Here is a 72,089-nt window from a genome sequence, read left to right as displayed (position 1 = left end):
GTCAAACATGTCCTGCTTGACTGTATTGATTTTTGTGGTCAATGTATTGTGAGGTCAGGAGTGTTGTGCATAAATACATATTCATAAAATATCTACAAACAATAATCTTACGTACACATTTTGATGGGGAATTAGCATTTCAAACGGTAGAGCTAGTATGCATAACAATTATAATATTTCTTATAATATAACATCATATAATAATCATTCGGGAACCATTCATAAACATTATTTTAACACATATCTTAATTGTATCTCAGCTATCGTCATATAAATCATATATAAATGATATTTGCGCGTACAGAACGACCTTCTTACTGAAGTTGATACTAAGGGTGCTGCTTTTGATGCCATTGACCATGGAATTCTCCTTGCCCTTCTTGATAACGTCATTGGAATCAAAGGTAACGCTCGGGCATGGTTCAAGGCGTACTTAACTGACCGGTGCCAAACAGTTGTCATCAATGGCTCAACATCAAGTAAGCATCACCTTAAATATGGAGTTCCTCAGGGATCAGTCCTAGGGCCCGTGTTGTTCACAATCTATGCTCTTCCTCTTGGAGAAATAGCCAGAAGACATGACCTATCCTTTCACTTATATGCGGATGATACACAGTTGTATCTCGGCTTTAGGCCACTGGTGTCAACATCAGTGACGAATGCCTTTGATTTCATGTCATCATGCATACAGGATATCGAGCTATGGATGTCGACCCATTTGCTGAAACTCAATGATGACAAAACGGAACTCATGATCATCAGTTCCAGACAAATGCTCTCCAAGATGTCAACAGCACCCCTTCACATTGGAGAATTTGTTATCAGGCCATCTGTTCAAGCCAGAAACTTAGGTTTCATCTTCCAGGCAACACTAGGGACTGAAGATCATACGAATGCAGTATGCAAGGTTGCTTACTACCACCTGCGAAATATCAGTCAAATCAAGCGGTATGTAGGCATTGCGGCAACCAAGACACTTATCCATGCTTTTGTGACATTTCGGCTGGATTACTGTAATTCACTGCTGTATGGGTCGAGCCAGCTATGCCTGAGCAAATTTCAGAAGGTACATAACTCAGCGGCAAGATTGATAATTGGAACACGCAAACACGAGCATATTACGCCAATCTTATACGACCTACACTGGTTCCAATTCACAATCGGATTGTTTACAAATTACTGATGTTCGTGATTAAAGCCCTTCACAGTCTAGCCCCTCTGTATCTGGAACAGCTTTTAACCAGATACCAACCTGCGGCCAGCTTCACTTCAACAACTAAATGTCCCAAAAACAAGTGAGTGCGTATGGTTTTACGCCGCTTTAAGCAATATTCCATCAACATCACGGCGGGGGACACCAGAAATGGGCTTCACACATTGTGCCCATGTGGGTCTTCGGCGTGTCGAGCCAACGCTTTAACCATTAGGCAACCCCACAGCCCCGACTACAAATATGAACTTTATTATTATTAATATATTTGCCATAGAACCAGTCATATATATTAGTTCACTATCAGCATATTAATGATGTAAAGGGCATCTAATGTATCCATACATGTGTGCAATATAGGTACAACTAATCCATGACAGCACATCCAATTCACATACATAATCAATAACGACTGAGATATTACGCATAACAATGTTCATGTAAATACACTACATACATGATATTGTCACTTTCTATTCACAAGTAATACATTTCAGTCATGACATTATCTGACATAGTTAGTAGAGTTGTACAAAAGAACTTACCTTACAATAAAATGTAGAGTTCCTTAAGTCAATGATCGGTCAAAGAGATGTTTCAACATTTATTGTGAGGTCAAGTGTGTTGATAGGAAATCACAGACCTCTTTTTATAGTTGAAACATCACTGATCAATATTTGAATTCTTTTGCGATTGGCCAAAACATTACGCTTGTTATTGGTTGACATAGATCATGTATTTTCACTAATGGTAACTGATTGGACAAGCTGAAATGAGTTTTGGGAGGGGTAGTCACTTGGATCAGCTTAGCTACGGTTTGTTTTACAGCTTTAGTCTGGATGTTAAAGTAATTGTTTAGAATCAAAGTGAAATGTATGACAAATCCATTCAGAATATATACATACAAAAAATATACAAATGTAAAGTATTTAATAATAAAATATGCACTGAAACAACTGTATTGATTTTTCCGTCACAAGGGATCAATATTTCAAACCACTAACAATGAACAATCTTTTTAATAAAAGAAGTCATTTCAAACATGGATTTTCAAAAGAAGTTGGTGTAAACGACAACGTTTGATTAATTACTGTAAGTAAGAATATAATTTTAAATTTGGTCAAGTAAATACATAACTAAAACATAATCGTTAGTGACTGTACTGAATTGTCCTCTTGAGAGGGTACGTAACGACACATAATTCAAAGTATGTTTATCATCGCCAGAGTTTCAATCGCAGAATTCGTGTTGTTTTACATTTGTCTTAATTTGCTGATAATCGCTAGTTGCTGGTGGGATGATGTAAATCTTGCTAGGGTCCATGCAGGTAGTATGAGTACTGGAAGTCCCCACTGTCAATCGCATGGTGATCTCCCTTTAGCTGATAGTGATCTATAGCCTGGTTGTATATTGTACTGTTACATATGATGATACAGTTTATTGTTGTTTTAAATAATATGATAATCTAGTTATTTTACAGTCATTTGGTGGCTGGATTTCATAATAATAACATGTATGATGTATATATATCACCCATTCTCTGTTATGGGTCTGAAATCTGGGGCACATCCTACTGTATGCATATTCTCATATCAGAAATAAGTACATATCAAAATATTTTAGTAAATGTCCATCAATTATTAATTTTATATCAATATTACAGAGTAAAAATGTTAATATTATCAAGGATGTATGTCTATTTTTATACTTTGTTGACAAGAAACACAAATCTAAATGAAATATATATGTGCTCTACTTATCATCAATTTATGTACATGTATTTTGGGCCGGAGGCCTGTTACTGAAATAAAATTCTGTTCTGTTCTGTTCTGTTCTGTATTTACTGTACATACGAACTTTTGTTGTCATGGTATGGCTGAAATACTGCCGATGTAACTCTAAATTTTAACTCACTCACTCACTCACTAAACCATGGTGACACTCTCATTTCTGTGACATATATTCTATTTGGTTGGAACTCTCTTCCCGAAAACGCTCTGCTGTTGACTACCGTTTTGCATCATATTATAACGCATTATGGTTCTTCAATAACTTATCCAGTACCTAAATATATCTGGATGTTTAATATTCTCTGTTATCATTTTCATATCTCATTTACAACGTGATAAAAGGATTCTGGAAGCTTATTTAACTTACAGTTATATGGTCCATATAAAGAAGATAAACAGATGTTATTTTGCAAGCAGTTGGGTTATATCAGACCATTGGTTGGACACCTAACCACATATACATTAGACATACGCACGCATGCTCTCTCACTGCCCGTGTATGAAAGTATACCGTCAAAAACAAATGTGTAAAATTCTCAAAATAACAAATCTGTCAGAAATGTAGGCTACAGCTTTCGGGCAATCGGATGACAATGAATTTCCTGCATTTTGTGGGAACTGTTTTAGACATTCTGAATCGTGACCTTGATCGTATTTGAATGTAGCCTCCGGTCAGGCAGGAACTGATCACATCTGGTGTCTCTCAGTTCATTAAACACGTTTACTGTTGTCCCGGGTTCAGGTCCTCCAGTTTGCTCGCTGAACGTTGTTCCTTCACTTGAGAGAGATGCGAATTCAATCAACCCTGAGGCAGTAACGATTTTATCAAGCCGTTTCTGAGAAATATTAAGATGGCAGAACAAGGTTTAATTTGCTGTACAACAGGATGAGTCATTTAAATTATTATCGAGCACCAGTTCTAAATATTTTCAATTGCATCTATATTTATTTAACAGAACACTGTTTGAGTTCCTGGTGCTTCAAGTTAATGGCACAGACCACAATCGTTCTTGCTTTGTTTCTTTGTTTTATCTCGACTTGTCATTGAGCAATCCAGTCTTATCCAACAAACCGAAAGTATAAGGGTGTTTAACCTGAATACAAAGCGATCTTAGCTCCAGATGGAATGCATCTACCTCACCTTAATATCGACATTAGCGGTGAGGTTGTTTTAAACAATGGCCCCGAAATTTAAGCCTCGTAGTGGAATGGTTGGATGGTTACCTTTTAGCGGATGAGGAACAGACATGATTCATGGTGTATATGTACTTCGTAAATCTATGTCAAGGTGAGTGAGTTATAGTTCCACATGTCATACAGTAGGAAACTACACGAAACAGGAAATTATACACTTGAGGTTTAACACGTAATATTGCACTTTCTCAATAAAGTACAGATTTTCGTACTTCTATTGGATTGAGTCCCATCAGTGACAAGTATTAGTCCCATCCGTGATTCGAACCCACACTATCAGAGTCAGGCACCTAACCCATTCAACCACCGCGACTTCCAAATGTAATCCCCAATATAACATGTTACATTTGACCAATTTCTAAATGTCTTTTTCTGAGGTAGATTTCCAGTCAGAGTATTATGTTCACCTAGGAAATACCATTCCAGATGGCCCTGATCATTGTGTTATTTTGTCCCAAGTGACTAATGATTGATTTCTTCCACTGCAGTGTTGTACACATGAGCATTTGCATGGCGTGTGACTTCAGATACGAAGGAAGAAAATTATGTGTCTGTGTTTGGGCCTGTTTGTATCAGTGCTGTTTAAAGTTCTAGCATATTAAGAGTTTCATTTTATACCCGCTGAGACACAGCATACAGACACCGTCTCGAACAGTAATTCTTCAATAGCCGTAAGGTCTTTCAAGATCTTTGAATGTTTAGGCATGACGCGTCCGGGAATAATAATAATTAATAATAATAATAATGTATTTATTAAGCGCCTAATATCCACCATAGAGATGCTCAGTGGCGCTGTGACAATATTGGGGACATATGCAATATCTTCGGGAACATCATTATTATCGCCCATCTTTCTTCCTTTCCGTAGAAATTTACTTACGCAATTCCATTTAATCACGAAAATACCATAACAGTTCAATTATAAGATGGTTGCAGAGTGTCAAGAATGGTCTGACCGTCAAGGAAGAAGCACAGCGGTGGTATAGATCGGCAATCATCTACTTACGCTGGTGTTCCGCCAATTCACATACACATTCAGAAGTGGAAATGTAGGTTTTCGCTGATCCATATGACGATAGGCTATGCAGACACAGGAACACTGTTAGTCCCTACCCTTGAATGTGGCAGATTTGGAGGTCAGTTGCGGAAATATCAACGCCAATAACACATTTCGTATACTGTACAACATATCAAGTTGTTTTGGTTTTTTCCTTACTTTTATCTAGCAGAATCTAGGCACCAATACCCAGACGTTGTGTAAATAGTTCAGGTTCAGTGATGTTGTCTGATAGTATTTACCTGTGACTCTGCCATAGACAACACGGACAACCAGTCAATGTGATACCACCCTACACCATAACCTTTTAACGTTCTTGCTACTGGCCAATATGACATCGTTTTTGTTGGTTTTCGCAGCCATGTTGGAGAGACCAAAATGACAGATCGTTTTAAGTTAAGTATAAGTAGTAGCGGTATCGTGTTGCTTGAGTTTCTGGTTGATCACTTGTCTGGTTTGTTTATGTGCCACCTTCGCATCACAGGAGTATTGCCGTGCGGCGTTAGGCCACTAAGACGTACTCCCTGATTCAAATAGTGTAAATGACGGTGATACTTCTAGCGTCGGACAGTCGTACCTTTTTGTGAACACCAGCTGTCATCACTGATTTGCATACTAGCCCATTTAGAAGATAAAGCTACTCTGTTTTCAATTTTGCGGTCCTTTATCGTTGATTTAAGACCGCTAAATGTAATTTAAAAACCGAACGCGTTAGTGTTTTTGAATGACATTTAGAATTGATGCACATAAGGAAGAGAGTATGGGGCGAGTTTGATTTGAAGCAGTAGAGAGCTCCATAAGAGACATGCTGAAGACTTTTCTTTACAAAAGAGGAGAGCCGAGCTTGGGGAACTTTGAGGAGCTGTTGATCCTGGGAACGTAGAGTTCTGGAAGGCTCATACTGGGTTAGGAGAGATGAGAGATATGGAGGGACAAGGTTGTTAAGACACTTAAACACTGTGCACAGAACTTTAAAGTCAACTCGGTATTGAACAGGTAGCCAGTGCAAAGATTTTATCACAGGGGCTATGTGATCATGTTTCGAACTTAAAGATATAATTCTAGCGGCTGTGTTATGCACTTTCTGGAGTTTTTTCATGTGTTCTTTGGATAGTCCAGTGAGAAGGCTGTTGCAGTAGTCTAGGCAGGAAGACACAAGACGTCTGACCAGGATATGTACTCTCTCTTTAGTGACGTATTTTCGGATGGTACCAATGGAACGAATGTGAAAGTAGGATGTCTTACCCAGATGATCCACTTGTGCAGACATGGAAAGGTCAGACTGTAGCTGTACGCCAAGATCTTTTACATGTCGTGATGGGGAGATACAGGCAGAAGCAATCTTCACTTGGTCAACATCTACCTTGTCGAGGTGCTGTTGTCTTGCGACTAACAATACCTCAGTTTTGTCGTCATTTAACTTTAGTTTTCTTTCGGTCATCCATGATTCATTTCAGAAGTACAGTTTTCAATTTCTTGTAGGGTGTCAGATTTTGATTCTGTGCTATTCCCTTTGATTTGTGGGGATAACCGTACGAAATGGGATACTGTTTCTCTAAGTAGCCTTAGTTGTCACCTTACCGTTTCTCGTTTGATTATCACATTGTAGGCATCATGATCATCACAATCTTTCTAATCAACAGGATCACTCACTTTAATACAACGACGTCAATACATCCAGCTTAACCCAGCTGCTTATGATCAGATTAATGTTGCAATATTTCCCACTTGTACATATTGCTCAAACAATAATATGTGTTAAAGATGTAAATTGTCCCTGTTTAACGCCATAGTCAGCACTATTCTACAGATTCACGAGGGCGGTCTGTATGTAATCTCTGGATACCGCCACCATATTGGGGGAAAATTGCTGAGTACGGCGTTAAACAACAAGTAATGACCATCATGAGCATCGGTCCATGCAATTTGTGTAATGTAATCAACCAAACTGAAGCGCCAAACCATCCCACACTTTCAGTCGCCTCAAACGACAAGCATAAATTGCCGTCGACCAATCTATCTCACCCGGAATCCCTAACGGGCAAATGTAATCTAGTATCAATTAGGTTATTTGTGTAACCAAATATTGCTGAAGCAATAACATGCTGTTAATGAGGTAAGTAGAAACTCAACCATTCAGGAAAGTACACACGCGTGACTCTATAATCAACCAAATCTCCAATACGAAAATCCCATTCTGAGAGAAAATTCAGCTTCATTGTGGCACTTCCTCTGTCGACAAATTTCCACCACTTTCTAAAAGTCATTTTGCATTCAGTAGGAGCCGTGTCAAAGAATAAAACAAGAATATGTACTTTACTTTATTGTGTATCTCCGAATGGTCTTCAAAGCTAACCTGTTTAACTGGAGCTGTAAAATATATTGCCGCAACACGTGTTAGACAATGGAATGAAATTAAAGTATTTCAAGATATTTGATATTCTAAATTGATAATCCAAATTACATTAAGCAGCATCTGAATGTAGCATAATTGGTCATGTTATCGGGGTAACACACATGTAGGTGAGTTGTTCAGACACCGTGACGCTGTTCCCACCTTGACTGGTTTCCCTCGGAAGTGCGTCCTGTCTTCGGTGTTGGTATTTTAAAGGTCACATGCAACGTAAAACACAACTCTGCAGATTCTGATACCTTTCGGTATGGACTTACCGAAACAAATCATCAAAAATGCAAATTCAACTTATAAAGTTGAAAAATAACGCGATGAAAAAAACTGCGCGAAATCGTAGTTCAAACGATTCACTAACTTTCCCCAGCGCTTGGGGGAATTGAAGTGGTTTCAACAGCTGGGCTGCGCTCATAGCACATGCGCAGTGAAATAGGTTCGCGGAGCTTGGAAGCGGGTTGTCCGGTGAATATTCGGTGAAGGCTTTGGTGTGAGCTATTTTTCTAATGTTTTGGTGATATTTCACAGGCGCGAGCTTTTTATATGTTATTACAGTAGATTACCGATTTAAGTGTTTATAATTTTTAATTTCATTTGTCTATTTCACCACACGTTCTTCTTACCGAGTCACTTTCTCAATTCGATACTTAAAAGCAATGTCATTATTTAGCGTCGACAGAATTTCTAACTGTGATATAGATATGTCGTTGTCACAGACAAAACTGAAGTCTGTTTTATTGGCACCTATGTGTCTGCCTTCCTGTCTGGTAATGACAATATTCAATACACAATTTCAATCACTGACCACATGCAATTTGAACTTAACACCTATCAGGCTATACACCATAAACAAAACGCATTGATTTATGGCCCGAGTTCGGTCTCTGTCACATTATGTAATTACACAGACAGGCAGGTGTGATACTTGCACACATGACATGTTATGATGTCTGTTGATTGCAAAATGTTATACACAAAAAATGAGCATGTATTTACAAAACCCAACATCTCTATATATACACACACAATGAGCCGTCAGGGCATCTGCAAATGAACCAGCCGTTACACTTGAGTGCACACCCACCCGCTCTGACTGGGTTCGGTATCCCGGCTGCTTCGTTTCTTGGGAAGTAAACTCAAGTACAAAATATTGCACTTTTGATTTGCGATTGTACGCTTATAATTTTGTTTTTATGTTGTTTCATAACCAGCAATGTATATTTTTTCTTTTTAATAAGTGATAATTGTGTTTTAATTATGTTTGATTTTTTGGTTGAATGTGACCTTTAAGAACACTCCCACTTGCAGTATGACTCTTGCTATTAATAATGGGTGATTCAAGCTGATAATATTGTGAAGACCAAGCATGGAATGTGTTTCTGGTCATTTGGACATAAATGAGCAACAAATCTCGCCTAATTCTGAAGAAGGGGGTTGAATAAGACCTACGAGGGGCGTCCCAAAAGTAGTCGGCCTAAACATATCCTCGATGCCCAATGTTAGAAAAGCTTCCATCTTATTTTGAAGGAATCATTAGCTAAACCATATGGGGTATAAACTTCTTTTAAAAATTCGGAACGTGAAAAACAATCTGTCATTTTGTACTTCTTGGATAATGGTATCAGATAACATCATATAAAATATGTTCAGTATAGTATTGGATGACTTCCCGTCATAATCAACATTCAAAGATTTGGATTGCTTATATATATTCAGACGGGGCTGTTTTTAAAGGACTCCCCCATTTTAATCTTTCATAAACATTGTGTCGAGATATTCAAACTGGTACTGTTTACAATATATTGAGTGCTGACACTTGTGTGACCCTTGGCATCATGTATGAGTAAGTGAAAACATTAGGATACGTTATGTCCTTATGATTAGGTCATCTGAAAGGGGTTGGGTAGTGTCTCAAAAACAACCTCTTTCAGTAGACATCATGGGGGGAGTCACTTTAACAAACGATTGTAGCATTTTTATGCACTTCGATATCTACGTTGATTCCAGAGGACTTCTGCCTATCTCAAACAGACAAAATGCTTCTTGCATGTTTTGTTTCCCACACATTCTCCAGTAAGTGGGACGATTTCCAATGACGATATTGTAAATTAAAAGTTGCAATTGCACTGTTATACTATACTTAGGTTTGGTTTTAGCTGAAACAACATTACTTTAATCACAAATAAACACAAAAATCTAAGTTACTAAGTTACCTGACTTTTAAATGCCCAATTTTGTCATTTTCTGGTTCCACGTCCTAAGTCACATATAAAGCGCTGCTCTATTCTCTCACCTACGCCAGGTAGATTGCAAAAACATTCTTCATTTGTAGCATATATATATATATATATTAGTCTGTCAACACATAACAAAGTCAGTTGAATTCAAAACAATATTTGTTGTTAATATGGATTAAATTTCCAACAAATTAACATCAGATACGTTAAGCATTTTTGCAGACACAGCGAAGATATTACAATGTACCTCCTAACAATATAAGTGTACAAGGTGATCGGGCTAAACATGAAAGTCAAGCAACTGAATCTGTTTCCAATTTGCTACATTTACCTTGTCGTGGTATTTGCAAACGCAAACGATTAAAGGCATGTGACATTCAATTTTCTTCAGAGACGTTAACTAAACCTAGTTAATTACACGCTAACCATTGCAATAATCGTAGGGGTTAGGGTTTCATGGAGGACAGTATCAAGACAATCCACACCTGCCTCAATCATCCCCAGTATATCAAACATGGCCTGGTGTTTACGTTAGTGGTCATCAGATACGTTAACCACAAACAAGGGTGACTTTATTTTCATTCGTATTACATCGGCATAAACATGATAATCTTTACTTTCCACTCAGAATTATTCGTGCATTTACGTGTGATTCCGGTTGAGCACATGATTGGAACTTGGCGCCATTGTGTGTGTAGTGTAGGGAGGGATATTGCCCGTTCTCTAGTGAGTATTCTAGGAAATATAAACTGTTCTTATCGGACCAGCTAAATAATTGTTTGTATACATTTATAATCGTATTTTCATTGAATGTGCCTTAGAAAGCCTTAGACTGAACCCTCTCTCTCTGTGACAAACGCTAACAACAATGATTAACGTATCGTACTGTATGTTAACGTATTTGATGTAATTTGGTATTATTCATTCGTTTGTTAGATCATGTTTATAAAACATTTATATTTATCAATGAGTGTTATTGTGGTCATGCTCTGATCTCGTTTCCATAAATTAAACGGTGATTAATGTAACTCTTGACAAGTTAGTGAAACTCTATTCCACGTATCTGATGATACTGTTAACGTATCTGATGATGATCTCTTTGTCTTATGTTTTGGTGAAATAATGGTTATATATGGTTACATTGTCCAGTCGCATTACAATGTTAATGGTTGTTTGAGTTAAGATTGTGTTAAAGTACTATCCTACAATGAATTTTGAGTTGATTTTGTTGTTTTAAAGTGATATCCAAAAACGTGAGATGTCCATCAGATACATTAAACAGGCATGGGGCGCCCCTCGTACTTTCCAGACCGGTCATCAAAAGTGAATCACCACATCCCTTTTAGAGAACGGTTATGGAGATCTATCAATAGAAATTAGGTAAGAAAACTTACTACTATATGGACGGCAACAGATAATACTATATATATGGATGGCCTCTTGTACATTTAGACCACTCTTGTAGATAATGTCTCCCCAGAAGCTGAAGGTCACGGCAAACACTGTAAAATATGGTACTTGTTATTACTATGCCTCTAACTCCCACTAAAACAAGGACTGGTCAGTTCGGAGACAGTATACCGTGTCTCACACGTGGGGTTTCGATATTATTGTAACGATAAGATGGAACTCGTATTTCCTGTTGTCCTTCATGTTATATATTGACCACACTACATCATGACTTCCGCAAGAGTGTTCTGATTAGTGTACTTACCTCATTATATATATATACAGACACACAGAGAGGATGAAAGACGGTGCACCTTCCTCTAACGTCAACAATCTTCCCGGTATACGTCTGCAGACTATGAATCACCACATCTCAAACATGCTACTGATGTATCACACCAAGATCCTTGTCTCGTCTGTAATCGATCAGTATCTCCATTTCATTACTTAATACTTACTTCAATGGAACTGCGACTGGACTGAGTGGTTGAGCTGCTCTTAACAGTAGTTGAGTATATCATAGTGTGCCAGTAATGTGTATGGAGAGATTTCAGAGGCGACGCATGCGTTGAGAGGTTACCCTTTTGGCGAACTCCACGAACATCACACTGCCAAACCTGATTTCAAAATCTGGGAAACATTGTGACTTTTGTAGAAATGAATGTTCTTCTTTACACAAATGGCATAAACTGACATGCATTGAAAAAACAACAGCGACACCACCTGCCATTATAAACAGAAGTGACAAAGCCCTTTTCACATCCAGAAGAAATCAGTAGGAATGTCTAAGTCCTCACAGACCCCAGAAAAGCGCGCGCTCATAAACCTATGTAAAAAACGCGCGCGCTAAGTGCTGATTGGTTCATCACGCCATCACAGATCAGAAAGGTCAAAAGGTATCCTATGATCTCGTTGCACAAATCGCAATTCATTAACCGACGATTGCAACTTTACAAGCATGCATTCTTGTTGTAAGAGGCGACTATAACGGGATTGGGTGGTCAGGCTCGGTGGTTGGCACATGTCATCGGTTCCCAATTGCGAAGATCTATGCTCATGCTGTTGATCACTGGATTGTCTGCTCTAAACTCGATTATTTACAGACCACATAGCTGGAATATTGCCGAGTGCGGCGTAAAACTAAACTCACCCACTCACTCACTATTAATTATCTCCGATTCACGGGCTAGGGAATGTCCTGGTCCTGATGGTATAGGGACGGGCAGATCATACTGTATATTAATAAATTATCGTGCATACATTATCGGATCAACCGGATCAACCAAACAGGGTCTGTGAGGACTTAGACATTACTACTAAAATGTAAAAAAAGCAGAGTTTGTTTTACGATTGCAACTTTACAAGCATGCATACTTGTCGTAAGAGGCGACTAACGGGATCTGGTGGTCAGGTTCGCTGACTTCGTTGACACATGTCATCGTCCCCTAATTGCGAGATCGTTGCTCATGCTGTTGATCACTGGATTTTCTGGTTCAGACCCGATTATTTACAGACCGCCGCCATATAGCTGGAATATTGCTGAGTGCAGCGTAAAACTAAACTCACTCACTCACCCACTCTATCATGTAAACACAACACCAGGTGTGTGCTAGAGGTTGTGCGTACCATGCCACCGTGTCACCTATCACAGGAAGGTCAATTGTCCGCATGGACAGATATATGTGAACCCTTTTGAGAGAGTGAGTATGCCGCTTTTAATAATATTCCGGCAATATCACGGCGGGTTAGACCAGAAATGGGCTTCACACATTGTACCCATGTGGGGAATCAAACCAGGGCCTTCAGCGTGACGAGCGGAAGCTTTAACCATTAGGCTACCCCACCGCCCTGAACCTTTAAATTATTTGGGGAAAACGAGTATGCTGGATTGTTCCTGAAAGGTTGTGAAACGTAGACAGCGAAAGGAAAGTTGACTACTGAAAACATTAGTGTTTACTGTATGTATTCTTTGTGTTGTAATCTTCATCTTTGTGCATGAATCTATATATAAAACAGACGAGCTTCACAATGTCGATATCGTCTAGCGTCGGGAGAGGGACGGGCCGATTCACCTTTTCTGAATGAGATCAGATCATTGATATAACTGAACATTTTGAAGTAAAAGGACTTGATATTTATATTTTGTAAATCCTAGTAGACATTCTGCTTCACTTGAATCCAATGTATTACTATCTGACCAAGCAATAGAAACTAAAGAACTGTTTGTATACAGACTGACCTGTCTTATATATGGCATCTTGAAACCATCGGTAAATGTTTGGCGTTTGTGTGTAATGACTTATCGTGTTTACGCCATTATACATTGATACCATTCCTGACTTGAACGTAGCTATTTGTACTTGTAACAATATCTGTTTGTTTTTCTACAGTCTTAGGACTATGAATCGACGTCAACATGATCAAGTATTTGCTCATATATAGCGTAGTATAATCAACTTTAATCAAAGGTACCTGTAACAAGATGTCTGCCGACCGTGCTCTACTTCTAGCATGGACTAATTTACAAACAGTTCAGCGCACAAGCAATGGCATTCCACCTTTGTAATCAATTCGACACTTAATCAATTTAAGGCTCAATGAATATGTCAACAAGAAGCCCCCCACGGCAGGTTGTCAAACATATTTCAAGAGTCTTAGTTGGATTTCGGTGTAGCGAATGTCTTCGTGTCTACTTGGGGCAACAGGCAATCCGTCAAGTGACTCTGCCAGCAGTCATACGAGTAGGGCGAAGTTGATCAATCTAAAACCAGGTCAGATACATGTGGTTCCCTCCAGTCTGGGATTACACACATATTTCTAAAGAACCCTGTACGACAAGAAATGGAAAATAAAGAATAATGAATCTATGTATTAAATGCGGATGTCTTATTTTATGCTGAATGTAATGAGCGGAAATACAAAAATTCGGCCATGCAGTTTTCTTACCAAGGAAGATAACTCCTAAACGCTGTTATTAGGGAGCACCACAAAACAAAAATAGCTCCCCCCTGCTGTAATCTGTAAGACGACAGTATATGCCTTGAAGCAGTATTGTCATCGGTGATGATATCTTTGTCATAAGAAAACGGTCATCTTCCAGTGTGACAGTATATTTCCAACGTGCTCTCGTTGACCCCACTTTATTCGTGTTGTTTAGATCACCCTGACCAGACCCACGTCACACACAAAAGATCAGGCTGGAGACGATTCTCTTTCCCATAAACGGCAAGTCACATCCTCAGGATTAACATTCTATTTCCCGTAACAAACCGTTCATGCATTGTGAAATGCGTGAAAGACACTTTCGCTCAGTTTGTTTTGGATTAAAAGAAACTGAGTACACGATGGTGATTGCTGGCCGCTGGAGGGGAAACTATCTATATCGTTTCGCGAACATCTGGTGTTATCACGATTTGCTGGTGATTCAAAAACATGCTTTATGACATAATCGTAATCGAATGAAATTTGCGTTTCGTATTACAGACTCTGACCATATGGATTAAACTTAGTTTGAACTAAGGCATTCTTATTAGTCCGTTTGCACTTGAGATTTCTTGCACGTGTCCTGTGCAACTACTCGATGTTATGATAAAAACCAAATTGACGCCATCCGATATTTGCACATAATACATTTTTTATATTTATAGCTGCGGATGTGACATAAGAGTCACTGCTTAGAATGAGAGTTTGGTTCACTGCTTCCTTGCAGGTACTAATTACAGATGCGGAATAAAGCAATATTCATTTATTTCGTGCACGAACATTTTACTCGATAGAAACCTCCTATACAAATCAAACAATTGTGTTCTCTCGTCGTATTCCTGGCCTTCGTTTACAAGGTCGCGGGTTCGATCCCCGACCGCGTCATACCAAAAAGACGTTAAAATATGGTACTTGTTGGTCCCTGCCTGGTGCTCGGCATTAATGGGTACAACAAGGACTGGTCGGCTCGGAGTCAGTATAATGTGTCTGAGTGAGGTATTCAAGCTTCACTGCGGCATGGTATCTCAGTGGGCCAGCACTATAAAACCAGCTTAAATCTGGGCTAGTACAAGCAGCCGCACATACACATACACATGCATGCACGTCGTCATATGAGCGAAATATTCTCAAGCACGACGTAAAACCCGATTTCACCTCACCTCACTTTCGTTTACAGGCTCACAATCTCAATAGCGGTTTTAGAATCAACAGCAACATATTTTTTGTCGTTACATATTTTTTCCAGCAAAGTATAGGGAGTAAACTCTTACATATAGAGGAAATCAAGCGTTGTCAATTTCTCAGCGTCATTGATGCTTCCAGACGTTGTGTCCTCTGATCCCCAGCCCCCGACATTGATAGCTGGTGCCCCGTGACATTATTGACATCATTGATTGGTAGTATATGTCCCAGGATTACTAACCGTACGGAATCAATCTCCTTAACAAGGAATCGCTTTGTAACAATATCTTAACGTGCACAATGTCCAACTCCTTGCGACAATGTCCTAGACTACCATCTAAACTCACTCTCTGACTCGCCATCTCTCCACAGTGTAGCATAGGTGGATGTATGTCCTAATATCTGGTCACAATATAGGGTTTAGCTTTAGCTGTAATAGTGAATTAAAAATCAAGAGTAATATGTCATTTATTCTCTATTAACATCGACTTTGAAAGACAATGTGTCTTCAGCTGCTCGTCGAAAGTCCATTGCAGTCAAATTCGTTAAACTACAACAGTGTACCACAAGCATTGATTGAAATTGAAATACAGAGTTAATCATGTATTACCTGACAGCATTTCACTACGAAGGAAAATGCACACAACAGCACGTGGACTGTACTTTCCACTAGGACATACGTCACTGCAGACGGTGAATATACGTGATAATGGGATCCCTGCTGCTTATCGACCAGCGAGTCTCCAACGTATAGTTTGGAACCCTTCATAAATATTCCTTCACATGTAGATGCGACCATGCATTGGAAATATACGCATAAATATTCTATACCACATAAGATACATGAATAAAAAAAACGAAGATATGATTCTGTGAGGTACATGCATAATGCATGGAGAGCGATTGTGAAATGTTGTAAGGTATAAGTCTATCATTTGGCATATAACTGCTCAAGTGATTATAAAAGAACATTACTTTATATGATATTACCATAAGATCGGTATTCATGGATATCAGCTACGTATTATAAGGAACACAGCATGGCTACTGAGTATGAATACATTTTCAAATATTGTGAAGATCACAATATATGACATCCATATATCTGATATTCACTTATATCTGCCATTTTGTGTTGTAAGACAGTGTTTATCTCGTTTTGGTTATCAAGTTCCAAGTTTCCCATGCGTTTTCAAAGTGTGATTATTAGAGGACCCTGCTCCTCTCCATGTGATCTAGGTCGCCAAGCTATTGTTGGAACCGATTACTTCACAGAAGAGATACATTGTATAGAAAATAGATCCTTTTGCATATCAATATCTCGCCTCTAAACCAATTTTCCACTTTAATGTCATATGGCTTAATACAGGAAGTACAACCGACTCCACCGGGGGATATGGCTCAGACGTTCAGAGTAGGACAGTTGTCTCTGACTGAGCACCTGCATTTCCTGCTGGCTTGAGGTTAGTCGCTTACACCAAGCAAAGGGTTGCTGAAGACCAATTCTAACCTAGAACTCCACGGGTCCCGTATCCAGTAGAAATCTCTGCTGAGAGCACAGTGGACATATTGACCGACAATATCATAAGCATGTCTTCACTAAAAGCTATTCAACGACAACAACTTGTTTACGAAAACGTGCGTGTATCCTGCCCCTCCGGTGGGATCACAACATGAGTCAACTGACAGCACAACATGAGTCAACTGACAGCACATGACTCAAATAACAGCACAACATGACTCAACTAACAGCACAACATGAGTCAACTGACAGCACAACATGACTCCTGCTATATCACATGAAGCGCCAGTAATAAATACCACACTAATCAAATAATTTCTCGTATAAAAGCTGAAGACAAAGGATACTGCAATCTCGCCTCTAAAGTGAAACTATTTTTGACGAGGGTGAATTGGCGTTCCAGCACGTACAAGTGTCACAGTTGGTATATATATATAGTACTTAATATTGTAATAGTATAATACATCCACTGTCATCGTCAAATATGCTTACGTTCGTTACACATTTCCAGTTCATCCTTACTTCTTTGTAACTCTCCACGTGGAGTTTCAAATAACGTTGAAGCTGTAATACCGGTATAAAAACAACATGTCAGGCCAACACGCTGAACGACTCTTGACAAAAAGAAAGATGTTGTATCCCTTCAAAACAAGAATTGTCATGGTTCTTCTTTGTCCGGAAGGACGTTTTCCATTACTGTCTAGATGCCCCTCCAATCAAGGTTTCCCATTGCTGTCTAGATGCCCCTTTTAAACAAGGTTTCACAATGCTGCATAGATGCCCCTTCAAACAAGGTTTCCCATTGCTGCCTAGATGCCCCTTCGAACAAGGTTTCCCATTGCTGCCTAGATGCCCCTTCAAACAAGGTTTCCCAATGCTGCATAGATGCCCCTTCAAACAAGGTTTCCCATTGATACCTAGATACCCCTTCAAACAAGGTTTCACATTCCTGCCTAGATGCCCCTTCAAACAAGGTTTCACAATGCTGCATAGATGCCCCTTCAAACAAGGTTTCCCATTGCTACCTAGATGCCCCTTCAAACAAGGTTTCCCATCGCTGCCTAGATGCCCCTACAGTCAAGGTTTCCCATTGCTACCTAGATGCCCCTTCAGTCAAGGTTCCCCATTGCTACCTAGATGCCCCTCCAATCAAGATTTCCCATTGCTGCATAGATGCCCCTTCAAACAAGGTTCCCCATTGCTGCCTAGATGCCCCTTCAGTCAAGGTTTCCCATTGCTACCTAGATGCCCCTTCAGTCAAGGTATCAAGTTGTTGCCTAGATGTCCCTTCAGTCAAGGTTTCCCATTGCTGCATAGATGCCCCTTCAAACAGGGTTTCCAATTTCTGCCTAGATGCCCCTTCAATCAAGGTTTCCCATTGATACAAAGATGCCCCTTCAATCAAGGTTTCCCATTGTTGCCTAGATGCCCCTTCAAACAAGGTTTCCCATTGCTGCCTACATGTCCCTTCAATCAACGTCTCCCATTGCTGCCTCGATGCAACATCAATCAAGGTTTCTGAAGCCTTGTATCAACCAAGGTATCTAAAGCCTTTAATCCAGGTTTCTAAGACACCTGTATTTGCTATATTAAACCCTAGAGTTAACCTTGAACAAAAACATCAAAGACCTCGCATACCGAACGTAATGCTGTGAAACCAAACGGCAATACCTCAGTAGACTTTGCGTGTATTTTCAAACTGAAAATACAACAGTTAAACATGTTCAGCCCATTATTCCTGCCTTCCATTACATTTAGGGTGTAAGAGAAATACACCTTCATCAGTGAAGATAATCGCCTGAGACGATGCAAATGGAGCATAATCACATTTTACGTTAAATGAGACTTTGCTGTATTCATTTATCATGTGTATCGCTCTTGGGGCTAATTTCGTGACAGTTAGATGGAAACAGAGCGCAGTACGTAGTCATTACCTGCTATCACAAAGCAATTACAGGTGGTCACAACTTAGCCTTAATATTCCTCAACAAGACAATCCAATAAAGCCACGGTGCCAAGCCCGTGATCACATCTAACTATACCTATTAACGTCTAACTATATACTAATATACTATTGTGAAATCAGAAGTACATTTGCCTCTGGATAACAGTACATGTGGGAAGGACGATAAAAGATTTTTCTAAGTACATGAGAAAACATTGCATGTCACTAATGGGTTTGGACAGACCCGTGACGTTATTTAGCTGCCAAATAACAGACTCGGGTGTTTAGGAGTTGACACATGAGTAGATGAAAACAACATTGCTATTACGAACAATAATTCCAGCGATTCATGCGGTGAAGGAATACAGTAAGTAATCAAAGGATATCAGAGGTAAATCGCATGTCTGACTGACACTTAATTACTATTGTTATCTAAAATGTGGACATAATTGACACATGTCCTGTGACATGTGACAGTGATAGATGAAACCAATATGTGAAATGTTAATGTTTTTGCCCACTTGAAGCAACTTGATCTCATTTTTATTCTTACTTTTTTATCTGGGTTCTTTGATGTTGGAATGAAGAATTTCCACAATGCTACCTTTTTCAAAGCAAATATAGTTATCGGTTTGACATCCGCATCAGAAAGAATCAGGAACAGACACAGAATCCATGCACACCAACCAGTAACCAGTCCTTAAGGAAAGCACGGGAAGGAGCGGACCGAGCTTCCTCTTGCAATTGTTGCAACATGTTACTGTTGTGCAATCTGAGAGGATACGTAAGTCCCAAGACTTTCAAAGTCCGTTTAGCTCAACCATGCCTTTTAAATGTACAATATTTGTTATTTTAATTTATGGCTTACTTTCCCCACCCTCGCCAACGACTGAGGTGATGGTGTACATCCAGCTAGGGTCCATGCAGGTAGCAAAGGCACTGCAAGTCCCCATGGTCCCTAGTACAGTGATCTACCTTCAGTTGCTGGCGATCTATAGCCCATGTTTATATTGTGTTGTCAATTAACAGTTTACTATTTTATATGCTCCCAAACTAGTTTTAAATAAACTGTGATGTACTAGTTGTTGTACTGTCCTTTGACGACAGGAGTTTATAACCTTTGAACATATGATACTTTTAATTGCTGCATAAGGTTCTCTCGTCACGATATGGCTGAAACATTGCCCATGTGACGATAAATTTTAACTCACTCACTCACTCACTACTGTTGTGTAATCACATCTGTCTAATGGGTTAGTCTTTATCTTGGTCTGTTTTCTTGGTCAGTATAAATATGATGGAAGTACCTATTCACTGCCTCAGGGTGTATACTTTAAAGTTTGAGAGTAACGTGAACTTTTTTAGGTTTAGTAAGCAGTAAAATTGAAAGTAGCAAAAGACAACCTGTGTCTGATGTTGGCTATCACTAAAGATATATAGAATGTTAATTCAAGAGTAACGTCTTTGATAAGGGTTGAATAGGTGTGTTGTGGGCCGTACGGTCGCAGCGTTTCAGGGAGGTTTCAAGCCATGTACTATTTTGATAACGTTCTTAATTTATTGGTCAAACAAAATATCCACGATATAACAACGACAACAATTTAAAGCTACATACACTTTCGTAGTTGGTTCCACTGAGACGAAACAAACTTTGAGTGATGAATTGAGCAGTTCCAACCTATAACATCTGCATAGAATACAAGTAACCAAATCCACTCTCTGTCTGGAGTTCGTTCTCAACTTCTTTCACTGCCGATTATTAATAAAATAACCTACACCTTTATAGCTTTGTATATGTGTGTAAGTGTGAATGTAATGGGATATTTTATATAGAATCTGAAAATTTATTTATCGGATGATCCTCTGGTGATGCATGTCAAGACTCATGACGATAGTAAGGAATTCCACAGCTATTTTAAGCGTGCCAAGGTTGTTGGACACAATTTGAAATTTGATTTTGATTTTGTTGATGGTGATGTACTGCTGGACGGTACAGCGATGGGAGTAAACCAGCTGAAGTCATTCACCAAGTCTGCCCATAGTCGGTCATTTGTGCAGAGGCTTTCTGATGAGCCACTGCATTGTGCGTGTACATACAGTGTGTGGAACAGAACAGCAATCCAACTGACTTTGCCTTCCTTTTTGATGCCCAAGATCAGTCACTTCCTACTCGCAATCGCATAAATGTGGTTCTGAAAGAAAATATTAACAAATAGCATATCTTAAACGACATGACGGCATGGCTCGCTGTTTCTACTAGCGTCTTCGCCATGCCTGTGACTTTGACCCCCAGGTCCACCCATGGTACCACTCTGAACATGTCCAGGGCGTCATGAAACATTATGCTTTTACACTTCTTTGGAATAGGCCCATATAAAGTATCAGAAGAATTCCAGCCTACAAACCTGGCCCCGGTTTCTTGAAAGAACCTTAAGTCTGAGTTTTGACTTAAGTTAGAGTTTTTACTCAAATTTGAGAAAATGCATTTCCCAGAATGAACTGAAACTGATATTAAACTCAAACATAGTAGACAATTTGAGTTTGGTGGATAGATTACTTAAGTTGTTAGGGCTTTTTCATTTTAAAAATGCAGGTGAGTTTCAGCTGTTTCATATTTTCAAATTCAGTTTGAAATTTGAGTAAAAACTTAAGTTTGTTTCGAGAAATCGGGGCCTGATCTTGTCCTTTTTGATAAAGCCAATGAATTTATCTATATCATTGCATTTTCTGTCCCTTTTGACAGCAATGTGATTGGCAAGATTAGCATATGCTAAATATGCGGACGTCGCCTTTGAAATGTCTCGCTTGCATCACAACTACCCTGTCGTCAGCCTCCCCATTGTTCTCGGTGCCCTTGGTTTGGTACGTCATGGTCACGTGGCACCTATCAGGGGAGTGCTACTGAGAGAACAGCCCTTCTGACACTCTGGGTAATGCAGAAGGCTGCAGAGTAGGGGAGCCTTTATATTCTCTGGAAAGTTATTGGTGTGTTCGACTTGGCAGCGAGTCTCATTAGCTGCCTCGGCTGCGGATAGAGGGGGCAAGGGCACTGGGCTGCTGATGGGCCTTACCAGTCTGACTATGTCAGGATCACCCGAACCCTCTCTGCTGTATTTTTGTTATCTCAATCTGTAGATAATAAAAATAATAATACTTTAGTAGCTCGAAAGAAATTCATTTTACATCAATACAGAGCTTTTGTACAAAAGAAGAAAGGACAAGCAACACAACAAGTAACAAGTGATGCATAAAACACTCGACATACATACATATATGTTTAACGATCATTTAAAAGAATGAATGTATTTGACCTCTATTGGTGATAAATATCTCCTTCCAGAAGGAAGCTTGACAAATTCTTTGTGTAATCCGGATAAGACAAAATCATCATTGATGATTTCAAAACTCTTTGTTCATAAAGATACGACAGATTGTTAAACGAAACCCATTCTGTTTTACTCGCGATCAAAACAACTTTTTCTAAACGAGATTTATTGACCAGAGATAAGGAACCATACCAATATTGGAACGAAAAATATCAAACGTCCTCAATTATCACAGAGGGATCACACACGGCGTTCATTTACGTTAAAACTTGCGCAGGAAATGTAAACTCTGTTGACATTTTCTCAAAACAGCATCTTTATTTAGCTTTCCAATTCAATTTACTATCGATGTTTTGCACATTTTCGGAATCACATGACTATCGATGGAGAGTTTGTACAGTCGGTGAAATACATTACACAATTGTTCACAGCAACATTTCAGGACTATGCCGCCTAAACCATCTGGTCCTGACGCTTTTCTTATGTTGAGTTTTGAGAACTGTAGTTTCACTGTTTTTTGGTGTTAACATGGTTTTGTCCCCTCTTCATTGCTTATCTTGTCAGCGTCCCGTTCGCTCCTGACGTCAAGCGTGTCAAATCTTGCGTAGAAGGTGTTCCGATTATCAGCATGTCCCTGGTCGTCTGTTGTGCTGATGGGAGATTGTTTCTTGAAACAACCGATCATGTTCTTCACACCTTGCCATACTTGACGGGTGGTGTTTGCTCTGAATTGAAATTCTACCTTTTCCCTGTACTTGTCCTTACATCGCTTTATCTGATTTCTTTCTGTATGGACTTTCGCTTCGATGTATCCTTAGCACAAAATAGTCGTTTCTTCTCATTAAGTAGGAGTACTGTCGAAACAGAAGTTCATGTAGCTAGTGATGGTATCAGTAATCTCACACGGATCGTCGCAGTTGTTTAAGAGCATATCCAAGCCTGTGCAATCAAAACAACCTTGGAGTCGTTGTACAGAATCGGGATCTCATGACTGCACATTTTTAGTTTGCTCCGTCTGAGTCTTCAGTATCTGCCTGTAAGATGGCATCAAAAGACTTGGTTGTGATCTGAAACTCCAATCGGAGTTTTGGCAGTCGCTTTGTACGCCTGTTTGGTGTTCCCGTAACGTCTTTAACGCTTTGTATTTTCTTTGCGAGTGGGATGCTTGACATACTGCCCATAGTTCGGTAAAACAGATTTGAAAGTTAAAGAACTTCTAGGCATCGGAAGTGATCGAGTCAAGTTTCAGGACATGATTTTGTACAATAGAAGCAGTATGGATGTAATTGGCGCTCGGTGGGATGTAGAACGACAAATAAATATCCAATTTCGCGGGGAAGATAAGGTCTCAGTGACACTGATAGAAGTTCCATGTCAGGTGTACCCAGCCTCTCTGATGACATAGTTCGTGCACCACCTATTTCACAAGGTGCATACACCACCTCCGATAGCCTTTCCCGTATCCTCTACCCGTCTGTCAAGCCGTATGGGAGCGTTGAATCCGGAGTGAAGTACAAGGGTGCTGTCGTCGATTGTGCTGTTGATCCAAGACTCGGTAAAACACAAAAGACAACTGTCTTTGTACTCAAACATGTATCTCGCGCACGCATCCAGTTCTGTCGGTTTGTTCCTCAGTGATCGCACATTTGAGAGTAGCATGGTAGGGAGTGGGGGTCTAGATTTCCGCGCCCTGAGCTGCAGGCGGACTCCTCGCTTACCTCTTTTTCTGGTGAATTATCACTTTCCGATTTACATTCAGGGAGTAAGTCTATAACAGATTCCCTGCAGCGCCAGCAGCTCATCACGCCTATACTGGAGCCGATGACATCCATCTTGGTTCGCCGTTATTGAATCCACAACGGCCTCCAAGACGACGACACGTAACGGACGAAAATATATACTCAGCGTTATAGCCAAGATCTGTCTGTCTGTCTGTTCTAACCGGTTTCACATTGTCAATGTGATCGTCATGAGAATGACGTTGCTATACTTTGTGTACAACGGCGTTGCTAAGCTATGACGTCACTAATCTAAATTTTAAATCTAATTGTAAAATACAAATTTAGATAGAAGTGGCATCAGAAAAGCTAAACATCATAACACCATCCTGCAAGTGATGTCTAACGGCTGTGAATACACAGTGCCAGATGTAATATGATATATTTGGGATTACACTATGTGGGTTAGATCGCTGACATTTAGTGCTGACGATTAGGTGCCTGATTCAGAGAGTGGGGTTCGAATCCCGGATGGGACTCATCCTAACTGGACTGTAAGTGTTGTCCCAAATATAGCATGTGTTACATGTAAAGACTGGTTACATCACATGCCATGGTGAGTGAATGAGTTAGTTAAAATTTAACGTCACCTCGGCAATATTTCAGCCATATAGTGACGAGAAACGTTTTCCATAATTAATAAATATAAATTGTTAATTAACCAGTCCTTGAATGACTGTAAAATAACCAGAGTATCACAGATGGTGTTTAAAACTAGCATGTAAATCTAAAACTATTTATTTACGAAGACAATACAATATAAAAACTGGCTATAGGTCGCCAACAACTGAAGGTAGATCACATCCTTGGGCCCATGGAGACTTATATTACTTTTGCTACCTGCATGGACCCTTGTTGGATTTACACCATCCCTCCAACCGCTGGCGATTGTAGGACAATTTTGCCGAAATTTAAAATAACAAAAAATACTACCTTTAAAAAATCTGGTAAGTTTTACTTTTACGTTGAAAGTGTTGGGACTTACGTATCCTCTCAGGACGACATGCCTTGGTGGTTGGTACTCACGACGTGGCATTATATTTTGCCTGTTTACTTGGTAAATCTCTGGCAACATTCCATCTATGTGAAATCGATCTACAAACAATTGGGTCTGCACCTGACATGAGCACTGACGAACATCTCACGTCAATGATGATTACTGTCTCGTAACTGCCCTTTTCAAATTGCATTTCCATGAAAGAAGCCGAGCAGAAAACAGCCAGCTCGTAGAATATGTATTCAAATAGCCGTACATAATAACACACAAGACAAGTTTTCTACATGTAATGATTAAAACCTGTCACAGTTTCACTGGAGATACAAAACCGCACGGTTGTGGGGAATCACTGTTTAAATGATTACGACGTTATAGGGATTCAGTCTTGTTTGTCACCGCTGTGGGCATTTCGGTGCACATAGACCACAGTTTGGTTGCACTCTCTCGGTTTTTCTGAAAAGATCACAGGATCAACGTCAAACGTATGTTTACCATATTGACCTTGAATGAGGCTCTGAATGTATACAAATTTCCAATTTGCTACAAGTCGAAATATAATAAGCTGTACCACACTGCCACTGGAATTGACAGCCGAATTCGCTGTCTGATTATCCGACAGCAGACCCTCAGAATAATAATCCGCTTTCCTGCATAACAGACACTGGCGCTATGTTAAGCTCCGTGCTATAAAAACGCATCATTTCCCGTGGTTGGCAGTTGACAAATTATGAACTATACCACAAACCTCTGGATTATAGATTCCCCGCAAAACCCTTGAGGCATACGTTAAGAACGGCCTTGACGAGACAAAATACTTGTTCAAAAGCTTGAGACATAACTGCAAAAAGCAGAGTCCTTTGTTCTAATCCAACGGTGTCAAAGGTTTGTTTTTCTGCATCACAGGTTTAAGAGTCAGGCAAAGAGAATTGCATTGACATCAAAACCTCGTTGAACCACACTAAACATAATTGCAGTTATTGAACACATTTGAAGATCAGGGTTACAACTGGTATCCTGCAACCCCTGTTTGTCATAAGAGGTTTCTAACGGAACTGGATGGTCAGGCCTCCTGACTTTATTGATGTATGTCACCGGGTCTCACGTTCGCAGACAGATAGAGAATTACGAAATCACTGGATTTTCTGGTCTGTAACCGATTATTTGCTGACGCGTGCTGACTGCACCTGAGGACATCTAAGACACAAACGTAAATATTAATTTATAGTGAACATAATTAAAAAATGAAAGTAGGTCAATGTGAGTGATGTTCTTAAGATTTCCGTGGAGCAAGATTGACTCATTAAACATCCATCCTCTTCAGTAAATCTGAATCATTTCAGAATAATGTACCAATGGGTGGCTGGATTTCTTTTTTATTAAATCTGGCAGCACAAAAACTATTTTTATCTGATTTTTCAATTCAGATATTCCCAGTGGTAACATGTTTGTACTGTTTGTGCATAAGTCAGACAATTCTCACGCCGCACGGCTGTCATCTTTCTCATCAATCTCTACACCACTTTGTCTTACTGATTTACCGTCAATTCAATATCTTGTTCTTGGTTCTTCTGTGATACATACATACACACTGCAGCGCATACAGTTGAGTCTGTTGACAGAAGCTATTCTATACCTTAGGATTTATTGGAAACTACACCAAGAGAAGTGTCACAACGATAATTCAGACTACGCTTAGAACTCGAGACGGTAAGTTCCTGTGATGGAACGACTGGCTATATGGGGTTTACCTGGTAGTATTCCACTCACAGATCTATTTCCTTACACTAAGAACAATCCATAAAGAAAAGTTTAACTGTCTGATCAGTCAGGTTCTGATGTTAACATGCACCGGCTGTTGCAAACAGTATTTAGTTCCTTATGTCCAGCACTTTATTCATTGTATTGTTCAAAGATTTATTCACGTAAGGCCACATCGAGTTCGCCAAATCAACATTATACCCAAAGTGTAACTCATCTTTACCTACCGCATAATCCTCCATGACGTCTCAACCCGTGACGATACGGGTTAGAATTGGTCTTCAGTTATCCATGCTTAGTCACAAGAGGCGACTAACGGGATCAGGTGGCCAGACTCGCTGACTTGGTTGACACATGTTATTGTATCTCAATTGCGTAGATCAATGCTCATGTTGTTGATCACTCGAATGTCTGGTCCAGATTCGATGTGCACAGACCGCCGCCATATAGCTGGAATATTGTTGTGTGCAGCGTTAAACAACAAACCAAACCCATGACGCCTCAGGCATTGGCTAGGCATTCCATTCAACGTCGCAAGACAAGGTAGTGACCATCGAGGAAATGCAGAGTGAGTCGCTCCCGTTTGAAAACAGGACACGCTACAAGAAACGAATACCCCAGTTCCTAAGTCATGTGAGTGTACATCCGTCACGTCATGTGAATGTACATCCGTCACGTCTGTTTGCACAAAACGTGGCAATCGATCTGTGAGTTGAACTACTTGTTGACCATTGGTCTAATCGGGTTATCTACACCTCGTACTCCAGTGGCCTGTTTTAAGTTTCCATCAGTTGTGATTTTGCGGTTTGAGCTCGATTTCGTATGGCACACTTGGGGTTTGGTCTAACAAACATAAACGTTCTTACACTAGATGTTTCGTTGAACTTATTTTTGCTCTTAAGACTTGACATAAATATTCATATCTCCTACTCTCCTATAGTATAATAATATGTATAGTAATATGCGGCTGGAGCTGGCATTGACAGTACATGAACGATTGGCTGAAGTTCATGTAACATGCTTACAATTAGATATCAAAGTACCTAATCACTTCATCAAGACAGTACTTGTCTTCGTCAAAAAGAACATTGAATGTATTCCCAGAGGGAAAGAAAACGCATGAGGTGAAGTTGAATGGGATGTAAGGTTCAAAACTCTTGCCACGTGGATTCTGCCATTATGTGTGCATGGATGTGCTAGTCCGCTGTGTGGGCCTTGCCTTCTGAGATGCCATGCTACAGGTTAACGTAGATACACAGATACTGCATGCTGACTCAGAGCCGATCTATCTTTCCTTCGTCCCCTTGATGACTGTCGCCAGGCTAGCACGGCAGTTAGCGTATCCTGGCATGACACGGTCAGTGGATCGAACCGCCGACTTTCTGCGCTCCTGGCAGACGCTCCATCTACTGGTCCACCAACCTTCCTGGCAGACACGCTATTCACGCACTCAATGCACCTTCTCACTATCGACCTGTGTTATTTTTTCCTGCCTTTTCATCCAACTCACGGCGACACAATTGTAAGTACCAGCTCAACTCACATTGAATTATCTGGTGTCAAGACTGTTTTATCTTGGTGGCCCTCTCATGCGGTTTTTCGCGTCCTTGGCGCCATTCGCCTGATTAAGCAGATGATCAGGACTGGTATGTCTCTTGGGTTAGCGTGTTCGATACAGGAAGCATTCATTACGAGGTACATGGCTATATTTTAAAGACGCTTCCAGAAACATCCGCGCCTTAAGGACTGACAAGGAAAACAGGTGAAACTACCAGCCTAGGGGATAGGTAGCTCACCTGACAAGAGTATGCATATTCCACACCTCCTTGTTAATAATCATTAAATTGTATAAAAAGCCATGAAATCTTTCCCTTAATCATAAACACCATTGTGCCTTGTGATTCTTGTACCGTTGTCAAGCAGGAATGATCCAGAAGAGGGGGAGATGAATATATACTGAATGTAACAGAGAAACAACATAATCCAACATAATGTTGTTTTCTGTGTTACATTCAGTATATATACATCTCCTCCTCTTCAAGCATCATCCTTGCTTGACAACGGTACAATATGTATCAAAACGTCGCACTCACGAAATAAAGAAATTGTTATCCATAAAGTTTATTCAATATCGTACGTCCCAACATCTAAAATGCCACTCAAACATGAAGATACAGTATGGATCGGAGCTTCGACTATTCCCCAATGCTGACATAGGAATACGCATGCAGACATGCCAGACCAAGACTCCATCCAGTAACCACAAATCTGGGACAATAAATCTCGGAGTGTTCATCCAGTACCCATGAAACTGACGACCCTCTGTATCGGGGTCTTCATCCAGTAACCATGAAACTGACGACGCGCTGTATCGGAGTCTTCATTCAGTAACCATGAAACTGACGACCCTCTGTATCGGAGTCTTCATCCAGTAACCATGAAAGTGACGAAACTCTGTATCGAAGTCTTCATCCAGTAACCATGAAACTGATGACGTTCTGTATCGGAGTCTTCATCTAGTAAGCATGACACTGACGACACTTAGTATCGCAGTCTTCATCCAGTAACCATGACACTGACGACACTCTGTATTGCAGTCTTCATCCAGTAACCATGAAACGGATGATGCTCTGTATCGGAGTCTTCATCCAGTAACCATGAAACTGACGATGCTCTGTATCGAAGTCTTCATCCAGTAACCATGAAACTGACGACTGTCGTATCGAGGTTTTCATCCATTAAACATGAAACTGATGACGCTCTTTATCGGAGTCTTCATCGAGTAACCATGACTACGAGACGGCACTCTGTATCGGAGTCTTCATCCAGTAACCATGTAACTGATGATGCTCTGTATCGGAGACTTCATCCAGTAACCATGAAACTGATGACGCTCTATATCGGAGTCTTCATCCAGTAACCATGACTCCGATACGGCGCTCTGTATCGGAGTCTTCATCCAGTAACCATGAAACTGATGATGCACTGTATCACAGTCTTCATCCAGTAACCATGAAACTGTCGACGCTCTGTATCGGAGTCTTCATCCAGTCACCATGAAACTGACGACGTTCTGTATCGGAGTCTTCATCCAGTAACCATGAAACTGACGACCCTCTGTATCGGAGTCTTCATCCAGTAACCATTAAACTGATGACTCTCTGTATCGGAGTCTTCATCCAGTAACCATGACTCAGATACGTCGCTTTATATCGGAGTCTTCAACCAGTAACAATAAAACCGACTCTCTGTATCCGAGTCTTCATCCAGTACCCATGAAACTGATGATGCTCTGTATCGGAGTCTTCATCCAGTAACCATGAAACTGATGACGCTCTATATCGGAGTCTTCATCCAGTAACCATGAAACTGATGCCACTCTGTATCGGAGTCTTCATCCACTAACCATGATTCCGATACGGGGCTCTGTATCGGAGTCTTCATCCAGTAACCATAAAGCTGATGATGCTCTGTATCATAGTCTTCATGCAGTAACCATGAAACAGATGACGCCCTTTATTGGAGTCTTCATGCAGTAACCATGACTCCAATACGACGCTCTGAATCGGATTTTTCATCCAGTGACCATGACTCTGATACAGAGCGTCGTATCAGAGTCTTCATCTCGCAAGCATGAAACAGACAACGCTCTGTATCAGAGTCTTCTTCCAGTAACCATGAAACTGACGACCCTCTGTATCGGAGTCTTCATCCAGTAACCATGAAACTGATGACACTCTGTATCGGAGTCTTCATCCAGCAACCATGAAACTGACGACGCTCTGTATCAGAGTCTTCATCAAGTAACCATAAAACTGTCGACGCTCTGTATCGGAGTCTGCATCCAGTAACCATGAAACTGATGACGCTCTTTATCGGAGCCTTCATCCAGTAACCATGACTCCGATACGACGCTCTGTATCGGAGTCTTCATCCCATAAGCATGAAACAGACGACACTCTGTATCAGAGTCTTCATTCCATAAGCATGAAACAGACGACACTCTGTATCAGAGTCTTCATCCAGTAACCATGAAACTGATGACGCTCTATATCGGAGTCCTCATCCAGCAACCATGAAACTGATGACGCTCTTTATCGGAGCCTTCATCCAGTAACCATGACTCCGATACGACGCTCTGTATCGGAGTCTTCATCCCATAAGCATGAAACAGACGACGCTCTGTATCAGGGTCTTCATCCAGTCACCATGAAACTGACGACGCTCTGTATCGGAGTCTTCATCCAGTAACCATGAAACTGACGACCCTCTGTATTGGAGTCTTCATCCAGTAACCATGAAACTGATGACACTCTGTATCGGAGTCTTCATCCAGTAACCATGAAAGTGACAAAACTCTGTATCAGAGTCTTCATCCAGTAACCATGACTCCGATACGACGCTCTGTATCGGAGTCTTCATCCCATAAGCATGAAACAGATGACGCTCTGTATCAGAGTCTTCATCCAGTAACAATGAAACTGACGACGCTCTGTATCGGAGTCTTCATCCAGTAACCATGAAACTGACGAACCTCTGTATCGGAGTCTTCATCCAGTAACCATGAAAGTGACAAAACCCTGTATCAGAGTCTTCATCCAGTAACCATGAATCCGATACGACGCTCTGTATCGGAGTCTTCATCCCATAAACATGAAACAGACGACGCTCTTTATCGGAGTCTTCATCCAGTAACCATGACTCTGATACGCCACTTTGTATCGGAGTCTTCAACCAATAACCATAAAACCGACTCTCTGCATCCGAGTCTTCATGAAGTAACAATGAAACTGACGACGCTCTGTATCGGAGTCTTCATCCAGTAACCATGAAACTGACGACCCTCTGTATCGGAGTCTTCATCCAGTAACCATGAAAGTGACAAAACCCTGTATCAGAGTCTTCATCCAGTAACCATGACTCCGATACGACGCTCTGTATCGGAGTCTTCATCCCATAAACATGAAACAGACGACGCTCTTTATCGGAGTCTTCATCCAGTAACCATGACTCTGATACGCCACTTTGTATCGGAGTCTTCAACCAATAACCATAAAACCGACTCTCTGCATCCGAGTCTTCATGAAGTAACCATGAAACTGACGACACTGTATCAGAGTCTTCATCAAGTAACCATAAAACTGTCGATGCTCTGTATCGGAGTCTTCATCCAGTAACCATGAAACTGATGACGCTCTTTATCGGAGTCTTCATCCAGCAACCATGAAACTGACGACACTGTATCAGAGTCTTCATCAAGTAACCATAAAACTGTCGATGCTCTGTATCGGAGTCTTCATCCAGTAACCATGAAACTGATGACGCTCTTTATCGGAGCCTTCATCCAGTAACCATGACTCCGATACGACGCTCTCTATTGGAGTCTTCATCCCATAACCATGAAACAGACGACGCTCTGTATCAGGGTCGTCATCCAGTAACCATGAAACTGACGACGGTCTGTATCGGAGTCTTCATCCAGTAACCATGAAACTGATGACACTCTGTATCGGAGTCTTCATCCAGTAACCATGAAAGTGACAAAACTCTGTATCAGAGTCTTCATCCAGTAACCATGACTCCGATACGACGCTCTGTATCGGAGTCTTCATCCCATAAGCATGAAACAGACGAAACTCTGTATCAGAGTCTTCATCCCATAACCATGAAACTAACGACGGTATGTATCGGAGTCTTCATCCAGTAACCATGAAACTGATGACACTCTGTATCGGATTCTTCATCCAGTAACCATGAAAGTGACAAAACTCTGTATCAGAGTCTTCATCCAGTAACCATGATTCCGATACGGGGCTCTGTATCGGAGTCTTCATCCAGTAACCATAAAGCTGATGATGCTCTGTATCATAGTCTTCATGCAGTAACCATGAAACTGATGACGCCCTTTATTGGAGTCTTCATGCAGTAACCATGACTCCAATACGACGCTCTGAATCGGATTTTTCATCCAGTGACCATGACTCTGATACAGAGCGTCGTATCAGAGTCTTCATCTCGCAAGCATGAAACAGACAACGCTCTGTATCAGAGTCTTCTTCCAGTAACCATGAAACTGACGACCCTCTGTATCGGAGTCTTCATCCAGTAACCATGAAACTGATGACGCTCTGTATCGGAGTCTTCATCCAGCAACCATGAAACTGACGACACTCTGTATCAGAGTCTTCATCAAGTAACCATAAAACTGTCGACGCTCTGTATCGGAGTCTGCATCCAGTAACCATGAAACTGATGACGCTCTTTATCGGAGCCTTCATCCAGTAACCATGACTCCGATACGACGCGCTGTATCGGAGTCTTCATCCCATAAGCATGAAACAGACGACACTCTGTATCAGAGTCTTCATTCCATAAGCATGACACAGACGACACTCTCGTATCAGAGTCTTCATCCAGTAACCATGAAACTGATGACGCTCTATATCGGAGTCCTCATCCAGCAACCATGAAACTGATGACGCTCTTTATCGGAGCCTTCATTCAGTAACCATGACTCCGATACGACGCTCTGTATCGGAGTCTTCATCCCATAAGCATGAAACAGACGACGCTCTTTATCAGGGTCTTCATCCAGTCACCATGAAACTGACGACACTCTGTATCGGAGTCTTCATCCAGTAACCATGAAACTGACGACCCTCTGTATTGGAGTCTTCATCCAGTAACCATGAAACTGATGACACTCTGTATCGCAGTCTTCATCCAGTAACCATGAAAGTGACAAAACTCTGTATCAGAGTCTTCATCCAGTAACCATGACTCCGATACGACGCTCTGTATCGGAGTCTTCATCCCATAAGCATGAAACAGACGACGCTCTGTATCAGGGTCTTCATCCAGTCACCATGAAACTGACGACGCTCTGTATCGGAGTCTTCATCCAGTAACCATGAAACTGACGACCCTCTGTATTGGAGTCTTCATCCAGTAACCATGAAACTGATGACACTCTGTATTGGAGTCTTCATCCAGTAACCATGAAAGTGACAAAACTCTGTATCAGAGTCTTCATCCAGTAACCATGACTCCGATACGACGCTCTGTATCGGAGTCTTCATCCCATAAGCATGAAACAGACGACACTCTGTATCAGAGTCTTCATCCAGTAACCATGAAACTGACGACGCTCTGTATCGGAGTCTTCATCCAGTAACCATGAAACTGATGACACTCTGTATCGGAGTCTTCATCCAGTAACCATGAAAGTGACAAAACTGTATCAGAGTCTTCATCCAGTAACCATGACTCCGATACGACGCTCTGTATCGGAGTCTTCATCCCATAAGCATGAAACAGACGACACTCTGTATCAGAGTCTTCATCCCATAACCATGAAACTGACGACGCTCTGTATCGGAGTCTTCATCCAGTAACCATGAAACTGATGACGCTCTGTATCGGAGTCTTCATCCAGTTACCATGCCACTGAGGACACTCTGTATCGGAGTCTTCATCCAGTAACCACGAGGCTGAGGACAGACTGTATCTCGGAGCCTTCACTATGAAACCTTGTGTCTGAAGGCAGAGCCTACAGACTATATCGTAAACAGTCCCTGATAGAGCCATCTCGGAGGCTGAACTGGCCCAGGTGGATAACAAATCAAGGTGTTACAACTTCTCCTAACACTTACCGCACATTGTCATCACTGGGTTGATTGGGGGCACGGATGGTTGTAGGTTGCACCCGCATGAGACCGGTTCGAGTCACCTTCGCCTTATGTTTCCAGGTTTGCCTGTACCAGACCCGAGTTTCACTAAAGTGATAAACGTATGAGACCACCATCATTTCGTGTTTTCCCCCCACACCATGATCTATCTTTGATACTGTTTACCCCAACTGACTGACCTACTCCCTGGGATAATCTGGATTAACATGTCCGACCTTTAGCTAGAGATGAACGGCTCTGAATGTGGAATGACGACGTATTGAGAACATTGACAACATGCATGAGATTGAGTACTTACGTTTGTACCAGACAAAAAATGTCACACACGGTTAAGGGAGAATTGCTCAAGATAATGGTACTCAAGGGACACGTGTTTCAAAAACATGTGGACCACGATACGCCTATCATTAAGACACAGTTACTACTCATCTGAACACCTTCTCACCGACAGGATGAGAGCGGACAGGCCTCAAACATTGAGACATTACACGGGAAATGTTATAGGTGTAGGTCAGGAAAACTAATATCTCGCGTGTCAACCACTGGCGTCTTGTACTGCCTGGCACCTCCTGCCATGGACGAAATGAGAGTACGGATGACACACTGGGGATTGTCAGCCCACACGGCTTGCAGTACATGTGTCATTTGTTCAGGATGTCCTTGTCGAAGTTGTCCCGCAAGTGATCTATTAGGTTGAACCTGGCGATGCCGGGGACCTCGGGGCAACAAGTACACTGTTTGTCCAGGAACATGCACCAGATCACATGTACTGGAGTAGAAGAATACCGCCCTCGTGTCATTCCATTGCTCCAGACACATCTGCTGAATTCCTGTATAGGGTTTGCGGCAAGACGATCTCGGCGATGTCGGTACACACTTGCTCTCCAATGTAGCATCACGGTTCTCCAACGTTTGTCGAAACGAAGTCATGGGATACTGCTCAGTTAAATAACAAAGAAAGGAGACTCTAACGTGGCTTGATGTCGGTTCAAACAAAAACTTCATTGTCTGTTATTCGCAATGTCCAGCCAATGCTGTTGTAGATGTCGGAGGCAAAATATCCGTATGACGCATTACTTCATGTATCTCGTGGTCTTGTTTGAGTGTCATCGTACCCCTCTGCTCACAATGTTGATGACTGGTTTGCGTCTTCCAGACAACAATATAAAGTCTCATATTCAGTATCACATCGTCGGTATCGATTTGTGTATTTATTGTTTAACGTCATACAGTAACCATAACACTTACGACCCTCTGTATCGGAGTCTTCATCCAGTAAACATGACACTGACGACTCTCGTATCGGAGTCTTCATCCAGTCACCATGACACTGATGACACTCTGTATCGGAGTCTTCATCCAGCAACCATGAAACTGACGACACTGTATCAGAGTCTTCATCAAGTAACTATAAAACTGTCGACGCTCTTTATCGGAGCCTTTATCCAGTAACCATGACTCCGATACGACGCTCTGTATCGGAGTCTTCATCCCATAAGCATGAAACAGACGACACTCTGTATCAGAGTCTTCATCCCATAAGCATGAAACAGACGACCCTCTGTATCAGAGTCTTCATCCAGTAACCATGAAACTGATGACGCTCTATATCGGAGTCTTCATCCAGCAACCATGAAACTGACGACACTGTATCAGAGTCTTCATCAAGTAACCATAAAACTGTCGACGCTCTGTATCGGAGTCTTCATCCAGTCACCATGAAACTGACAACGCTCTTTATCGGAGCCTTCATCCAGTAACCATGACTCCGATACGACGCTCTGTATCGGAGTCTTCCTCCCATAAGCATGAAACAGACGACGCTCTGTATCAGGGTCTTCATCCAGTCACCATGAAACTGACGACGCTCTGTATCGGAGTCTTCATCCAGTAAACATGACACTGACGACTCTCGTTTCGGAGTCTTCATCCAGTAACCATGACACTTACGACCCTCTGTATCGGAGTCTTCATCCAGTAAACATGACACTGACAACTCTCGTATCGGAGTCTTCATCCAGTAACCACAAATATAGGGCAATAAGTATCGGAGTATTCATCCAGTAACCATGACACTTACGACCCTCTGTATCGGAGTCTTCATCCAGTAACCCCAAATACGAGGCAATAAGTATCGAAGTCTTCATCCAGTAACCATGACTCTGACGACACTATGCATCGGAGTGTTCATCCAGTAACCACAAATATGGGGCAAAAAGTATCGGAGTCTTTATCCAGTAACCACGAATATGGGGCAATAAGTATCTGAGTCTTCATCCAGTAACCACGAATATGGGGCAATAAGTATCGGAGTCTTCATTCAGTGACCATGGCACTGAAGACACTCTGCATCGGAGTCTTCATCCAGTAACCACACATATGGGGCAATAAGTATCGGAGTTTTCATCCAGTAACCATAACTCTGACGACACTCTGCATCGGAGTCTTCATCCAGTAACCACAAATTTGACACTTACGACCCTCTGTATCGGAGTATTCATCCAGTAACCACAAAAATGAGGCAATAAGTATCGCAGCGTTTGTCCAGTAACAATGACACTGACGACACTCCATATTCAGTATCACACCATCGGTATCGATTTGTGTATGTATTGTTTAACGTCGCACTCAGGACTGTTCCACCTACATGTCGGCTGTCGGTAATACTCTTATCAGTAACTGGCAATAAGGTTTTGTGTCGTCGTGTCTCCCATCCAAAGTATCATACACATTCTTTTAAATTCTTCATGATAACTGGGTTGTAGGTTTATATAAACAGTTCCTGACGAAGTGAGCATGTCTGGCCTTGGGCGGAACATACTCGCTATGGTTTCTCGGTTAAGATGTTCATTCTCCCCGTTTCCGCAAGAAATCCAGGCTATCAAACTAACATACTAAAAGCATTTGCTCCATCCTCAGCAGTTATTGAAAAAAAACATTCTGTCCAAAGAAAAATAATTTGTATATGAATGTGTTTACGTCCAAAGACACGATGAGCCGAACTACCCTCTATTTCATAAATGTTTGACAAATCTTGGGTAGCTTTGCAGATTTTAGGCTTCTGAAAAGACGCGGAGAAATAAACTGTACCTGTCGGTTGTTGTGTAGTCCAATATGTATGTACACGAGTCACTACTTTGATAAATTAGCGCGCTGCATTACGACATCGCCAATCACGTGATGAATGAATTCCATAATAGGCGCAGGCAGAACTTCTCAGGGATATGGAAAATCTAAAGCCTCACAGAATATCAAAATGGTGTGTCCATTTGCGTCACATTGTGCAAAGTAAAAACCCCGATAAATTAAAATAATACCATGTAGATGCATATTTATGAATATACATGTATATATAACAATAATGTGAGGAGCATCGGGACGAACATGGCCTCCCAGACTGTATCACCTATTTCAGCACGGCTCCCTTGGGAGCTGCATAAATCGCCTTACACGCGCATGCTGGGTGTCGTTGGATAGCTGTGTCCTGGAGCTGCACGGAGAATGTTTCTGTTTGTTTTATGCAAATTTATAGCCGAGCAATTAAGGTTTCTGTGATTTTAAGCTGTGTGTTTTTCTTCCACGTAGGTCCCGGTGGAAGAAGTTTGTTCCACCCAGCCTCCGGTGGAAGTCGCCCGCGCCATTGCATTTTGGAGGCCTTCTACTTTGTCATATCTATGCATGTTATACATTGGTGGAAACCTGAGGAAACGCACTCTAAAATATATGCAAACGTGAATATTATGCTGACCCTGGTAATCAGTCCAGATTGAAACTCCGACGTGATGTTTTGTGTAATTTTACTGAATTACACAAAACTTCACGTCGAAGTTTCAATCTGGCGTTTTATAGAGATTTATTACATTACCTATTGTATAAATTTCCAAAACCCTTTCCCCCTGCTTAACTCTGTTGTTGTTAATGTTATGGATATAATTGAGTGACCTGTACATATACTAGGAATTATATCCGTTTCGTGAACTGCGTTCATTATATTGTGGAAAAAAACTAAAAATAAATCAAGACGTGCTTGTTTAATAGGTGTGGGTTGTCGCCAGGTAAATCTTAGACTACTCGGGTGCATTTCCCTCCAGGGATCCTTGAAATTCATTATATCTACAATTTCTAATACTTCTTTCCGAGCCCCAGGATTATTGATGTGTTTATAATTATATGTATCCATATCGCTATCCATGACTAAATTCCAATCATCGCAAAAAATACATTTCTCAGTGTCATTCTTATTTGCTAGCTCTACTGCCTTTTCCTTCACATGTTTGTAGAATTCAGGTTTGTCCTGATTAGGGCCATATACATTGAACAGAGTATAAATAAATTCATTTATTTTCATATTTAACCCCACAAAGTTTCCTTCTTTATTATCATATGTAGTATTTAAGACTGAAACTTCAAAGTTATCATTAAACAAGATAGCTGTCCCTCTTGCATTGCTTTTGTAAGTGCTAATATAACATTCTTTATAGCCCCATTGCTGTTTTATCAATTGTTCCTGATCTCTGGTAAAGTGGACATCCTGTAAACAGAATATTTGGGCCTTCTTCTTCCTTAGAAACCGGAAAACCTTTTTTCTCTTAAGTGCATTGTTTCATCCCTTACGGTTCATAGATAAAATCTTGAACTTTTTATTACCTTCCATTTCAGTCATGTACTATATTATATATTATGTCTATAGTAAGATGTATAGATATGCAGATATTTTTCTTATACACTGCATAATGCTTATTTTCTACCCTGTACATAATATTACTGCTGGGATTTTTATGTGTACCATTTGAGAACTACTGACTGACTGACTGAGTTTGGTTTTACGCCGCTTTTAGCAATATTCCAGCAATATCACGACGGGGGACACCAGAAATGGGCTTCACTCATTGTAACCATGTGGGGATTCGAACCCGGGTCTTCGGTGTGACGAGCCAACGCTTTAACCACTAGACTACCCCTTCGCCCCTGAAGAAGCTACATACTCTCCACTCCTTTTTCAGTAAATACCAACTTCAGGAGAATTTCATAAATGAAATCATATCTAACAAATGTACGTATATAATTCACATAACATAAAAAACACTTCAACACCGGTCAGTGAAATATCTTTTGTTTACACTGTGTTACTTACGCCATTTTCCTTCTTCACGTCACATATAAAGTCACATGATCACTAAATGCACGTGAGCACTGTCGGTGAATGTAGTCTACACAATATCGAAGTCAAATGTAAACAATTTTCACTAAATGCCATTTCAGAATTCCATAGATGAAATCATATCTAACAAATATAAGTACATAGTTCGCATAACATAATAAAACGCCTGAATTTCAGTAAAAACAGGAAAATGCTCACTACCTAACGCATCTTCCTCAAATATACTAGCCACATAAAGAAACTGTGCATTGTCAAAATATTATCCCAGTTGATAAGTACGATAACAATGTCAAAGGTACATATAAAGTTTTAATGGGGGGATCATGAAACAATTACAAGTCGGAAGAATTTCAATTGAAAAGTCAATCACAATGACGTCAAGAGTCCACAAGCGGGACAGGGGTCAAACGACCATGTCACAAGCTCAATAACGGGTATGTCCACCATCGGCATTGAGAACAGCAGTGCATCGACGACGCATAGAGCCTATCAAACGTGCAAGGAAGGCTTGTGGGATGTCACGCCAGATTCTCTCAAGTCCTGTTGCAAGGTCAAGGACGTTATCTGGCGGATGAGGAAGACGGCGTAGACGTCGATCCATCTCGTCCCAAACATGCTCTATCGGGGAGAGATCCGGTGTATTTGCAGGCCAAGGCAGTAGGTCAACGTTGTGGTGTTGCAAGAAATCCATAGCAACCCATGCCGTATGAGGGCGGGCATTGTCCTGTTGGAATGTTAACCCAGGGCAATGACGTTGCAGAAAAGGAATTGCCACAGGTCGAAGAATGTGACCCCTGTAGCCCACACCAGTTAAGTTGCCCTGAACAATCACCAAAGGAGTTCTTTGGTGTGCTGTTATTCCACCCCAAATCATCACGGAACCACCACCAAAGCGATTCTTCTCCAAGGCACCTGGACTCATCTGTAAAAACAACATTTCTCCACCCAAACAAGTGTCTGCGGACATGATTTCGGCACCACATTCGTCTCACCAGTGCAGAAATGGTGTTCCGGTGGCAGTGGAAATATGCAGCCGCTTGTCGTTGAGACATTCCCCCATGGACCATCCCAATGGCCTCATGACGTTGTGTAGACGTGAGCCTTGGCATGCTATGCGTTTCAATAGCCGTTTAATTTTTTGAACGATCGCAAGGCAGGGGTTGAGCTTTCCAAAGTGCCAGTATTGTGTGGCATTCATTCGCTCTGTTTCTCTTTCCCGGAATGCACGTGCAACGTGTTGCACGTCTCAAGGACGAACCCACTGACGCCACGGAACGTGGCACGTGCATGCATGTTGGATACATATCACTAATCTCTGAGTTTAAATCCTTACGTGTCTACACAGGTTTGATAAATTTAGATTTTAAATTTTTGTATGCACAGTTTCTTTATGTGCCTAGTATACATCCCACTTACACTTACTGGCTATGTGTGATGATATCATTGATAGATCTAAAGGAGAAAAAGTCCATTTGCCAAGATCCATGCGGGTCATTTTACCATCGTTTAAAAGGACAAGATCTGCTTCATCTAACAATTGTTCAACAATCTGACCATTATAATCCGTCTTGTTGCTTCCCCAAAACATATTATGGCAGTTAAAGTCCTCACATATAGAATATGGGCCTCCACTAACAATAGTAATGGCTTTATCTTCCTCATAATGAATTTAGCCTCATACGCTGTATTTGGTAATTCGTGAACCTGATACGACAAATCAGTCTTAATAAATAAAGCACAACCACCTCTCCGAGGATTTTCAGTATTTGGATTGCTGGTTAGTCTGTCCTGACGGAGACCAAGATAGCCATTAATTCTAAAATGACTCTCTGGCCAAAGACAAGTTTCCTGTACACAAATAATATCCGGCAGTGGTGACCTATTTGATAGCAAGTGCTTTAAATTATCCCCATATGCAATAAGACTTTGTGCATTCCATTGCATTATGGTCAGGAATACTAAAGCTTTATCCATCATTCATCTCAACATGTACCTCACTCAACAGGAACATCGATGTGAAGATGTATTTTTGCCGCCGACACAAGACGATTCATCTGTTCCTCTTTCGTTGTTGCATTAAAGCATCCTGAAATCACCTCATACAAGAAAGCTAAAACGATTTGAGGAGAAGTACTAAGGAATGGATTGGCTACCTCTGGAGAGCTGACTTGAGCTGTAACAAATGGATTTGATACACTCTGGTTTAAATCTGACTCTCGTGACTGACATTTACAAATACAGGTAGGGTTAGACTCAGATCTAGCTGCAAGAGGAACAGGACAGGTATCAACTGTTGATTGCGAGGCTTGTACCGACACAGATCGTGATTTCTGAGCGGCGGTTACAGTAGCTGCATAATATGGAGTTGGAGTGGACTTGACTATACGAGTTGCTTCAGCATAAGATAGTTTACTCTTTTGTCGTACCCTTTGCACATATACTGCCTCCTTGTATTTCTCACATCCCTTGTAGGCAGCACTGTGGGTACCACCACAATTGCCACTCATCGATACTTTTTCCGAACAATTTTCTACTTTTTGCTCACCATTGCACCTGGGACATACAGGCTTTTTACTTTTACATCGGGTTGAAACATGGCCACACTTCTGGCAATTGTAGCAATCTAATAGCTGGTGGGATATACAGACGCACACTAAAGGACTGATAAAACATCCTATCACATTTAGGCAAATGTCGGGTTGAGAAAGTAACAAGAATGGAAGTAGTAAGTTCCTTTTCTTTTCCACGCAAAAGTCTTTGGGCACATTTAACCTTTTGACTTTTCAATTGCTCAACTATCTCATCCTCATTTACATCTGTGTCAACATTGGAAATAACTCCCTTAGATTCACTAGGACTCTTTGGTACAGAACTCTTGACACGAACGTCACAGACACACGCTACATTCAGTGCAAGGTTAAGTTGCTCAGCAGACCTGCAGTGTATCACTAAATCTCCCTTTTCCAGTTTTATCATATGCTACACATCGCCAGTGTTTTTATGGATATCCCGAACCAAAGCAATTGGACTCAAGTTTGTCAAACGTATTCTTGGATCAACAGAATGACAACAAATTTGATAGGTGATGACGAAGTCGTATCATTTACAACTCGGTCATTCTCATGTTTTCGTTTCAAACGTTTGGAAATCATTGACACGTAATTCTCTGCAACTTCAGCATCTGTCGAGGTTTCCTCAAATGAGGTAGAATGAATATTGCCATCCCCATCCCAATCAGTGTCGCTCTCCATACCCAAATATTTCTGTGACCAAGACCAAATGAAAAGATGAGCGAGAGTGCGCATGCGCGAGTGATCGGTCCCTAATTCACTACAGAGAGCTACAAACTGAAAAATCTCTGGTCTTATTGAACATACAATCACAAAACAAGTCGTGATTTGTTGCCAACACACGTCTGCTAAGATCCAGCAGCAAGTTGATGGAAAACACCTGGTGAATAGGTGAACACAGCCCAAGATTGGACGCTGTCACTGACTGTCAACATACAGCGACGGCCATACTGCTTGCCTGTCGGCTACTCTGCATTATGCATTACGCACTCGCTCTATGCATGTTTTTGACTTTTCTTTCTTATGTACACTCCCCAAACAGTACGGCACCATCGACAAGACTCATGACTTGTACACAGATTATTCTGAAGGAGATTAAACCCCGTCATTTCCTACAACTATATTCCCAACCACTGCTCAAACCAAAGCCAAGAGTAACAATAATCATAGTAATACTACTACTTAGCCCCCAGTGAATATCAAGAACATTTTCCAATGTGGTATCTGTGACCACCCGGTCGCATGGTCTCGTGCTGGAGTCGCATGTGATGACTGCAGCGTTTGGTACCACAAGACGTGAGTCGATATGTGCTCAAAGGATTTTGAACTACTAAACAGATCCCACATCAGCTGGCTTTGCTGCAAATGTGACAGCATCAACTGTAATAGCTTCACTTTTCACAGCTACGAACTCGAATGTTGTAACCCTTAACAGATATAACTATCGACTCGATACACTCTGAGAATGTGTTCAGCCCACAGAAGACAAGCAATCCAAGTCACAGTAGAAACACAAGGGAACAAAACAGCAAATCCAAATCAACACACTCGTCATCGTGCTCATCAAGGTCATAAACATCACAACAAAAGTCAATCTATGATCTACCTGAAAAGCAAAATCTCCGTGTATTAGATGAAAGGTCTGACCTGGCTGTACTCCTATGTCAAACCAGACATTGTTTGTGCGACCGAGTCATGGCTGCGTGGGATACAACCCGGAAAACCACCCACACACTACCACATCAAATCAAGCGAGATCTTCCCTGATGGATTCAACATGTACAGCAATGACAGAAGCTCAGTTGGCGGAGGCATCTTCACGTTAGTAAAAGATAACATCACATCTGAAGAAGAACTGGACATGATTGGAAACTCAGTGAAGTGAGTGAGTGAATGAGTTAATATTCAACGTCACATCGGCAATATTTCAGCCATATCGTGACGAAAACAATTTATACAATACAAAAATGAAAACATTGTGAAGAGTTAAACCTGTCGACAATGGACAATAAAAATACTAGAGTATCACGGATATGAACATAAAACTAGCATGTAAAACTAAAACAGTGTAATTAAAGAAGACAATACAAAACACGGGCTATAGATCGCCAGCATCTCAAGGTAGATCACCATACTAGGAACCATGGGGACTTACATTACTTTTGCTACCTGCATGGAGCCTAGCTGGATTTACACCACCCCTTCAGCCGCTGGCGACTGCAGGATAATTTAGCCGAAATTTGAAAGAACAAAAATACTACGTTTAAAAACCTGGTACGTGGAAATTTTACTTTGAAAGTTTTTGGGACTTACGTACTTACGTCTCAAAATTCATTTATCAAATCTATCTCTTTTAAAAATTCAGTGATTAAAAGGTAATTAACTTTATTAAAAAGGTCCTTTATAAAAAAATACTGTTTAGATATTGAAATATATATCCCTTAAGATGGAGAATTCAACACAGTCAAGCAGGACATGCTTGACCGTGGTTCTCTCATCACAAGGGATACAAAACGGAGGATCTTCACCTTTCAATAGGTACTCATGAGTATATCTTGTGTGGCCAATACGACATCGTCGTATGATGACCTCTTCAAATCTGGACTGACAACCCAAGTAAGTGTTACCGATATAGGGTTTTATTTCATGTAATCTAATGATATCTTCTTGGGTGACCCACTTCTTCTACATCAGATCACGGATGTAGGCTTTAATGCTAGCTTTGTAATCAGAGTATGGGATAAGAAGTGGTGTCACAGATTTGTTTAGTGCTGCCTTGGCAGCAAGATCAGCCAGTGTATTCCCAGAAATGCCAACATGGCTGGGTAACCAACAAAAGACGATGTCGCACTGGCCAGTAGCAAGCTCATTATACAATTCAAAAATTTCTAATAAAAGTGGATGTTTACAAGAAAGATTTTTAATAGCCTGAAGACACGAAAGAGAATCGGAAAACATTATGTATTGTTTATATTTACGGCGTTTTTTAATATATTGAAGAGGTGTTAATATGGCGTTTGCTTTTGCTGTGAAAATAAAACTATTATCCGGTAATCGAGAAAATATTGTTCTGGATCCAATGACAGTGGCACAAGCCACTGCGCCACCATCCTTGGATCCATCTGTAAATAAGGACTTGTATGTATTATATTTACCTTTTAATTGATTATATTCTTGTCTATATTGTTATTCGTTAGTTTCTGATTTTTTAACCTTTGTCAGTGTTAGGTCAACTTGTGGCCTCACTAATTGCCAAGGAGGAGAAGAAAGAAGACGGGAATATATTCTCCAATTCTCCAACTCAATGCCAACAGCAGAAATATATTGTTGAATTCTTATCCCAAGAGGTGGAACAAGTGAAAAAAAATTATTATACAAATCCTCATAAAGAGCATTAAAAACGCAGTTGTGAGCAGGACTGGATTCATTACAATAAAACCTTGTGATATATTGTTAAGACAATTTGATACGGCGAAGTTTTAAAGATGGCTCATCAGCCTCAATGTAGAGACTGTCAATGGGAGAGGTTCTGAAAGACCCAAGACAAAGTCTTAGACCCCGGTGATGGATAGAATCAAGTAGTTTGAGGTTGCTTTTACAGGCTCCACCATATACGATAGAACCGTAATCAAGTTTCGATCGGACCAGTGATCTATACAAATGAAGGAGGGTGGTTGGTCCCCTCCCGACTTTGAATTGGAAACGACTTTCAACAAGTCGGGTGCCTTAAAACATTTGGCTTTTAGATGTTTGATATGTGCCAGAAAGGTTAAATGCGAGTCAAAGATTACACCAAGGAATTTAGCTTCCTTCACAACTTTGATGGGTATGCCATTTAATGATAATTCAGGATCTTATGGGGTTTGTATTGCCTACAAAAATGTATACAATTGGTTTTGGATTTCGAAAATTTAAACCCGTTTTCCAGACACCACCTATGAATTTTGTTGAGACAAATTTGTAATTGTCTCTCAATAGTTCGCATGTTTTACCACTGCAAGAAATATTAAAATCATCCACGAAAAGGGATCTATCGATTGAATAACTTAAAACCTTTGAAAGACTATTTATTTTAATACTAAAGAGAGTGACAGACAAAATACAGCCTTGTGGGACACCCTGATCCTGATTGTAATGATCTGACAGGGTAGAACCCACGCGAACTTGAAACTGTCTGTCCGTTAAAAAGTTGGATATAAGTTGAGGCAAACGGCCTCTCAATCCAAAATCGTGTAAATCTCTAAAAATACCATGTTCCCATGTAGTATCATATACTTTTATTAAATCGAAAAGATCGACACTGCATGTTGTTTTTGAATAATGGCATTTTTTACAAAGGATTCTAAACGCACTAATTGATCGATGGTACTTCTGTTTTTACGGAAACCACATTGCATGTCTGTTATAAGGTAATTAGTTTCCAAGTACCACACAAGTCGATTATTTATCACGCATTCCATGGTCTTGCAAACGCAGCTAGTTAATGAGATCGGTCGATAATTCAAAGGATCAGTATGATCACGTCCAGGTTTAGAGATTGGTACAATAATAGCATCGCACCATGAAGAAGGGAATTGTCCAGAAGTCTAAATATCATCAAATATGTTTAAGAAGGTTTCTAAGCATGAATCCGGTAAGTGTTTCAGGAGCTGATAATGTATGTTATCAGCCCCTGTAGCCGTATAATGAGCTTGATCAAGAGCAGTACATGAAGATCATGAATAGAAAATATTTCATTATAATCTTCCCCGTCATCTGAATCGAAATTGATAGTTTTCTTTTCCTGTTATTGTTTATATTTTTGAAGTTGTGGGATATAATTTAATCAGGAAGAATGTTTGGCCAAAGTTTCTCCAAGTTTATTTGCTATATCAGATTTACTAGTTAATAATTCGTCTCCGTCTTTAAGATGCTTAATGCTTGATTGAGAGCTCTTACCTTTTATTTTCTGGATCATGTTCCATACCTTTGATATCGGCGTTCATTAATTTATTGTTGACACATAATTTCGCCAGGATTCACGTTTACATTGCTTGAAGGTACGCAGTGCCTTAGCATTTAAAATTTTGAATGTATTCAAATAATGGACCATAGGATTGCGACGGAAATAATTCTCAGCCTTCTTCCGTGTCTTCCTAGCTTGTTTGCACTCATTGGTGAACCATAGTTTTCGGATGTGTTGAATTGCAAAGGATTTTGGGATACTCTCATCAGTTATATTATTGAGTTCATCAGAGAAATCCTTTATGGCATGAGGAACATCTATAAACAGTTCAGGTTTAAGTCCGCTACAACACAGGGTTTGATATAAATTCCATTTAGCTTTATTAAAGTTCCATCTTGAAGATGGGGTAATATGAGATGGGTTCACAGGTTTTAATATTGTTGGAAAATGGTCACTTCCACAGAGGTCATTGTGGACTGACCATTCAAATTCATTCAATAGGTGTGAGTTTGTAATTGATAAATCAAGAGGTGAATAAGTTCCTGTGCCAGGATGTAAATATGAGTTAGAACCGTCATTATATATGCATAAATCGTTATCTGAACAGAACTCTTCTAATAGTTTACCTTTAGGATATGTAGTTGTACCACCCCAGAGTGGGTTGTGGCCATTTAAATCTCTCATAATAATACAAGGTTTCGGGAGTTGGTCATATAGATTTTGAAGTTCAGTCTTCTGAAGAGTTGAAGACGGTGAGATGTACAAAGAGTATAATGTGAGCGCAACATGTAATGTTAGTCGCACGGCAACCGCCTGAAGATCAGTATTAAGTATAACAGGGCTATGGATAATATTCTGTTTGATAAGGATCGAAGATTCCCCTGTGGCCCGATCACCCACAGGTGACAAAGAATGGTATGCATTGAAATGGCGTAGGTCAAATGTATCCGTCTGTTATAAATATGTCTTAAATATGACAGATTGCTGATGGTGTGAAGTCCTGGACTAATGGCTGCAAATCATTGAAATTATTCCTTCACCCTATGCAGTTCCACTGTACAACATTATTGGAAGACATTATCTTTTGGGGGGATCTGCCCCACACTATTTTGTTGGGCGACAAGCTATGTGCCCTAGAATGGACGTTTTCACATACGTCCATTGCCTCAAGAGATCCATATTTGTTGAAAAGCTGAATTCTATTTTCCGACCCTTTGGTGCTCTGACCTTTTGGTTTTTTAAGCATGAAGCTGCTTCGCTTTATTTTTGCTTTTAACAATTTGCTGAGTATCAGATGACGATTGAGACTGTGAACGTGATTGAGAGGATGACTTATGATCAGCAGATGACTCTGACTGCTTTTCGGACGTACTAGGAAGTGATTCCGTAGTTTGGGATGATATAGCAGGATCAAGTTTGTTTGACAGCTTGTTTGACAGCTTGTGAATTATGTATTTACTTTAGGGCTTGATTCAGTTGGTGTTTTGGTTATTGAAGCATAACTTTCTGTAAGTTCAGAGCTCTTGACAAGTTTTTTGGGCACCAGAAAACCTGATGTTTTTGGTATATTTGATCTTGTTGATCTGCATATGTTCTTCCCAAATCGGACACTCTTTTGAGAAAGATGAATGTTCTCCTGAACGGTTGTTGTATTTTTTAAAGGTACTTGTACAATCTTCAGTTGTGTGTGTCTTCTCACCACAGTGAACATACACAACGGACACTGTGAAAGTATTTACACCATGGCCATACTTCTGGCATTTAAAGCATCTGAGCGGATTAGGAACGTAGGTGTCAACATTGATATTGCAGTAACCTGCCTTGAGAGATTTTGGAGCAGTTGGTGACGAAAAGGAAAACAGATAAGTATTGGTCTGAACAGTTTCATTGTTTGTACGGGTTGAAAAAGCGTTTTACGTAGAGTACACCTTGATCTTTCATTTCAGTCACGATGTCAAGTTCTCACATGTCAGAAAACAATCGATCACTATCTCTGATGATACCTTTGGTTGTGTTTAATGTCTTGTGAGCAGAGACAGCGACCGGAATGCCGACGAACGATTCAGTGCTCAACAGATTGGCTGATTGCTGCCGTTTCCCGCACTCAACCAGTAACGCACCTGAACGTAACCGTTTGATATTCTTAACTTCGCCGGCGATACCTTGAATACCGCGAAAGGGTTAAACTTTAATGGTGTTTTGTCGCCAGTTTTAATCACAAGAAAGCGTGGCCAAAAGTCAATTGATTTGGACGGTCTAAGGTCATCATCATCAGGATCATTTTCAAGAGGACGTTTTGGGTTTTTTGGTGGGGGTTTCATAAGCCATGGTTAGTGTAGAGATTTCATCATCCGAGCTCCCCACCCACCAAGGATACCCGGATGATATACTCCAGCAGAAAAATTCAAAGATTAATGATTCCTCCAGATTGGCCCATGAGCCACCCCCTTCTGGGCATACGACTCTAGGCAAAAACATACATGAAGTTCCAAAAAATCGCCAAGACTTTAAACACATCATTGTATAATTCTCATAATTTGGTGCAATAGTACAGGGGCGAAGTGGTGTGTTGGGCAGAGGAACACTGGTCCTGGAACCAGTGCCCTCAACCACCAAACTCCCGTCCTCCACCGACACAGGGGTGCAACCCACGGCAAACGGGTTGGTGGACCAAATATACCCCCGGGCCCACAACGGGGGGTTGAAGAGCGCTTAGCGTTACCCAGCACCCACCACGAGGAGGTGGCTCTTCACGGGTGCCGGAAACAGTGAAGTCGAGTGGGTAAAAATAAAATTGAACAGAAACAAACAACTCCACACTGGGAACTTTTATATGCTACATAGAAACATATCTGACATAAAACGAACTTGACTCATCTCTACAAAAGCAGGTTATTTTGGCGGGTGACTTCAACTGCCCCATTATAGACTGGGAAACGCAAACAGTTTCAAACAACGCCCCTGAGAAGACCATACAACAGGCACTCATTGATGTAACTGCAAACAACCTCACACAGATCCACAAGTCACCTACCAGAGAAGGCAACATACTAGACCTTGTATTCACAACCAATCCAACCCTGGTAAAGTCATCTGTGTCAATCCCTGGACTTTCAGATCATGAAAGAACAACAATATCCGGACAGATCTTAACCACGACTTCAGAAGCGGATATTCATGTGAATCCCAACTGATTGTCACCATCTATGACTTCTTGCAATCTTTTGACCAAAACAAACAGATCGACTGTGTAATCCTCGACTTTTCTAAAGCCTTTGATACAGTGCCCCATACAAAACTACTCCACAAGTTGACAACCTATGGAATACGTGGCCCAGTTCACCAATGGCTTCAGCACTTCCTGACACAGAGAACCATGCAAGTTGTTCTTGATGGAGAGACAACTGTTCAAGTGCCAGTAGAGTCCGGCATTCCACAAGGAACTGTCCTTGGTCCAGTCTTGTTCCGCTGACACATTAACGACCTTCCAGCAAGCGTAACATCCCAGACACGACTGTTTGTAGATTACTGTCTTCTTTATCTAACCATCAGCAGCCAGCAAACCATGTCATTCTTCAACAAGACTTTGGAAATCTATCTTCTTTGGCTGACTTGTGGGGAATGAAGTTCAACACCAAGAAATGCCATCAGTATGCGTGGCAGCAGTAGTCGCTACTACACGTTGGAAGAGGTGCCAGAAGGTGCCACAGAACCCATACCTGGGAGTAATAATGTCAGAAGATCTCAAATTGGGCCGGCCCCACATTGACAACGTGGCCAAGAGAGCTAACTCTACACTATGCTTCTTAAGAAAGAACATCAGAACATGCCCTCCATCCAGTAAACGTACAGCCTACATATCCATGGTAAGACCAATACTGGAGTATGGATGTGTCCTACCAGAAGGGACACATCAATCGGCTAGAGACAATCCAGCACTGTGCAGCAAGATTTGTGTCCGTCAACTACACATCAAGAGAAGCAGGAAGTATCACGAAGATCCTTGGGAACCTTGACCTACCACCACTCCAGAAGAGGTGACAAGACATCCGACTAGCCTACATGTACAATATTGCTGAGGGTTTAGGGTTAAGTACCAGCTATTCCATCTGACAAGTACCTGAAGCCGAGAAGACCAGGGCGGAACATCAAAGCTACAACCTTTAAAGACCATGACGCCACCAACATCATCAACAGATATGTGTGCAACAACAATAGAGGCTTCCAAACACCAACTTCCACGACCAACCATTACCGAGAATCTTTCTTCATAAGAACTGTCACCGACTGGAATCAACTGCCCGACAACATTGTCAACAGTGGAAGCGTCGAGGGATTCCGACAACCATTCGGTTCCCGCGACTAAGATCTTTCCACGTACTCGCTCTCTCTCATCGGCTGTAATTATACCACCTTTGGTTTCTTCAGCGTAACAATACAGATAAATTTCACGCGGACACAATGCGCGAAAACTGAGGACATGTAAGCCAATATTTGACCCTAGATAGCCTACAATCACTTACCTTAATGATAATACAGAAATATAAGCCAAACGCAGTAATGAATATCAAATTCTAGCCCAACACAGGCCTTTACAGCGAGCGGCTGACAAGCACGTCCGACCCTGTCAACAGCCTAAGGCCAAATAAGGGCTTTGTGAAAGAGTTATCTCCCCTGATTTTACGAACGTCACATATCCCAATTGAAATTTGCTCGACTTTCATGACTATAAATTTTTTATTTTTTTATTGTTCCCAATGTGAGTACAAAAACATGATGAACACAAGCATATAGAAGAACATGTGCACATAGCAGCTAGTCGTCTCAATAGCGATATAGTACACTAAGTACATTGAATATCAATATCAGTGATATGTTTTTGTTTAATAGTCATTCAGGGTTAAATTCAGGGATGAGAGGAAACCATTTGGCTAAAAAGCTTTCAACATTATTATTTCTTCTGGAGATGAATGATTCAGAGGTAAATATGTCTTTCAATATCCTTAAGTAATTATCAACTTTTGGAATTGTTTTTTTCAAAGAGCAAGTGTAAATAATTCTGGTTCAGTAATGGGTTCAGTAATGGGTTCTTACCTAAAAAGCCAAACCAGATCAAAGATTTTGTCAAATTAAGTGTTTGGATCCGTTTCTTCATCCACTGCTCATGACTATAATTAAAAAATAATCTCAATGCTTCAGTCAAATCACCTATCACATTCAATTACATGAGTGTTAATTTAGATGCTACACCAGGAAATTGTTTACGCAATTTTTGTTGGTGTTATTTGTAAGTAATTAGGACTTTGAAATTAGGCCTGTCCAGCTTTTTCACAACTTTCAAATGCACTCATACTCATTGTCGCTTGTTACATAATATACTGAGTCAAAACAGAAACTTCACAAAATATAATTGAAAAATAATGAATAATTTTTCTCTGATGATACATCTATGTATCCGAAATGGTATCCCTATCTTTTCGACTTTAGAAAAACGTTAGCAAAACCCACTCAAACCCATCCATTCGTCGTGCAAATGACGTTAGTGCCAAATCAGGTTTTGCACGTGCAGTCGATCACGTGATCTTCGCATCGAAGTTTTCTTCATATGCACGTGTTTGCATTGGCCTCAAGAATTGAAAAAAGACTTTTAAACCACAGTTCTAACAGTACTTGAAATGCCACGATTGTCAAATGTGCAACGTGAACGTGACGTTGGCATGTTGCAAGTGGGAAGATCAGTTATTGACGTCGCAAGAGCAATGGGATGCAGCCGTTGTACTGTGTATGACTTGCGAGGTCGTCTACAACAAACTGGCACCACTTCTGATCGCCCAAGGTCGGGTCGTCCACGTGTGACGTCACGAGCAGAAGACCGTCAAATCGTCCTACGTCACCTACGTGACAGATTTCTGCCGGCTACACGAACCAGGGCTGAGATGTTTAGAGGTCGGCTGTCCTCACAGACAATTCGAAATTGGTTGCAGGCTGCCAATCTCCATTCTCGACGTCCATATCGTGGGCCAATATTGACGCCGTTTCATCAACGTCAACGTCTGCTGTGAGCCCAACGTCACCTCCGATGGACCCAGAGAGAGTGGAATCTAGTCGTCTTTAGTGATGAATCCAGGTTTACCCTCAGATTCGCAGACGGTAGGCATAGAGTCTGGAGACGACGTCGTGAACGGTATGCCCAATGTTGTGTACAGGAAGTCGACAGATTCGGGGGCGGAAGTTGCATAGTGTGGGGTGCTTTCTGTGTGTCAAAAATAAATTCGCGAACGCCGATATCAAAGGTATTGAACATGATCCAGAAAACAAAAGGTAACGGCTCTCAAAAGAGGGCTCTTAAAGACGGAGACGAATTATTAACTAGTAAATCTGATATAGCAAATAAACTTGGAGAAACTTTGGCCAAACATTCTTTCTCATTAAATTATATCCCACAATTTCAAAAATATAAACAACAACAGGAAAAGAAAACTATTAATTTCGATTCAGATAACGGGGAAGATAATAATGAAATATTTTCTATTCATGAGCTTCATGAACTGCTCTTGATCAAGCTCATGATACGGCTACAGGGGCTGATAACATACATTATCAGCTCCTGAAACGCTTACCGGATTCATGCTTAGAAACCCTCCTAAACATATTTGATGATATTTAGACTTCTGGACAATTTCCTTCTTCATGGTGCGATGCTATTATTGTACCCATCCCTAAACCTGGACGTGATTATACTGATCCTTTGAATTATCGACCGATCGCATTAACTAGCTGCGTTTGCAAGACCATGGAACGCGTGATAAATTATCAACTTGTGTGGTACTTGGAAACTAATAACCTTATAACAGACATTCAATGTGGTTTCCATAAAAACAGAAGTACCATCGATCATTTAGTGCATTTAGAATCCTTTGTAAAAAATGCCATTATTCAAAAACAACATGCAGTGTCGATGTTTTCGATTTAATAAAACCATATGACACTACATGGAAACATGGTATTGTAAGAGATTTACACGATTTTGGTTTGAGAGGCCGTTTGCCTCAATCTATATCCAACTTTATAACGGACAGACAGTTTCAAGTTCGCGTGGGTTCTACCCTGTCAGATCATTACAATCAGTATCAGGGTGTCCCACAAGGCTGTATTTTGTCTGTCACGCTCTTTAGTATTAAAATAAATAGTCTTTCAAAGGTTTTAAGTTATTCAATCGATAGATCCCTTTTCGTGGATGATTTTAATATTTCTTGCAGTGGTAAAACATGCGAACTATTGAGAGACAATTACAAATTTGTCTCAACAAAATTCATAGGTGGTGTCTGGAAAACGGGTTTAAATTTTCGAAATCCAAAAACAATTGTACACATTTTGTAAGAAATACAAACCCCATAAAGATCCTGAATTATCATTAAATGGCATACCCATCAAAGTTGTGAAGGAAGCTAAATTCCTTGGTGTAATCTTTGACTCGCATTTAACTATTCTGGCACATATCAAACATCTAAAAGCCAAATGCCTTAAGGCACCCGACTTGTTGAAAGTCGTTTCCAATTCATTTATTGATCCACTTTTATTAGAAATGATTGAATTGCATAATGAGCTTGCTACTGGCCAGTGTGACATTGTCTTTTGTTGGTTACCTAGCCATGTTGGCATTTCTGGGAACACAATGGCTGATCTTGCTGCCGAGGCAGCACTAAACAAATCTGTGAAACCACTTCTTATCCCATACTCTGATTACAAAGCTAGCATAAGAACCTACATCCGTGATCTGATGTAGAAGAAGTGGGACACCCAAGAAGGTATCAATAAACTACATGAAATAAAACCCTATATCGGTTACAAGTACTTGTGTTGTCAGTCCAGATTTGAAGAGGGCATCATACGACGATGTCGTATTGGCCACACAAGATATACTCATGAGTACCTATTGAAAGGTGAAGATCCTCTGTTTTGTACCCCTTGTGATGAGAGAACCACGGTCAAGCATGTCCTGCTTGACTGTGTTGAATTCTCCATCATAAGGGATAAATTCGCTACACGAACCAGGGCTGAGATGTTTAGAGGTCGGCTGTCCTCACAGACAATTCGAAATTGGTTGCGGGCTGCCAATCTCCATTCTCGACGTCCATATCGTGGGCCAATATTGACGCCGTTTCATCAACGTCAACGTCTGCTGTGAGCCCAATGTCACCTCCGATGGACCCAGAGAGAGTGGAATCTAGTCGTCTTTAGCGATGAATCCAGGTTTACCCTCAGATTCGCGGACGGTAGGCATAGAGTCTGGAGACGACGTCGTGAACGGTATGACCAATGTTGTGTACTGGAAGTCGACAGATTCGGGGGCGGAAGTTGCATAGTGTGGGGTGCTTTCTGTGGGAACAACTGTTCCCGACTTCTGGTCATCCGTGGAAACCTCACAGCTGCTGCTTACCGCGACCAGGTGCTCACCCCTGAACTCGTTCCTTTCATAGCGGCTCATGGCCCAGGTCTACAGTTCCAGCATGATAATGCTCGGCCGCATACCGCGATGTTGACACGAAATTTCCTTCAAAACGCTGGAATCAACGTCATGGACTGGCCATCGAGGTCCCCTGACCTTAATCCAATAGAGCACGTTTGGGATGCACTTGGGAGAAGGCTTCGTGGTCTTAGGAACCAACCTCAGAATTTGCAGGAACTTTGCGCTGCCTTGCAAGAGCAATGGCGCAGAATCCCCAACCACGTGTTCACAAGCATCAGGCAGTCGATGAGGAGACGGTGTTTGGCAGTGGTGAATGCGCGGGGCGGCCATACACGATATTGAAATGAGAAATTTCGCATTTTTATTCTTGTGACTTGACATTCTGTATACCCATGTTTTGGAACGGCGGTGTAGCCTACTGGAACTGATTATGGCACTGTCAGTGTATCGAGTACATCACACAGATCTCAGCAAAGAAATAATAACAATTTAACCATCTTACCATCTCTTGTTCTTTTATAGTGCCCTGAAGAAAGAATGTGAAGTTTCTTTTTTGACTCAGTATATCTTGCTTTCTAATGTAGACAATCATAAACATATTGAGGATATGATTCTCCTATAATGTTTGAAGGGTACTATGTTTTTTGTTGCAGATTCTTTGAAAAAAACTACGTAATTTGCCATTTGAAAATAATTGTTGGTACCGGTGTTGAGTGAATTAATTACCCCATGATAAATCATCAATGCTTCGAAACAAATAAAACAATGACTCCTCATTTTACAAAAATATCTTTAATGATAATCAATGAGAACGAAAAGCACATTTCAGTGAAAATGTCATTCTCAGCCTCCATGTTATGGATTTGAAGTACTTTGAAGTGAATTACTTTTACAGCTATGATAATATGTGACCTTTCAACATAACATTGACAGTTAGAGTTTATTTAGAAGTCTGGTTCAGTCAATATTATCATTAGATTCGGGCTTTTTTGTACGCCCGTTTCGTTCTCTGCTGATTATCCAGCTGAACTCTATTATGCATTTCCATCACCTGTTGCCATGACCGCAATCCTTTATGATTTGTTCCTGAGAAGAAATGCTTTGTAACAACGTCATTGAATTTTTCCAAACCCTGCTGGCTAAACTTGATAATATTACCATGAAGTTTTACCAGTTCGGATACATGGTATCTAAAGGTGTGAATATACGGTGTTATATCTCGACACTGGTATACTTCGACAAAATCCTGACACTATTTCTAAGCCTTGTCAGCAATCTCATCCGGCAAAGGTGACTGCGTTCTCAACATCCTAAACACTCTGTATTTGAGATGCACGATTAGAATCATCTACCAATAAATCCGTTTGGAACTTGTCAGGGCATGTAAGTTTCTCTGGGCCTTGTAAGTCTCTGAATTCAAGTCGTTTTGAGTCTAGAGCTGTTAACGATAAGTTCAAATGGAATCCCGCACTGCTGCAAAACATGGTCTTCTAACCAGGCAATATGCTTCAATTCTGTTTTTTTCCAGGAACTTAAAGGTGTTCTGCTGTGCAATATTGTCAAGCGTTCTAAGTTCTGCAAGTTTATCTGTGACTCTAAGGAAAAGGTGCAAATGATCTATCACTACATAGGACGGTGGAATGCACGGGAACATAAGTTGGTTAGTTTCTGAGTAACTTTCCTGCTTTTTCTTGCGTCCATTACTTGCTGAAGCAGTTGCATACTCAAATCGTGCTCCACAGGTTTCATCCTGTAAAGGCCAGTTTTGTTTCAAGTCCTTCATATGCTTCTTGTTACATTTACAATACACACAAACATGCATAGCTGCGATCGACGAGATTCCTACAGCTGTCAATAGAAACTTATAGTCTCCACCCAGAAATATTTCAGTTCTGATGTTACGTCCCTCACTGTTATGCAGTTCGTGTACCTCTGTTATAAGATCGGCTAACGTCGCTTTGATTTTGGTGTATGTTTCCTTTATCCTAGAAATTCTCAACGGATACGTAGTTTGGATTGAAAAGCTCTCGCTCACAAAATTGAAAGCAAAATTAAAAACAGTTATACGCTTTCCTACGCTTGTTCCATCCCCTGAAACTTTTATTTTCACCCTGTCTTCAGAAAAAAGACTTGGGTATTTGGACAAGTTCTGAGCGAAGACACGCTTTAGTGTTCCTCTAATAGACTGCTGCACACCCTTCCCATCTGGAGTGACAGTGATGGTGTAAGCGGAGGTCATCTTAGAAATCACATCGGTTTAACTGTGGGGCAGGGTTGGGAAGAGCATCGATAACTCATGGTACGCTCTCTGAGATATTTTAAAGGATGTATATTAATGTGTTTAAAACATCAATTTCACTCTCTGTAATGCTACTGGTATCCTCAGTTTGATCTTGTTCCAGGGTATAAATGACTTCTTCCCTCCCGTTTCTCTCTACAGTAACAGCTACAACCCGACATCCCTGAACCTTTAAATCACTGATTCCTGATTTTATTATATCTTCGTCACATTTCCGCTTCTTTCTGTTGTACGAATCCAAACAGTCTTTCAGAGATTTTCTCTTCTTTGTTGAATGATACTTGGCAATAACTGATTGACAATGTTCAGGTTTCTTCTCACTGGTTTCCAATTTCTTTTGAAGGATCAATTCATCTTTGCCCCTTTTCTTAACATAATCAACAGTTTTTCCTCAACAGTCTTCAACTGATTTTCCTTTTCCGCGATAGCAGACTTCAGGTTTTCAACACTCTGTAAAGACCGATGTTTTTCTATCATAACAAACCAAGAAAACTTTGATGATGACAATTATTCTTTATACCTCTGAAACTGTAAACCACCTTTTACTCTTGCAGAAAGTCCAGCTTTCCTTAACCTAAACAATTCATTCCGTAAACTGTTTAAATCTTTGTCAGAAGCTCTGAAGGTTAAACCAAGCTTATCTTTAAGATCTATTTTAAACTCTAACAGTATCTAAGGTCAAAGATATTTACCAAATTTTCTCTGTAACAATTTGAAACAAAGTTTACTTAGATATAACCACCATTCTGACATTGTATCCCAAGAAAAAACGGTATTAACAAATGTTCACAGGAAACGGAGGAAACGCTTTTACAAACAAAAACTACCAATGTATGTCATCTATGAAAATAATCTCCTTCTCAAGACAGAAGCAATGATGTTATCTCAAGACAGTAGCCAAACTCTAGCCTCAATATGAACACAGCATGAAACACATGCTTAAACAGACCTGTATCTCAAATACTTCACAAACAAAAACTACCAATGTATATAATCTTAAAATAAAACACGAGGGAACAGTTGTATAATCTGAACTGCCGTACTGTCTTTAGTTTATAATACATCATCATTCAGGAGATGCTGGAACATGCCTTTGTTCCCGGCAACCTTTACAAATGTAAGCACCATGACTTGTGGTTTGGTCATGAAAATTGGTTCCACATGATCTGGAAACAATATGTAACAATATGTATGTGTTTTCTTGTAAACCCGCGCGGTTTGCGACTTTATGAACACGTTGTCCCCGGCTTCGTTAAGTATCCTGTAGTCCCACCCCACCCTTAATATACGACCAAAGTCTGATGTACGCCTGATTGTGTACACAGTTTTTGACTTTGTTATTTTGTGGGTATCGCCATTGCTAGCCAACATCTCGAATTCAGCGTCATCTATTTGAAGCCTGATTGATATTTTCGAATCACTTCTCACTGTCGGCAAGAGCTGCTCTTTATAGCTGTAGTTTCAAGCTTTGTAAGAAATCTGCTTTCCATAGGATACATATGACACAATTCATTGTATGGTTTTACTTCATCAAACTTCCTCGCCACCCGACATAGAGTACCTTGCAGGAGTAGGAGGTTAGCGGAGTGACATGTACCTCCTCTCATGTGGCCGTCTCCGAGGAGGATCTTGAGTAAAGCGGGAGTGGGAAAGTGGCAAGATCACTGAAATTATGTTAAGTTAAATAATTGGAATTCCATAAACGAATTGATTGTTTGATTCAAATTCATTAAACAGACTGGAACTGAATGACAGTATTGCATAGTTACCTTCCAAAATCCAGCCAATATAAACAAGATTTCATAATAGAAAAGCTGATAAACATGGTAAAAGATCTGCAAGTACGTACAGGTTTACTTGGGATAATGATAAGTCAGGACAGTTCAGGGAAAATTTGCTATCTGAAAACGTTCAGGAATTGCTAGATAAATCTGTTGATTGTTCTTTCACTAGTATAGATGAAAGTATAGCATATATGACAGATGCGATCTGTTCAGCGGCTTCTTGTATGAGAAAAAAAGTTGGTCAATCCAAAGCATACTTGAAAAGTTGGTTTGACTCAGATTGCGAAAAACTAAAAACCGAAAGTTCCGGAAATATAAAGACAAGCATTCATTTGAGCAATATTGCATCGTAAGAAACCAATATAATGTACTTTGCAAGAAAAAACGTCTTGACTATTTTAGAGATAAACGAATTACAATAGAAAATAGCATATCTAACTCCAAACATTTCTGGTCTGAACTTAAATGTTTACATAACCATCAAGTAAGGCAAAACCATATTCAGATACATGATTGGTTGGCACACTTTAGGCAGCTCTTTTGTACTGTTCATATAGTAGATTAGTGGGGCGGTTAAGGCCAGGATTTTGTCAAAATTGTGCACTTTGGGTTAAAAGCACCAAACTTGGCACACTGATACATTGAACAATTCTAAACATTTCTGGATATGGATCCACCTCAGTAGTGCCCCCTGGTGGCCGAAAATCCAAGATGGCCGCCACTTTGACTGAAATCTCTAACAATGTCAGCCCATGCTCAACGTATCATAATTATCTTGTCATATTCAGTATTTTATTAAGGAATTGTCTTCATAGTGTTGTATGTAATTTACATCTAGCATGTAGCGCCCCCTGGTGATGATAAAATTCCAAGATGGCCGCCAAATTTAGATTTCTACAGAATGTTTCAAATGTTTGTACACAATGTCAGTATTATTTGTTCAGATCAGTTTAATTTATGATTTAAAAAATTCCTTGTTACTGAATGTTCTAGCTATTAATACCAAAATGATTTTCCTTGTACATTTAAAGTATTACGTTTTGTTATTTATAAAATAATTAACTGTACAGTATTGATCAACGATATTATGTTCCTCAATGTTTATTGATTTTAAGCTATGGATTTTAAAATAGTTTCTGTTTATACACATCTGTGTATGGGCTTTTTAAATGAGATCAGCACTTTTGCAAGTAGTATTGGAATTTTCTCCTTTGAACAATCTAAGATGGCTGCTGGTAGCAGTCGATGCATTTTGGAGAGCATTCTTGTGATGGATATTTCATTAATGAGTCACCCAAAGGTTGAATGGGAGGGAACATCAAACAAAGTTCAACTGATGGAAGAAATAGGAAGATCATTGTCCAGCTGCCGTTCGTCTATACCAGTGTACCTCCATTATGTTTTACCAAGACGGATCATTATGTGCCGCCTTTGAAATGACCTTTTACTCAAGATGAACATTGTGTTAACACAATACTTGATTATGAGAACTAGGTAATAATGATGTTTATCTCTCATGGGCAGCATACAATGCACTAACAGGCCCTCCAACAACAATTGCGCTTATGCCACTGTTTTTAGAATGTGCACACTCTGTTGCTACGATACAGCATTCAATGAATGTAGCAAAGAAAGCTGTTGAGCAGTTACAGCCAGGTCATCTACCTGTATGCAAAAGCTAAAACAATCCAGTCGAATTTTCCGGAATCATATGGTGATGCCAGTTTCCTTATATCAGGTTTGGTGGATTGGGTATTGAAATTGCTGCGTTCAGGATCCTCGGATTTGACGGACAACTGCAATTTGCGTAGCTGGGTTTGCTGATTCCTTCATCAAGTGTACCCACCTTGCTAGAACAAGACATGTCCATCAGATCACATCCGCTACACTCTTCCTACTACAACAGGCATATGCTCACTATCAGGAAACAGAACCAAACAAAGAAGACCTTTTTACTTTTAGAAGTTGGTGTGATGCAAAGTCAGCTTCTCAATCCTAGTCTCAGTATTGGTCCTTTGTTCCTGAACTTGAACTTTGCACATTGTGCCTGGTGGGTGCAATTCGAAAAGCAGATTCCCCAAAGTATGTAGCAATTACTTGTCAGAGTAATACCATGGGTCTTTATGTTAGATCATGTCATCTATGCACATTCGCTTTCAGTTCACATCAGAAACATGTCTTCCTTATCAGTGGAACACTCAGCACTGTACCACACATTTTGTTCTGGTGGATTTGTAGAATATAAAACTAAACGACCATTCCCTGCCATGGTACTAGATCAGGCTCATGAAGAAATCAATGCTCTTGTGAAAGGAGATGGAGGGGCAGTTGGACTGACAGAAAACCCATCAGGATGGGTGGTTTCAGGACCAGAAGCGTCTAGAATGATTCAAGAATTCAATTCAATATGAGAGTTTTGTAAAAGAACGGTTCATTGACAGATCAAAACCAATAAAGGAACCAATAAGAAAGCAAGCTGCCACTGTTTTTAAGACTGAAGACTCTTCATCTTCCTATCTCATTGTGCATCACTTAAGGGTGACTGTGCACTCTGTTTACCAGATTGTACATATCATGTCTACCAAGACAAGGGGACTTTCTTCGAGCATGAAAATCAACCATGGCCTCCTTTATTGTCCAAGATGGGAGGAATTAGATCTCGTACAGACCTTCTTGAACAACTTGAACATATACAGGCGGAGCCACCAGATGCTACTCCAGAAGTTTCTGCAGTGATACTTGATGGCCCCATGATTGTGCAGATGCTTCATCCCAGAACATCCATATAATGTTCCAAGTCGATATCCAGAATGTATTTCTGCCATACATGTTCCAGTATCTTGAACACCAGGACAGACTGGATATACTTTGGGACACCTTAAGGTACAGCCTTAAAGCATTCACCATAGAAAAAGGTGGCAAGGGTCTAAGAAGAATAGTCAAAGCATCAATTGTGTGAAGTAACTGAGAAAGCTTCTTCTCAGTTAATGAGAGCAAAGATGAGCTTTTTGCACTGCATTCTGAACAGGTTTCTTCAACATAATTTGAAGGAAAACAAATTTACAGCACCCTTGAGACAAGAGTTGTAACCTCTCCTGAAACAGCTGACAGAAGAGTTCATGAAGAAGCCCACACTCGTCTTGTATTGCAATATCTGCTGCTTCACGTGGTGCGCTAAAAAGGTGCTGATTAGTACTGCTTACACAGACGTTGTTGTCATAACGATAACAAACATTTAACAGATACCGTTAGAGTATGGATACCATTTGGCCTAGGCAAACACAAAGGATATATAGCTGCACATTAAATTGGAACTCTTTCCATCGATATAAAAGGCATTGTCAGTATTGCATGCCTTCACCAATTGCGATGAAAACATCTTGGGATACTTGGAATCTGTATCCTGAAGTCACCAAGCATTCCTGCCACTAGCAGATGCCCCAGCAGATACCTGTATTGTATTGTATCTGACAACGCAATGCAATTCCTTGAGCTGTTTGTCATTCTTTTATATGACAGAACTAGTGTGACTTGGAACATCAGTCAGACAAAAGCCAGACAGACACAGGCAACCCTAAAACAACACACATTACAGGAAGGTGAGGTGCATCTCTGCCATGTCCTGCAGACTCGGGTTGGAAGTTGGCATGTGGTAAAACATGGATACCATAGTAGACAACGCTAGGTCAGGCACAGGAACAGTGTTATGAACTGACATACTGCACCTGTACGAAGTTTTGCACAGGCCTTTGTAAATGTTACAAAGCTGGTCCAAAGTGCACTGCTTTGTGCAGTTGTGAAGGAAAGTGTTTCCAGTGAGTGAGTTTAGTTTTACACCGCGTTCAGCAATATTCCAGCTATATGGCGGCGGTTTGTAAATAATCAAGTCTGGACCAGACAATCCAGTGACCAACAGCGTGAGCCTCGGTCATGTATTATATTCTTCTGATGAAATTTACGCAATCACAGAGAAATAGTTTCTTTTCTTAAAATCAGGAAAGTACGTTTTAAATAACCACCTTACTTTGTTTAAGATATGGCCAGGAATATCAGTACAATACATCTTTCTACAGTTTCAATATTCATGATCAGTCACTGGAAACAGACCCATGAAGGTCCGAGTTAGAATATTGATCTTCAGTAACCCATGCTTGTCGTAAGAGGCGACTAACGTGATCGGTTGGTCAGTCTCGCTGACATGGTTGACAAATGTCATCGGTTCCCAATTGCGCAGATCGATGCTCATGCTGTTGATCACTGGATTGTCTGGTCCAGACTCGATTATTTACAGACCGCCGCCATATAGCTGGAATATTGTGTGTGGCGTAGAACTAAACTCACTCACTCACTAATAATACAACAGAATCGTTTACTTGCAAATAAGTACTGAAAGGCATCTGCATTAAATTGTTCTCTGACACTTTGCATTTGTAAAATACTAACCGGAATATTTCTTACATTATAAAGCATACTACCAACAGATCATACACAAGAGTGCACAAATATATACATTCATTTGTTGCTATTTAAAATGTCTTTTTCACAATATTAAATATATCTAAATATCATCAACTTATCCAAAACCAAAAGGTAATAACTTACAAATAACAGCAGTATAACAAGGCAATTTCTGAATATTTTGGTGGCCATCTTGGATTTTCATCACCACCAGGTGGCGCTGTGTAATAAATTGGGAATATGTACCTCACTGTTCCAATTAATCCTCTATGAAATACGAAATTTGACAAGATAATTATGATATATGGAACATCGATTGCATTTTAGTCGAAATGGCGGCCATCTTGGATTTTCTGCCTCCAGGGGGCACTGCTGAGGTGGATCCATATCCAGAAATGTTCGGAATGGTTCAATATATAAGTGTGCCAAGTTTGGTGCTTTTAACCCAAAGTGCACAATTTTTGCCTTAACCGCCCAGATAAGAAAAATGACCATAATTATCATGACAATACAGAGCAGACCAACCTGAACCAGGTTCAGCTTACGGCAGCTATACTTGATTCACCAGTCACTAGAGAAGAGATCTTTGAAAGTACTGACAATCTTAAATCAAACAAATCACCAGGATTTGATGGCATGATATCAGAATTCTTTAAACACTCGTCCGACCTTATCTCACCATACCTAGAACTACTATTTAATATTATACTGGAAAATGGTACTTTCCCACACTGTTGGACGATTGGTATCATTGTTCCGATTCATAAACATGGTGATGCAAATAACCCAAATAAGTATAGAGGAATAACATTACTTAGTATCTTTAGTAAAATTTTCACACTTTTATAGTTAATAAGAGACTTGGAAGCTGGGGAGATACAATGGATTAGATAAATGAATCCCAAGCTGGAATTAGACATGGATATATACCACTGTTGACAGCATGTTTATTTTACAAAGTATAATACAAAGATATTTGAATTCAAAAGAAGGAAAATTATATGCCCTATTTGTAGATTTTGCTAAAGCCTTTGATTCTGTCAAACGCAACAAACTTGGTCTCTATTTCAATGTCATGGTCTCAGTAACAAAATGAGTAAACGTTTGTCTAATATGTATGAGAACGTGAAGGCATGTGTTAAAAATAATCAAGAATTTTCGGAAACGTTCGAATTACAACTTGGTGTAAGGCAAGGATGTATACTTAGTCCATTCCTGTTTTCATTCTTCGTCAATGAACTTGCTGTTCAAATCGAAACCAATTGTTCAAGTGGCATACAACTTCATCCAGAAATAGTTAAAATTTTCCTTCTGTTGTTTGCAGACGACGTTGTGTTGTTTTCAAACACCGTTAGTGGCCTCCAAAATCAAATAAATGAACTTGAACATTACTGGGATAAATGGAAATTAACAGTAAATAGAGAGAAAACAAAAACCGTAGTCTTTAAAAAGGGAGGTAAACTTTCTTAAAAAGAAAAGTGGTTGTTTAAGGGTATACATCTAGACTGTGTTAGCTATTATAAATATTTGGGATTGTATTTTACCAATGGTTTGTCTTGGACCATGTACGTCAAGTATCCTTCGCTCCAAGCGCAAAAGGCACTTATCGATATTATGAAGATAATAAGTACACTTGGAGATATTAGTTACAAAACCTTTTTTAAGATTTTTGATGCAAAAATAAACCGAATTTTGACGTATGGAGCAGAAATCTGGGGATTAGTAGACTTTCATCAAATAGAAAGAATACACTTGTACGCATGCAAGAAATATGTTGGTGTTAAATTGAATACAGTTAATGCAGTGGTTTACGGTGAATGCGGCAGATATCCAATGCACTTGTTTACAAGCATAAAAGTTGTCAAATATTGGTTAAAACTGTTAAATATGCCTCCATATCGGTTACCGAAAACAATGTTATAATATGATGTTATTGTATGATGAAAAAGGACAAAGAAATTGGACATCTCATGTAAAGAACTTCTTATTCTCTATTGGCTTCGGAAACGCTTTGAAGGCACAATATGTAGAATCACATACGTCATTCATTCAGTCGTTAACCATAAGACTTAAAGACATATACCTTCAAACTTGGTGTGAGAAAATATCGTTGTCAAGTAAATGTTTTTACTATTCAAAAGTTAACTAGATGTATTCAATGAAGTATACTTATCATGTGTTGATATAAAGAAATTTCGGCGATCACTTGCAAGATTCCGATGTTCATCTCACGATTTGTTGATTGAAAGCGGCAGATATAAAAAATTTAAAAAATAAGATAGAATATGTGCATAATGTAAATATATTTATTTATGTAATTCCCCATTCTATATGTGTATGTACTATAGGCATGTGGCCTCTTCAGTACGAAATAAAGATTGATTGATTGATTGAACAAGATTTCAACCTAATAAGCAACCCCACCACAATACGCAATATAGAACCTCCTAACTTCCCTTTCCCCTAGCCCTAATTTATAAATTATATAATGGCACCTTACTCTATGGACCAAAGGTATTAAAATCTGAAATGAAAATATTTTGGTTCCGCATTGAACAGAAATAATAGCGTCTTTGTTTTCAGACATTGCAGCTTGTTGCCTCCCGGCCATGTGATTTGAAAAATCAGACTTAGATTTTAGGCTTGTTTGGCCCAAACTATTAAATGTATGATTGTTGGTAAATGTACGGAGAAAAAACATTTCACATACTCACGAGGAAAGCACTTCCTCGCCGTTTAGGCAGGTAACTCGTCTGCGTGCCTTATTACGTTGACAACGTCACGAGAAGGAGAGGGACACCAAGGGGCATTACTCTAAATGCTTGTGCTTACAATTCTGTGAAATTTCGCCTTATGGATGTCGGTTTTACAGAGCTGGTCAGTCGAGCTACTAACAGCAGTTTTAACATGTCTTTTGCTACATTACGAAACGAACAGAATTACAAGTTTTGGCACAAAACCAGTTGTTATGATGCTGCCAGCTTGGTTTCAAATGTTATGCATTTTTACCTGTAGTTTCAGTAAGGGGCATTGGTGTGCTATATTAAGACCAGTCGACAATTAGATGGATTTCAAGAGGCCCTCACGGGGTTCTGATCCACAGAGTATTGTAGAATGATCGACTGGAGGCTACAAAGACCTCATTGCAGAATCATCTGTCATAGAGATGTTTACAAGGGAAGGTTTCTATTGCATCTGAGGTTACTGGAAGACCAGCATTGTATGCGATGATTATATACCCTGTCTAGGCCTGCAATTAAACCACTAGGGAAAGTTATGTCCATTGTTCTTGGAAGTGTTTTATTAGCATAACTGAATAACTGCCCTAGGGCAATTATTTCTATTTAAAAACAATAAAATTGTACTCATTTTGATAATCTTCATCATGCCTAACACATTACATGCGTATTAAATAAGTATGCCCTCGGGGTGTAAGCCTTTTAATTACCCTCACTACGGTAGTTATTTAAATAAACTCTGCTCTGCCCTCGCAGGGTTTATTTAAATAACTACCTTGTAAGGGTGATTAACCTATACGTACAGGTTGGATTAGTGTTGTGGAGAGGTGAATGTTACTATCCTTGTCTTTATTTAACATATGTTATATTTGGTATTACACTTTCTTGTCTTTATTGCTTTTATCACTGCTCCTGGCATATTAACCCTGAATCTGTACTGTCACAATACATGTATTTTGTACTGCAATAGTGACATCGTTGTAGTGATTTGTATTGATTACTGAACCAGGGGCGTTGCTTCCATTATTAAAAAAGTTCGGGCTTACTCATGATTTTTGCTTTAGATTGTTTTTCTTCTAATTCTTGCCAAAATACCTACAGACACTTTATCAGAACAATGTACAAAATGGTAATCCCTCTTTGAATAATATTGACTACAATATTCTTGGATACCAAAGCATTACCACTTCAGGTCTGATAAGAAAATGAAATTTGGGCAAAGCCATCAATTCTATCTTAGCATATAACTTTGCAACCTGTCGGGCTTACCCGAAAAACCTGGCTTGCTTCAAGCCTGGGAATTTAATACATTTTAGAATACAATTGTTAATTCTATCACGTGTCTTTGTTGTCCCCCGCCGGAACGGGGGACTATGTATGCAGCGGCGTCCGTCCGTACGTCCCGATTCTTGTTAACGCGATATCTCATGAACTATTGAACCCAATGTCTTCAAATTTGGTGACAGCCTACATTGGGAGATTATGCAGACACCAGTTGATTTGGGTGACCTTGACCATAATTTCAAGCTCACCACGACACTGACCACTTTTCAAACTGTTGTTAACGCGATATCTCATGCACTGTTGTACCCAGTGTCTTCAAATTTGGTGACAGCCTACAGTTGGGGATTATGCAGACACCAGTTTATTTAGGTGACCTTGACCTTATTTTCAAGGTCACAACGACACTTTGAACACTTTTCAAACTCTTCTTAACACGGTATCTCATGGACTGTTGTACCCAATGTCTTCAAATTTGGTGACAGTTTACATTGGGGTATTACACAGACACCAGTTTATTTGGGTGACCTTGACCTTATCATCAAGGTCACCACGATACTTTGACCGCTTTTTAAAGGCGATATCTCATAAAACATTGCACCCAATGTTATCAAGTATGTTGACAGCCTACATTGGGTGATTATGCAGACACTAGTCATTTCAGGCATCTTGTATGTGACCCAAAAATATAAAGTAGAAAATATAGATATTCCATTCTTTAGCGGCGGGGGACATTGACACATCAGTGGCAAACACTTGTTGTTTTCACAGCTAATTCTTCGAAGGACTGATTTCTAGTTAACTTTTTAGTTTCAACTTGGGAATCAACACGTGACACAGATGACATCTGAGGTTTCTTAAGTGTCAATATCCTTAACAATTTTAAACAAAATTAATCTTATCAGTTTGCTTTCTCGACACCACCAATTGGCAGTACTCATCAGCTAATATCATGATGTCAGTCACCTGACTATTTCAGGTCAAGACTCGATTTTTTCCGTACAGCTGTCATATAGGTGAAATGTTGCTGAGCGTTGCGTAAAACAACAAACACACAAATAATAAGTCCAAATTTTGATTCCTAAAAGTATTATGTATATCTACAATTACTTAGAACACATTTTGATCATTGATATATAGTTCTCAATCGACTACTACAATGATTTGCATTTAACAAAGGCGCTACATAAAAAAAGATGCTATAATTCATCGGCAATAGTCTGTAAGTCACAACATCCCAAGTTCTTTCTTCTGTTACTATGGCTTTCGAATGGCCAGTCCCTACTAGTATGTAATTTTGGGAGTTCCGAACAATAAAGGTGGGCGTGATGCTGCATTTGACCGCAGTAATGTAGTTTTGTAAACTTTGTTCCCATAATTTGTGCTGGACACGTGTGTTATTCCACGAGTCTTAAGAGTTGCTCCTATACAATTTTTACCAAATGATATCAGTGTAACTGACAAAGGAATGACGTTTGATAAAGCTATCTATACACCATAATTTGACAGGAAAGTCAGCTGGTTCTAGTTTATTCCCCAAATGTGTCATTTTCCTCATAGTAATTGTAAGGGGAAAGGTCCACGTTTACCATACACTGTACATTTTGGACTAGTGTTTTCCAGCAAGTTTCAAAACGTAAAAGTGCTGTTTCTAAATCACATCACGTTTTTCGAATGTCCTGACTTTAAGCAAAGTTCAAAAACACAATACCATCACGCTGAAATCGTTCAGTACCGTGTTTAACGGCCGATTAATATAAGTACCCCGTTCAGAAGTACATACATTGCCTTGTCTGAGTCATCCGTTAAACTTCTTATCGACGCATTTAACCTTCTGTTCCTGTAAAAACTAATCTTGTGTTATGATTTTATGTACAATGTCTATATTGTCTGTCTTAATTTTGATATAAGCAAAGGTTACATATATATAACCTTTGCAAATTAGCCTCCCCAAACTATGGCTTCTGTTCTCGATATATTTACATATCTTGCCAAAGGTTACGATACTCGTTAATTTTTCATATATTTCACTGTCCGCTATGACTGAGTGAGTGAGTTTAGTTTAAGGCCGCTTTGAGCAATATTTCAGCAATATCACGGCGGGAGACACCAGAAATGGGCTTCACACATTGTACCCATATGGGGAATTAAACCCGGGTCTTCAACGTGACGAGCGAACGCTTTAACCACAAGGCTACCCCACCGCCCCTTTTAGAAATGAGATACGATAGCGTAAAGGCCATCCATCCTGTTCACATTTCACACTAACCCCCTCCAAGTCATTAGAACAAATGGAGAACAATGGCGATAAATCAAGAAGCAACCACATCGCACTGATCTAATATCCCTATGTTACCGGCAAAATGTACATATAATGCCAACTTTCACCTATCTTTCATATCTTGTCAAATACTTTTGAGAAACCCATAAATGCGCAGTAAATAACATAAACTCACGTACAAAAGAAAGTACACACCTGATGCTTTGGTAAATTGTTTTCCTGAAAACAGGGTAATATTTAAAAAGTATTTTGATTGCGACTCACAAGTCACAAACATTGTGTACGTGTTGCAATAACACCTAAGATATCGTATTCAATTGGAACATTGCTAGCAAAATATTAACGTTGTTTTAATAGTCTCAAAACACCAGGTGTTTACTTTCTTTTGTCCATCAGTATATATTTGGTTGGGAAGTATGTTTAAGCTGCATTCAATATATCTGTTCTATTCTAAGCAAGTTAATGTGCATTCGGTTGAAGAAACATGTAAGTACTACACTAACTAAGCTTTTCTACACGAGTTGGGATTTAAGAGGCTATCTTTGTTCTTATATTCTGGGAGCCTTATGCTCGTTAACAACATCTGTCACGAGGCATGAAATGAGTTCAAGAAGGTTATCAGATCAACGGTATGAGTCATATGGTTCTTGAACCTCGCTGTAACTTTTGAGTATGTGTCGATACGGTTAATCTAATTTAGTGATTTTAGGGTACCTAAAGATGTTTCCACATTCTTTGAGAAATTTACTTGAGTGAGTTATTATTTATAGTCACGTTGGCAGTATTTCAGCTATATCATGAGTAGAAAGGTTCTACATTAATAATAAATACAGTTTGATTATTAAATGATAAATTTATTAAATAATTAGATAATCACATACCGTGTATAACGCTGGTGCGTTGCCATAATCACTATAATTAACGGGACTGATAAACAACTGAAAGTAGATCACCTTACTGGGGACCATGGGCACTTGTGGTAACTTAGATGGACCCCAGCTGGACTTACATCATCCTTCTCATTTATTGGCAATTTTTGACAAATATGGCAAATTCTAAAAACCTATATTCTACTGTTAATAAGATAGAAGAACACACACACACACACACACACACACACACACACACACACACACACACATTGACAAGGTTGATGTACATTGGAAACTAGTATCTAATTAGTGATTAAAGCAGAGTTGGTTAATGTACACAGTGATTGGTTGTGATTATAGATTGAGATACATATGCAGCATGAATTTATACAACTGATGAGGTTAGTGTACACTGAGATGGTAATTAGTAACTAGAATAGAGTAGGTTGATGTACACAGTGATTGGTTGTGATTACAATACACAAAGGGAAGCGTGGAATCCGGATGGACAAGTAGGTATGGGTGGATTACTGGTGATGATCTTTAATTAGGTGGCGATAGGACGAGGAGATGACATAACGTTGATCACGATTCAGGGTGGGGTCGAAACGTTCGAATTTTATGGCCTCGAACAATTTCCTAATCTTGAAGTCTGCCTCTTGATTTCCAGGATATCGATGTTGGATGGTGTGGTCAGGGTTATCTTGG

This window comes from Haliotis rubra, unplaced genomic scaffold (assembly GCF_003918875.1).
Source record: "Haliotis rubra isolate DU_JTF1 unplaced genomic scaffold, ASM391887v1 Scf84, whole genome shotgun sequence".
In the NCBI taxonomy this organism is placed as follows: Eukaryota; Metazoa; Mollusca; class Gastropoda; order Lepetellida; family Haliotidae; genus Haliotis; species Haliotis rubra.
The sequence above is the reverse complement of the archived record's forward strand: the minus strand, read 5'-3'. Positions refer to the sequence as shown.